Source organism: Lutra lutra, chromosome 2 (assembly GCF_902655055.1).
Source record: "Lutra lutra chromosome 2, mLutLut1.2, whole genome shotgun sequence".
Classification (NCBI taxonomy): domain Eukaryota; kingdom Metazoa; phylum Chordata; class Mammalia; order Carnivora; family Mustelidae; genus Lutra; species Lutra lutra.
Window position 1 is genome coordinate 113,972,411 of NC_062279.1, and position 60,948 is coordinate 114,033,358.

The 60,948-nt window shown below is 36.5% G+C and overlaps 1 long non-coding RNA gene across 1 annotated transcript; it reads left to right on the forward strand.

Annotated features, from left to right (window-relative positions):
• The first annotated feature begins 26,537 nt into the window (after positions 1-26,537).
• Positions 26,538-37,925, forward strand: LOC125093238 (uncharacterized). The gene is made up of 4 exons (XR_007125182.1): positions 26,538-26,671; positions 27,403-27,474; positions 31,857-31,920; positions 37,845-37,925. It is a non-coding gene; the product is annotated as an uncharacterized LOC125093238 (long non-coding RNA).
• Positions 37,926-60,948: the final 23,023 nt, after the last annotated feature.

A 60,948-nucleotide genomic window follows, 5' to 3' on the forward strand; every position in this document is an offset into this window, starting at 1 on the left:
CTGTTTCTGTGAATGCTTCACAATTTTGTTGGTTGTTGAAAGCTGAACATTTGAGTATTATAATTAAATCTAAAATTCATATTTTTCATCATCCTCAGGGTTTATTTTTATTGCTTGCTATGGGTTGTAGTTGTTTACTTAGTGAATTTTCTGAGCTGTTTTTGTAAACTAGTTTTGTTTTGCATGGTAAATTATTTTTTGGTTCCATATGGTCTCCAAAGTTTCTGTTCCTTAAGCTTCTGGTCAGCTAGTGTTTTGACAGAAATGTCCTTGAATGCCTGGATCCCCACTGCCACAAAAGAAGAAGGAGGTGGAGAATGAGGAGAAAGGAAAAGGGAAAGGGGGGAAAGGAAGGGAAAGAAAGGGTAGGGAAGGGGGGGAAAAAAGGAAAAAGAAAAAAAAGAAAGGAAAGAAAGAAAAACAAAACAAAACAAAACAAAACGAAACTCTACCAGTCCCAGCAAATTGGCTCTATGCTGTGGCACTCCTTCAAATCTTTTCCCGGCCATTTATAACTCTGCCTTAGCCTTCATTTCTTTCTGTGCTAAGCATAAACATCAGTCAGAGGTAAAAGCTTAGGGTCTTCTCAGATCTCTTCTGAGTACCTTACCCTGGACCTGTGCACGGCTTTCTAAATTACTTGTATGTAACTTGGGGTGCCCTAATTTCCCAAAGAACTTCTCTTCCCACCTTTTCTCCCATGCATATCAGTAGTTAGTCCCAGCTATAATTTTTTTGCCCAATACAGCAGTGGCAAGTTTTTCATTTACTTCACAATGTTTTTTAGGAAGGCCTTCTCTAAAGATACTTTACTGCATTGAGAGAATTCCAAATTAGGCAAAACAAAGCAAATGCCTTGCATCATCCTTCAGGGAGACCAAGGCTGGCAGGATTTGGCAATAAGGTCTGCTCTGATCACTCTGGAACCAGGGGTAAAGGTCCCAGACTGGAAATGTGTGCTGCTATTGATCTGGGGAAGGAGTGGAGCAGGGTAAAGCAAAAACGCTACAAAGTTTTCCTGCCATTTTAAAGCTACCTTTTCCTGATCAACATTTGCTTTGTTGCTATAAATCCTTTGACTATTTCTCAGAGTTCCTCCTGTTGATTCTGGCAGTTTTTGCTCTATTTCTCAGTCCTTTTGTAGAGGGACAGGCCCTTGGAGCCACCTCCTCTGCCATGTTTGCTGGCATCATTCTGTCTTCACTGATTTTTTTTTTTTTTTTTTTGTCAGAGAGAGAGGGAGAGAGAGCAAGCACAGGCAGACAGAATGGCAGGCAGAGGCAGAGGGAGAAGCAGGCTCCTACTGAGCAAGGAGCCCGATGCGGGACTCGATCCCAGGACGCTGGGATCATGACCTGAGCCGAAGGCAGCTGCTTAACCAACTGAGCCACCCAGGCGTCCCTGTCTTCACTGATTTTTAAACTTTCTGTCTCATAATAATTTAAAACTACAAATTTCCCTTTTAGCATTTCTTTCACTATTCCCCACAAAATTTGTTGCATTGTATTTTCTTTGTCAATCAATTAGAAATATTTTCTAATTTTTCTTGTGACTTACTGGTTGATCCTTGGGTTATTTAAAAGTATGTTGTAAATTTTCTAAATATTAGTTGTTTTCCTAGAAATATTCTTACTGCTGATTTTTCATTTAATTCCTTGGGGTGGGGTTGGTATGGGAATATATTCTCTAGGATTTCAATCTTTTGAGGGTTTTTTTTTTTTTTTGAGACTTATTTTATTGGCCAAGCTGCTGTCTAATTCAGTAAACATTCCACATATAAGCCAAAACCAGTGTGCATTCTGCAGTTGTTGTGCTGTGATCTAAGTAAATGTTAATTAGATCAAATGGTTGCTAATGATGATCAAATTTATGTCCTTACTTGCAATTTGTTTGTTTGATCTGTTACTGAGAGAAGGGTGCTAAAAAGTTCCCCTAGGTTTATGGGTTTGTATAAGTCTCCTTTTACTTCTGTCACTTTTGTTTCATGTGTTTAAAGATCTGGTATAGTGGTCATGTCTTTCTAACTAGATGGCTATTTTATCATTATGAAATATTCTGCTTTATCTCTGATGTCACTCTGGGTTCTGCAGCCTACTATTTTTGATGTCAGTATGTCTCTACCATCATTTTTATGAATAGTGTTTACATTGGTATATCTTTTCCAGCCTTTCAGCTGTGTTTTCACGGGTAAAATGTGTCTCTTGCAGATAGCATGGAGTGGGGTCAGCCTTTTCTTCTAGCTTCTCAATATTTGCCTTATAATTGGAGGTTTAAATTATTCGCCCTACTGCATTTGTTGATGAGGTAAGGAGACCATCCTGCTTGGTTGATGAAGCTCAGTCCCGCTTGGAGAGCCCAATTCTGTTTCCTCCCTTTATTTGCAGGTGTTGAACCCTACAAATATTTTGTAGCTCCAACTCTATCTCAGGACATGCCAGATAAAACCTTCTAGTCTTGTTTCAATGCCTCCTTCATCACTGTATCTACGGTGACTAAAAGTGAGGTTACACGTTTTTCTTCTTTAAAATATGAATTAAGGGGCGCCTGGGTGGCTCAGTGGGTTAAAGCCTCTGCCTTCGGCTCAGGCCATGATCCCAGGGTCCTGGAATCGAGCCCCACATCGGGCTCTCTGCTCAGCGGGGAGCCTGCTTCCTCCTCCTCTCTCTCTCTCTCTCTCTGCCTGCCTCTCTGTCTGCTTGTGATCTCTGTCTGTCAAATAAATAAATAAAATCCTTAAAAAAAACAAAAAAAAAAACAAAAAAAAATAAAATAAAATATGAATTAAAACAAAGCAAGCTATAGTGAAATGAAACTAGTATTTCTTGGGTATCTAGTAGTACAGTTGGATTCGTTCCTTATAACAGCTGTCTTTGAACTTTACTTGAACCGCTTTTTAGATCACATATTGGAAAACATAAAACAAAAAGTAAGTTTGAGTAAACATTTGAGGTTATGCATTATAATATACAAGCTTATTTTAAATGCAAATATTGTTTAATGGAGTTCAAAACCTGCCACCTTCAGATATGACATCTTGGCATATTGAATATTTTAAGCAGAATGAATCTGAGAAAAAAGCTGAAGCAAGAAGTTCTCTCTGACCTTCAGGTTCTTTTACCCTGAATTATGCAGGGTGAGAGAGTTGTACTCCTTATACCCACAGGAAAGGAGCCACCTTATCTCCAAGACAGAGGGACACCAAGAAGAATCTAAATGAACAGGCCTTGCTAAGTTTCCCCTACTTTACTACACTTAGCTCATATTCTTTGCCTTATCATACCTTTCCACAGCTTTGCACTTTTCATCAAACCTTGCATAGAAACATTCAGGTTTAGCTGTTACTTTGAGTCTTCATTTCCTTATCAGAATTTCCATGTCACATAAAACGTATATTAAATCAATTTGTGTGCTTTCTCCTGTTCGTCTGTCTTTTCAGTTTGATGTTCAGACCCAGTCAAGGACCCTAAGGGGTTCAAGGAAAAATTTTGTCTCCCCTACATCTTATTAGTGGATACATGATATAATAGAAAGAGCATGCGAGATCTATTCTCACCTAGGCATTTATCTTTTTTGATCTTCAACTTTTTCATCCGTAAAGGAGACAAGATTAAAGAATCATACTGTCTATCTAACTCTATAGAATTATTATTCCATTTTGATAACATTTGTGAGTGTTTTTGCAAAGTTCAGACACCATGGAAATGGGTATCATTTTTAATGATTCTTTATATAGAATGAGAAAGAAAACTAAGGGAAATTGTATTTCTTTTTTTTTAAGGATTTCTTTGTTTATTTTAAACAAAAAGAGAGAGCATGTGGAGGGGGAGGGACAGAGGGAGACAGAGAATCCCTGCAGACTCCCCGCTGAGCACAGAGCCCAACATGGGTCTTGATCTCATGACCCTGATATCATGACCTGAGCCAAAATCTAGTCAGATGCTTAACTGGCTGAGCCACCCAGGTGCCCTAAGAGAGATTGTATTTCTACTGATCCACAGGTTATGAGTTCCTTGAGGAAAAATACTACATTTTTTTTCTTTTTCTTTATTCTAACAATGTGGAGGATTACATTTATTACTTTTGAATGTTAGCATTGCATTTTAGAAATAAACTCAAGCTGGTAATAAGGACATAGTATTCTCCTTTTGTATGACTTGATTCAGTTTTCTAATATTTTGTAAAATATTTTACACCAATATTTACAACTGACATTTGTCTGCAAATTTCCTTTTGTTTTTTAAATACTACAATTTTAAATCTTTATACTTCTAGTACCTAGTAGAGTGCCTTACATTTAGTAAACATGAATTATATATTCTGAGTATTCAGGGAAAAATTATCTCATCCATTTAGAATTATTTGTTTCATAAATGAGATAACATATGAGACAAACCTTAAACATTGGACAGAACTTTTTTGACAGGTAAAGTTGTTAGGCAGGTCTCTCCATAGTTAAGGAACAGCATTACAGAAGTAGGAAAGGAAAGACTAGGTGGATATGAAAGCTTAATGAGGAATTTACCATGATGTTCTGAGGTATTTCCTAACCATTTATTTCTTCATTAGTAGAGTCAGTATAAGTGGGTGTAGAGTTGTTTAGAAATCTTCATGACAAATCTCCACAGAACATTTAACTTTTACCCCATTGAGGTCTCTTTATCGAGGACTCAGCTCTCTTGATTTATCTTTTCTTAGAATGTAGAGAATACAAAAAGTCAAGAGTGTTGAAAAAGTTTCACCTTTCCAGCTAATGAAACAAATATGAAATAAAACAAGAGTCGTATTTTTTTGAGGGGGAAAGCTATCAGATTGACAAAGATTTAAAAGAATTATAATACATGAAACCTAAAGTAGATGAAGGCATTGACAAATGGATATTTTGAAAGCATTGCTAGTGAGAGCAATGTTGCAGTCTTTTAAAAAATTTTTTTTCATCTTGGCAGTATTTATCCAGAGCTTTTTAATTTTGCATACATGGAGGAAATTATCTTAAAGGAATACCTACGCAAATCTAAAAATAGTGATCACAGAATTTGGTGTAACAGTAGAAATTTGGAAGCAACCTAAATGCTCCAAAAAAGGAGACTGATCAAATAAATTGCGACATTCATAAAATATAATACTATGCGGATATTAGTGCAATTATGAAAAAAATATTCTAATTAATACAGAAAGAAAAATATTCATTATAAATCATTAAAGTGGTTTAAAAAATTAAATAGTTTGGTTGTCACATTTCTTTTTTTTTTTCTTTTTTTTTTTTAAGATTTTATTTATTTGTCAGAAAGAGAGAGAGAGAAAGCACACAAGCAGGCAGAGAGGCAGGCAGAGGCGGAGAGAGAGGCAGGCTCCCTGCTGAGCAAGGAGCCCGATGCGGGACTCGATCCCAGGACCCTGGGATCATGACCTGAGCCGAAGGCAGCGGCTTAACCCACTGAGCCACCCAGGCGTCCCAGGTTGTCACATTTCTTTATGTGGACATGGGAAGTATAACCAAAATCTTAACAGTGGTATTCTCTGGGTAGTGGGAATATTTGTATATCTGAAATTTCCTATAATAAACAGTTATTATTATATAATAAAGTTATATAATAAGTTATTATTATATAATAAAATAAAATTTGTAAAACTACATTGCATAATCATGTAGGTGACAAAGATCTTTTGCTTGGCCAAACTTTAGTCAGGTTCCTGAACTTTCTCCTAGGCCCATCTGTGCACTTACTTATAAAATCTAATTTTAGCAAAAAACTTACTCAGTCATTTTAATCAGGACCCCTTGATAGCACCCTCGATATGTGACCAGATTCTTCCTCCTCTACCATCATCCAGGTGATATCTCATCATCCAGGCCTGTCTTCAGCAAGAATTCTGTTCCTTAGGTTTCTATAGAATTCCCCTTATCCATAATGTTTCCTCTTAGTAATTTTCCATGACCCCCATCCTGCAAGGTGGTTATAAATTCCCACTTGCCCATGCTACCTTTGGAGTTGAACCCAGTTTCTCTCTTCCACTGTAAAACACCACTGCAGTGTTCCCTATACCTATTGTAAGGGTCCTCAATAAAGTCTGCCTTACCATCCTAACAAGTGCCATTGAATATTTTTTCCTTAGATGCCCCTGTCTTCTTTTCCCAGTCTCTGATTTATGTCTTCTTTATTTATAAGCAAGGCTGAGAAGTTGAGAGATTACAGTTTTGCTAAAGAATGAGACTCTCGGGGAAGATCAATGGTGATAAAGTGGAAAAGTAGGTGGAGTATAAAAAATAAGCTAGCAGGTTAGAGTTGACTGGCTTATTGATTGGTAAGTGAGAAATTGTTGTTCTCAAATAAAATGGGCACATTTTATCCTAAGAGCCAGGGAAAGAAGTTGAGAGCACTTTCTGCATTGTAATGCCTTTTCACATATTTCCTCTGTTTGGCTTTACAGAGAACAAGCAGTAGAATATAGCAAGGTCTCTCCAGATGGGATCCTGTTAACACTCAGCTACCATCCACCAGAGTTTGATAAAATAGTAAGGTCAGTCACACAATTGCAAAGTATGCCAGTCTATGAGGAACATAAAAACAACAAGAAGGCGGTAGCAACAGTGTAGTTAGGGCTTTGTCGAGAACTCTAGCTGTAACATGGAAACATGTAATTCAATTTTTCATCTGCCAAACTGGAAATGGCTATAATATTTATTAGTATTATGGTTTGATTTATAAAATCTCTTTTTAGGTACCAACTGTCTCCTTATTAAATTAATATGAAAGAAGCACTTACATATTATTAATTTAAAATGATGCCAAATTATTTTTCTGCCTAAGGGCAATGATAGGTTATAGTCTATTCTTTTAACCAGTTATAGATCATAAAAGGGGATTTGACATGCTTCTAACTGGAAGAGAGTTAGAAAGTTCAATGACAACTCATGATTCTGTTAGAAAATACCAGGTCTAAAAATGAGAAAACAACCAAAATGCTTTGACTTATTATCAATTTTTAGAGAGCAGTGGGACACCTGGGTGGCTCAGTCAGCTAAGTGTCTTCCTTGGGCTCAGGTCAAGATCCCAGCGTCCTGGGATGGGGCCCCTCATTGGCCTCCCTGATCAGCAGGGAGCCTGCTTCTCCCTCTGCCTGCTGCTCCCCCTGCTTGTGCTTGCTCTCTCTCACACACAAATAAATAAATAAAATCTTAAAACAACAAGAACAACAACAATTTTTATAGAGCAAGACAAAGGGAATAGCATATATCACTTAAGCAATGCAGACTTCTTAAATGACCTATCGGAGAAACCAAAATAAATTTTTAGAAACCATTTGGCAAATTTTTTAAAAAAGCATATTCTCTATAAAAGATGGGTAGGAAGTTAAAAAAAAAAAAAGAATATGAGATCCAAAGGGACTCTGTTTGGTAAAGAATAATTACAGAATTGTTAAATATGTAATTTTAATGAGAGTAATTAAAATTATATTGGATATAAAAAAGAGGAAAATTAATAATTCATAGAAAAGAAACAATAAACATGATCAACCATTCCGCAACTGTAAGAAAAAAGTTAAGTAGTACAAAACATAAAAGCTATCAAAGAGAAGATGGTTAGCTATGAGAAAAAGTAAAGAGAAATATGTCTTATGATTTATAGGTATTTCTGAAGAAGAATCAAGTCAGAAAATACAAATAAAAACAATAATCAAATATGTAATTTAAGAAAACTTCTTTCTTGAAAAGAATGCATTGATTGAAAGAGAATTCACACAATAATGAAAAGGAAACCTACTTTCTAATTAAATATTTAAATGACAAGGATTTAAAATAATCAAGGAGATTTTTTTTTATGTATTTATCTGTCAGAGAGAAAGAGAGAGACAGCAGGGAGAGCAGCAGGCAGAGGGAGAAGCAGGCTCCCTGCTGAGCAAAGGAGCCCAACGTGGGGCTCAATCCCAGGACCCTAGGATCATGAGCTGAACAGAAGGCAGACGCTGAACAGAAGGCAGACGCTCAACTGATTGAGCCACCCAGGTTCCCCTCAAGGAGTAGACACAAAGGAATACATTCAGACCTGTCTCAGTTTTATTTGGATATTAAAAACCAGGAGAATTTTTATACACTGTAATAGAGTTACAACCCTGAGAGTCCTCTTTGTTCTGTTTACTTCTGTAGCCTTGGAAACTGGCACAGAGTCTGGCACATAGTAGACACTCAATAACTATTTTAATGAGTGATGGATGAATGAATAAATAAAGGTTAGCTAGTTGTCTATCATGTTTATGAAGGCAAAACATTGTTAAAAATTTAATTTACAACCATACATCCTCCTTGGACAACAAAACAGACTTTTAGCATTGTATTTTAGCAAACGAAAATATGTAGTGTGATTAATACTTTGAGAATTGAGGAGTCATAGTATCAAGTAAACCAGCAGTGCAGATGGTTACAAGAGGGTTGGACAAAATCACCACTGTTGACAGCTACACTAGTGAGACCAGAAGCTTGGTGCAGAGGTTGCTTCCTTCTAGTTGAAATATCAAAAGACATAATCTAATTATGAGTTTCTTTCACTCATTTTAAGCCTAAACTGTAATTATCACATACACACAAATTCTGTTAAACTGACTCTGACTTCTTATAGGAGTCAATTCCGCTCTTCCTAGAGAAGCGCCCCCTCCTTTATCCCCAACACATGGAATGAGAACACACTAAATTGTGGTTCTCTTGCATCTAAAATGTTTGGGTTGAATTATTTATATTTTTTGCCTGTGACTTTTAACTTTATTTTATCAGGTATTTATATTGAATAAATTTTTTTTTCAAAAATGAATATAAAATTATCATAGTGGTAATTTCTAGTTGTTGGCTCCTAGTGGTTAAACATTGATGGAATGTGTAAATTAAAATAAGAATTCAGTTTTTGTACTGTTGAAAGACAGTAGATACTTCACCTGAGAGTCCAGTAAAGTACTGAGGAGACAAACCTCTTCTCTTTTGTATATGTTACGTTTGATTTTTTTTTTAATATTTTATTTATTTATTTGAGAGAGAGAGAGAGAGAGATCACAAGTAGGCAGAGAGAAAGAGGAGGAAGCAGGCTCCCCACTGAGCAGAGAGCCCAAGGTGGGGCTCGATCCCAGGGGCCTGAGATCATGACCAAAGCCGAAGGCAGAAGCTTAACCCACTGAGCCACCCAGGCACCCCTATGTTATGTTTGATTTTGACAACTTTCAAATCATACAACAGCTCTGAACAAATTTTCTCTAAAGCTGGCTCTTAAAGTCCTCATTGTATCTTTCTGACTAAATGAACAATTCAAATTAGATCTTGATTCTTCATATAAGCTCCTGGTTCCATTTCTTCTCCATGCCTGAAAAACCATCACTGACTTTCACAATGCAGGACAATTTTTAGAGTCTTAACTTGATTCAGCAGATTTGCCTGAGGGTGAATGAAACGTGGAGATTTAGATGGAACTGTCTAATACAAGAACATGTTATTCTACCATTAATAAGAAGAATTAAACCATTGGTTCTGCTGTTCCCCAGGTTCAAAGCCAATTTGCTTTTTTTTTTTTTTTCCAGGTAACTTGCAAAACTGAGGAGTCAAATTATTAATTCAGAACAGGAGACACCATATTGTTACACAATCAACTCTCTGTGTTCTAAATGATGGACTCAATGAGGATGGACCAAGAGAGGTCACCTTCAGATATATTATTATAATGAAAATTACTGGCCTGGAATCAGTGGAACAAGATTATGCCAGAGACCCCTTCCTTTTTGAAATATGACTTTTTAAATACGAAAAAAACTACAAAATAAGATAAATGTTTTTTAGTAGAGGAAAGTAGATTCTTCTGATCCACTATTTTGGGCTGTTTATCCCTGCTTCCTTAGACAGAGTTTTAACTCCATGTAACAATGGAAAGCCTGAGAGGGCTGTAGGATATTATTGTAACTAAGTAGTTACTATATGGGACGTGAAATAATTCTTTCTCTAGCAGCAATAATTAGCCACTCAGAGTTTGCATTCAGGCAACTAAGTTACCTGCAAATTTGGTCTGGTACAGAACAGCTAAGAGAATACAAACAACACCCATAAAGACGGCTAGCTATTATGGGAATAACATTGCAAGCTAAAAATAATTTGGATAGAAGATAAAATGGTTTCCGAAGTGGTTCATCAATCTCAATGCAAATTTTGCACATAGGAGAGTGCACTGTGAATCCGTTAGACTCCATCAGTGCCTTTCGCTAGACTTCACTTCACCTTGTCAAGGAAATAGTTAAAAACATGTAAGACCTCTATTAGGATGCCAGGCTATTAAAGCCATTTTAAAAATTGTCAAGTTTGCATTGAGCAAGAATCAGAGTGAGTGGAAACAGGTCCTTGATGAACCATATTTCAGTCTTGAGAAGTAAAATTCAGTGCTATATCCTAATATCACATTTTAAAACTTTAGTATGATATGATCATTAAGCAAATGAATACATGCTTTTCTAGTTTAGAAATTAGAGAAATTTCAGAAATTTTAGTTTACAAAGTAGAGTCCTCCACTTTGTTGATAATATTATTCATCTATTTTTTCAAAATATATTTGAGTACCTATTAAATGCATTGTAAAGTTACCTAGGCAGACTGTGACATTTACTTGGAGTCAGATATTTAAATCGAATATTTATTTTGCTACTCAACAATTTTATTAAATGTTATTATCTCTAGTAATTTGTTCATAAGCTATTTTGGGTTTTCTATGCAAAAAAATCATAAAATGTGTACATAATGACAATTTCATTTCTTTATTTTCAATCATTTATTTTACTACTATTCATTGTTTCATTTTACTATAATTTGTTTGCAAAAATTGGCAGAAATGTCTTTGGAATCAATTTATTTCTTCATTTCCTGTTTGTCATTTTTGATATTTTTTAAAATTTTTTATTTTTTTAAAGATTTTATTTATTTATTCAACAGAGAGAGATCACAAGTAGGCAGAGAGGCAGGCAGAGAGAGAGAGAGGAGGAAGCAGGCTCCCCGCCAAGCAGAGAGCCCGATGCGGGACTCCATCCCGGGACCCCGAGACCACGACCTGAGCCAAAGGCAGAGGCCCAACCCACTGAGCCACCCAGGTGCCCCTCATTTTTTATATTTTTAATGAAGTATAGAAACATATAAAAGTGCATGGAACTACATGTATAACTCAAATTACCACAAAGAAAATATCTGTGTAGCCATCATTGTGATCAAGAAGTAGAACATTACAAGAACACTGGAAGCTCCCAATAGGTCTCCTCTCAATTATGACCTCTTCATTTCCCGAGATTTATTCTTCCATTTCATCCAATTTATTCTGTTTCATTTTACTGTTCTCTATTCTATGGATATAACACAATTGTTTTTCTATTGATGGGCATTTGGATTGTTTCCAATTTTTACTTATACAAGAAAGATAGCTACATACATGATCATATGTGTTTTTTTGTGCACATGTACAAGTATATATATTTTAGCATATACTTGTAAGTGAAATGGCTGGCATTCACAGATACTGATACTCTGTTTTCCAAAAATGGCTGTACCAATTTACAGTTCCATCAGCAATGTGAAAGAATTCCTACTTCTTCATATTCATACCAGAATTTGGTATCATCAGTCTTTTTAGTTTTTGCCATTTTGGTGGTTAGATAGTTGTATCTAATTATTTTAAAAAGTCATTTTCCTGAATACTAATGAGGTTGGTCTTCTTTTCATATCTTTATATGTCAACTGAATATCTTAAAGCTCTATTTTACCTTTCACATTTCAATCTACAATCAACCTGTAATAGATTTTTATATATAATATCAAGTAGAGGCAAGATTCTAATTATTTCAGCACTACATTCTTCAGTTCTACCTTTATATAAATCAAGTATGTCAGTGACTGGTTAATATCTAGCTTCTATTATGGTTCATGGTCTTTTTTTCTGTTCTTGTACCAGTATCCATATTGTATTCATTATATAGATTTACAAATAAGAAATGATATCATTAAATTCCTCCTACTATGTTCTGAAGTTTTTACATTTCTATTTAAGTTTCATAGTCATATGACAATTAAAAAAATATCTTACTGAGTTCTTGAGATTGTGTTGAATCTCTAGATCAATTTGCAGTGAATTGACAACTTTAAGTTTGATTTTTCCAATCCATGAATATAGTATATTTTCTATTTATTTAATTTTTCTGTTATTTCTCTGAACATTTTATTGTTTTCTACTGTATTTTTGTATTTTCTATATATTTTCTTACACATCATTTTTTCCCAGTCTGTTCTTAAGTACCTGATGGCTTTATGATATTATTAATTTTTAAAATTGTTTTCTGCATATGGAATGTAAGAATTGATTTTTGCATATTCATTGACCTTTATCCAGCAATCTTGCCAGGCTATTAATTTAACAGTTTTCTCTATACATTTTCTAAACTTCTAATTATATTGTTTGCAAGTAATGGCAATTTTCTTTTTTCCAATGTTTTTATTTATAGAAGTAGTTAGTTCCTTATTATATAATTAGGATCTCCAGTGCAATGTTGAAAAGCAAGGTGTTAGAAATTTTCATCTCTTCAAACATTGCTTCCACCCATTCCCTCTTTCTGCTCCTTTTGGAATTCCAATTTACCTGTAGAACTTCTCTACAATCTATTTATCTTACCTTCTCTTTTGTATTTTTCTAAACTTTTGTCACTTTCTGATTCATTTTTAATGTTTTATTATAACTTATATTAGAAGTCCATAACTTTCTCTCCAGTTGTGTCTAATTGACTATTAACCCATCCATTGAGTTCTTAATTTTAATTATTACATTTTTTAGTTCCAAAATTTGTCCCTAGTTCTTTCTTTTATAATTCTAGCTCTTTGCCAAAATTATCCACTTACATTTTTATCTGCAAACATATTAAGAATTATTATTTAAAAGTATGTATTTGAAAGTAACTGAAATTAGCACCCTGATCCTTGGAGTCTAACTCTTTTGGTATTTACTAAAACCTGTGAATTTAGTAGCACAATTCTCCCACTGCAGGATCTGAACATCAATTTTTTGGCCTCAGTCCCTTGGGGATGTTGATTTCTTGAGTTTCTCATCCTCTCAGTTTTCTCTCCCAGGATTTGCAAACCCCCTCAGGGAAAAATTGACCACATTTACTTTGCTGCATTTCCTTCTTTCTCTTATACCTTATTTTCACAGTTTTTCATTGTTTCTTGATTGTCATTATTGTTGTTGTTTCAGTGTTTTCTTTGTTTTTTGGGGCTTTTTGTTGTTGTTGTTGTTTTTATTTGTTCTTTTAGCTCTCCCAGTGGCTTCAAACCTGTTTCTTGCGTTAGTCTACTTTGTCCAGTTCTTTTCAGTTCAAGGGTGGAGCTTAATTATTTAATAGTCCTCTGCTGAAATTTAAAATTTCTTTATTTCTCATTTCTATTCTAACTGTGAAAGAAAATTATGAAAAACTTTCAACCAAAGAGAACATATAGGAACATCTACTGAATACCTATTATGTACCCCACTCTCAGTTTGTATTTTCATTAATCATCCCCAAATTCTACAAAATCATCACTTTTTATCTCTTTTCAAAGTTTAACAAAACAAACAAAACACAATAACCCTAAGAAACAGTGGCTAGAAGATTTCCCCCATGAATGCTTCTCACATATTAATGGGATTCAGGTTAAATGAAGAAGTTAATTCAGGTGGCATGGGCAGACATTCAACCATTCAACTAGGTTGAGCCACCTAGACACCACATGTATAACTTTTGACTCCCCCAAAATTTAACTACTAGTAACCTACTATTGACTGGAACCTTACTGATAACATATACAGTCAATTAGCACATTTTTTACGTTACGTATATTATATACATACCTCAATACCTCATTCTTAAAATAATCTCTAACTTTTTCTTAATTTTTTTTCCTTTGTATTTCTAGGCTAGGCACTTCATTTGCAAGTGTTTTTTAAATTGTCACAAATCTCAAAAATTTTTTTCCAACATATTTATTGAAAAATACCCACATAAATGTGGATCCGTGTAGTTCAAACTGTGTTGTTCCAGGGTCAACTGTGTTTGCTTGCAGTCATATTCTAACTAGGTTCCCTGATTCCTCATTTTAAAATCATCATTTTGAATTTTCTCATTCCTTAATCTCATTTCTTGCTTCCTGATATTCATCCAGACTCTATTAATCTGTTTCCTTCCCTGCCACACTCCCACTTTTTTTTCAAAATTTTCATCAGCTAGAATGATTGCAGCCTTAAGTATAACTTAGTCAATAGTTTTTTAGCTTCATGCTTTCCAGCTTTCAGTTTTCAACTTCTTTCTCTTCATTTTTTAAAAAGATTCATTTATGTATTTTAGAGAGAGAAAGTAAGTGTGAGTGAGGGGAGGAGAGGCAGAAGGAGAGAGACTCTCATGCTGTTTCCATGCAGGATGTGAAGCCTGATGCGGGCTGAGGGGGTGCCAGTCTCAGGACTCTGAGATCAGGGCCAGAGCTGAAATCAAGAGTCAGAGGCTTGACCAACTGAGCCACCCAGGCACCCCTTTCTCTTCATTATTAATTGCTGTCCAATAAATGGGGATTGTGTATTAGCATGCAAAACACAAATAAGGAAGAGCAGTCAGTCTTTCTGAGAAAAGAAACCAAAAGAAGAAATTCTAAACAGTATTTCCCAAAGTGAAGTTTAGAAACTTCTGTGCCCCACCTAGATAGGCTCATGGAAATAGGGGGAATATCGAAATAGCTGTACCTAAGATAGAGAAAGACTAAGGTAATGACACAGAGAGTAGAAGAAAAGGGGTACTAGATACTTATGTTAGGAAGAGCCACTGTATGGGGCTTGTGACAAGGGAAATTATATTACCATCACCTCTAGATTAAGCACAATTTCTTAGTTTTCTTTCTGTCCTAACTTTCCTAACTAAACACATTTTAAAAATATAGTAAATGTTTATTTGAGTTATACAATAATAAATGAACAGGAAGAAAATTATATCAGTAGGAAAAAACAACTTCATATGATCTCATAGCAAATGCTTTCAATGTGCATTATCTAATCTTCTCTTCATTTAGCATTAAAAGTAATGGGAAGGTCGGTCTCCTGGGGGATGGTAAGATTGTGTTATTATTATTTAATATTAAGAATGTGCATCATTTTATTTTGCATAAATTTTAGTTTGAATGTTGACTGAATATTTAGGTGATTGTTAAATTTGATGCTAACTTACAGGGCTTTGATCATTCCAAGGCTTCTAAGACTTGTCTGGTGGTTTCTGAAACAAAAGAACAGCTGGACTTAACAAGTTACCACTGAGTTTACTTGAGAATCTTATCAAAGAATACAATTTTATTAATAAAATTTCCAGCCCACTCAGTTAAAATCACCAGATGGCACTGTTAAAGAGATGTGTGGGAAGACTGAGAGCATAAGTGTGTTAAGGATAAAAAGGATAAAAGGTTTAAACCTTTACTTCAATCCATGTCTTCGGGTAATCCTTTCTACTAGAAAAATCTAGAGCTCAGTAAAATATTACCTGGCAAGTTATATATTAGCAACAGGCTCAATTTTTACTTTAAAAGCAATTAATTTTTAAAAGATTACTTTATTTTGATTGTATTTTCTGAATTCATATTACTTATATCTGTGCAACTATGAATAGTAGAGTGAGCTTAAATATTTTAGTTGCCTTATTTTGATTAAGAAATAATGGTGTTGGGGGGGGGTGCCTGGATGGCTCAGTTTGTTAATCGACTGACTCTTGATTTCAGTCATGCTCTCAGGATGGGGGGATCAAGCCCCAGATCAGCTCCATGCTCCATGGGGAGTCTCCAGGGGATTCCCTCTCTCTCCCTCCTCCTCTAGCCCTCCCCCTGCTTTCTCTCTTTTAAATAAATGTATTGTGTCTTTTTTTTTTTTAAGATTTTATTTATTTATTTGTCAGAGAGACAGAGAGAGAGAGAGAGTACAGGCAGAGGGAGAAGCACGCTCCCCACTAAGCAGGAAACCCAATGCAGGACTTGATCCCGGGACCCTGGGATCATGACCTGGCAGACGCTTAACTGACTGAGCCACCCAGGCATCCCTCAAATAAATTTATTTGAAATAAATAAGTCCTAAGAAAAAAAGGGAGGGAGGGAGGAAGGAAGGAGGAAGGAAGGAAAAAACAAAGGAAAGGAAAGGAAAAAGAAAAGGAAAGGACGTCCAGGAAGATGTGGGAGAAGTAGTAAAGAAAGCAACTTAGGAGACAACAAGCCAAATACAAATTTAAATATATAGTCACTGACTCATTTCTGACTCTAATCTTCATTAAAGTTAATTTTCGTTGTCTTCTGAATGATATTGCAACTTTTCTAGTAGGCTGGACTTCTCATTTTTTAAACATTCTCAAATATAGAATCTGATGGGTACTTCTGATTTAGAAAAGCATTAAGAGTAGTCATTCGTTTCCTGTGGGCATAAGTAGCCCATGATAACAAGAGGTTTATTCATTAATTAATTGGAAAATGTAGCTATACCTGCATCTTAAAAAGGCAATATATATCAAATGTGTATATAATACAATATATATATGTAATAGGATAAGATATATATGATAATGAATGAATTATGGAGTAATAAAATGTAAAACCTTTCCAGCTAAGCAAAATAAATAAACATAAATAGTGGTTTTATAGCCATCTTGATTAAAAAAGTATTGCTACTACTGGCCCACTCCAGCTCTAAGTTTATCTATCTTCTAGCCAGCTGTGTTTCAATGCATTTAAAGAGATTCAAGTGAGAATGTGTCTGGTATAGCAAAGCCGTTCCAATGATAGGAAAAACTAGCCAAATGAGCATCCTAGTGATGGCGTGTTGTCAAAAACCTAGTAAGTTAGGAAATCCCGCTGCTCAGTGGCAGTGGTAGAATCATAGACAATGCTCAGCATTCAGAAGCAGTAGGTTTTATTAGTAGGGAAATACCAGGAAATTACATGTTTCTGACTCTAAAAAGAGGAAGTGAGTTGGTAAAGACAGAAATAAGTCTATCTTCCTCTTCTCTGTGTTTTTCTCTCCTTCCCTCTTCAGACCAGAGGATGAATAAAAATTAGACAGCAATTGGACTAATTGCAGAAAGAGATGGAGGTAAGCCCCCAAACTCGCTGACTTTCAGACCTCTCCAGAAAGCTCCCATTCATTTTCAGAGCGCAAGAGCTGCTAATTTGGCAAGTCAGATGAATCACCCAGTTTTTGACTGTCCCTCAGCCTTTCTGAGTCTCTCACCAACTTTCCCTTTGTGCCTTTACCTCCTTCTCTTCTTTCTCTTCCAGATGGCTGAGGATCTAAAACCACAAAGACTGCGTTTTACCTGTTAAATGCCCTTTTTTCCAGCAAGCAAAATCACAACAAATTGTGGACACAGGGGTTATCAGTAAGGTTAAACTGATGAAAATTCACTGTAGGGTGTGAGAGTCCGTTTCTGCCATCCTACAGCTATATTATTTCTACTCATCTCATTCTATTTCTTCCTACACACCTAGTTAACTAGAGACAAAATCACCATCCAAACCAAGTAATTTCATTGCCTGTTTTTCTCACTCTTGATAGCTGCAGAAGACTCTAAAAGCAATAAATGTGGTGGTGGTGGTGGTGGTATTTGTACAAAGACTGGGCACAATAAACTGGGAAATTTGAAATTTTGAAATTTATGACAGGGTGGTTAAATGTGAATAGGGATTTTACTCTGCCAAGTTGAGCAATTGTGAATTCTGTTTTATAGCCATTTACTCTAAGCAACAGATAAAACCAAAAAATATGTTCAAGACATTGCATAAATGAAGGACCTCATTGTATTAAAGAGACCTCACTATATTAAAGGGACCTCACTATAATAAAGCACAGAGTGACTCTTATTCAAGATGCGAAAATAAAATTCTCCTATTCAAAGAAAGTAACAGGTCTTGGGGTATCCATATTTTATATGGTATTGAGGTATCGATAATAAAAGCTATCCAAAAGGAATTTCACAAAGAATTAATTTACATTTCATTTTTCTTCAATATGCAAAACAATGAAGAAATTTTCAGGACATCAAAATAGAAGCCCATTTATTTCCTGATTCACCTGTTTATTCATTGGAACACGATATTTATGAGTCCTATTATGTTATTGGTAGCACCTGGTAGTTTAGATAGCCTGAGGGCTCATCTGAAACTACCTCCTCACCTACTCATTCACTGTGGAAACTAGATTTCTCTATGTAAGTCAACATAATATGGGAATATATAAACTAATGTCAAAGAGACAAATTCTTCCTCAGGCTTGTTACATTTTTGTTGAAAGTTTAACAAATTTAAAGATATGGAGTGCCTATCAAAGGACAGTTGGTTGTATGTCATGGCATTATAGAAGGACGTGGTCATGAAGGGAAACATTAGTCATTTACATCCAAAAACTGTCCAAAAAAATGGGTCCATGGTCTGAGGACTTGAGTTACCCAGTCTAGTAGTAGTAGATCTATCTTCTGTGGAAAAAGATGCACTGGCCCAATGCTTTTAAGCATTCATTTCAAATAACCAATTTTCCTAAATTTCAAATAACCAAAATTCCTAATCACAAAGAACAATTTGTGATTTTTCTTTCAACACGCAGAAATTCTGTTTGTAATGTCACTATTTCCATAATTTGCTTACAGGGATGAAATCCACTGGTTGTTGAACTGGATTTTTGGCTTTTAGACTTATCATGGTACATTAATAAAATTGACATTCTGAATTCTCTGTATTTGTCTCATAAGACTTACTTCAGTTATTCAGACTGTTTAAGTCTGATCAAGTCTGGAATACCTAACGTGCCATTTTTAGACTGCTTTGGGGAACACAACTGTCCCAAGAATTGTAAAGAGGTATTTCTAAAATTTATATTCCATCCTCAAATACATTTGGAACTGGATTCATATTCACAGTTTACTTACTCACTAGCTATATGACCTGCTTCAAATTCTTAAACCTTTTATAATATGAAAAGAAATCCTTATATAATATATTATAATATATAATATATCTCTCTATATATATGGATAGATATATATTATAGAGATATATATCTGTATAATATAGATCTATATTATCTATCTATCTATATCTATCTAGATATCTAGATATCTATATATATAATATATAATATATAATATAGATCTATATTATACAGATACATATGTAGATATAGATATCGATATCTATATATGTATCTGTATAATATAGATCTATATTATATATACAGATATATCTGTATATATAATATATATTATCTGTATTATATATATGTATATTGTATAACTATATATTATATATCTATCCATAGATATATATTATATATAAAATAAGGATTTCTTTTCATAGTCTATATTATTATATATTATTTTTATATATTATTTTATAATATATTATGTATTATATATAATATGTATTTTAGATATTATTTTATAATATATTATATATTATATATTTATAATATATTTATATATTATATATCTATATATATTTTCATATTATATATCTATATAATATAGATTTATATCTATATTATATCTCTATAAACACTTAGTAAGTGTTTAGTAGGTGGTAAGTAGTGAGCATAGCAGCAGTTACAGAAAATAGTCCTTAAATTTCTGTGCTATTTATGTCATTATGTCATTATATCAGAAGTCATTGAAATTATCATCACATCAGCTTACATAACATTTTATTCATTTGTACTTACAGTTCCTTATGTAAGCTGGAAACTAATATTAAACTAATTTCTAGAAAATTCTTCTAACAACAGGTTTAAATTCACCATCAAAAGACCTTCAGGCAATTCATCAGAGATATGAATGATGGTGAATGTGATCTTACAAAGCATACTAATAAATATATGAAAGAAACATGACTCATCGAGAAGAGTAAACATAGCTCTATTGACTAAATTATAACAATCAACCAGATGATAATAAAACATTATGTGGAGTCATATAATAGCTTTTATTGGGGCAACTGTACATTTAACCAGTGATGATAAAAGCAAAACATTTACAGAAAATATTGGCAATAGCAAGGATTATAGTTTCTCTTTTTCTTTCTTTCTTTTTTTGAGAGTGAGGAGAGAGCACAAATGGGCAGGGCAGAGGGAGAGAGAATCTTAAGCAGACTCTTCACTGAGAACAGAACCCAGCATGAGGGTCAATCTCCCAACTCTAAAGTCAAGATTCCAAGATTATGACCTGAGCCAAAAACCAAGAGCTGGTTGCACTTAACCAATTGGGCCACCCAGGCGCTCCAGATTATAGATTCTATAAATTAGAGAAGTTCTAAAACATCCCATCAAAACATTTATTTTAAATTAAAATGCCCTAATAAAGAGCCTGTTTGTGTCCAAACGATGACTGATCACTCAAGATGTATCAATAGGCCCTATGACTTTTTACATGAATCATAAATACAGTTACACAGTTTAAACAAGAAAGTTCAGCACAGAAGAAACTTCCTCACACCTTATGAGATTACCACTCATCTTATTTTTTTAATACCCTCCATTTTTTCACATCGATACATATAAAGGTAGAGTGTAATGTGTTGAATTAATCTGAATTTTTAACTTTTGTAACTAAAGTTTAAAAGCAACAATAAAATGTAACTTTACTTTAAACAAACTCTATAAAAAATGCTTTCTTTATCTTGATCTGTATATTCTACAAGTTAGTTAGAAACCGTCAAAACCACCATTTAGTTACAAAAGACTGAAGTACCTGAACAAACAATTGTCACATGAAGAAATAAAATTAGCAATCAGGAAAAATTGACAACTGTGTTCAATATCAAAAGAACTGAAAATAGGGGAGGCTGGGTGCCTCAGTTGTTAAGTGTCTGCCTTCAGTTTGGGTCATGATCCCCAGGTCCTGGGATTGAGCCTGGCATCAGGCTCCCTGCTCAGTGGGAAGCCTGCTTCTCCCTTTCCCACTCCCCCTCCACTTGTGTTCCCTCTCTCACTGTTTCTCTGTCAAATAAATAAATAAAATCTTAAAAAAAAATGAAAATAAGCATAATAAGATATTAACTTTGTTTATTAAATCAGCAAAAATAATAGAAACTCCTAGGGTAATAATACTCAATGCTGGTGAGGTAGACTAAAAAGAATATTGACTTTGGTGTCTGCCAGTTTGAATCCTAGATCACTGGATCTTTCTATTGCTATGTGATCTTTAATACATTTTTAGCCTGTCTGAGCTTCTTTTTTCTTATCTTCAAATGTGGGGATAGAAATATTTTCTTCCTACAATTGTGGTAAGAAATTAAGAAGGATGATTTCTGTTCTTTTTCTCACGAGTGAGTATCAATAGTATGTGGCATATAATTGACACTCATTTGATATTTATTAAATGAGTAATTGGATAAACAAGCAAAGAAATAGGAATAGAAGCTATAAGAGCAATAGGCAAAGAGATATCCTATAATCGTTTATTCTTTTTTTTTTTTTTGCAGATGTTTCAACAGAACTTTTTATATTGCTGATGGCAACATAAACTGATTCAGTGCTTTTGGAAATTAACATGGAAACTTGTTATAAATGACATACAATTTTTCAAATGCAACAATTTTTTTCTGGCAATTTATACTTCAAATTTTTCCTAAATAAGATAAATGCTTTATGAAAAACATCTTCAAAATAGTGCTAAGTGTAATAGTGAAAAAATTTAACCAACTTACAAGTTCATCAAATAAGAACTTGTTGACTAAAGGCTAAAACACACAATCACTCAAATATTTTATAGATCATTTAAAAGATATATGTAAAGATCTTATACCAAAATAGAGAATATATTTTATTGAGTTCTGTTTTCTTTTACCCTGGTAGCACCTTCATCATCTTTCTTCTAAGATTAAGCCCTTTCAGGATCTTAAAATGGCTAACAGTTACAACTGAAGATACTTGGATATTTGTTCACAGCAAATGTAAAAGAGAGAGAGTACCTTCCAGAAGTTCTTCCAGAACAGTGAAGAGGAAGTTTCCCCCAAATTCCTTGCCAATCACTGTTAGCATCTCAATATCGTGAATGTTGCTGATGCCTATCTCTGGGCCAAAAACTGAAAATGGGAGTGTGACTAATATTGGAACTGCCAGGCCCACTCTTGGAGCTTTCTAGGAGGCACTTAAGCTACAAGGCTGAGATGTAGTTAACTAAATAATAGTAGAAGTCACTTTGAAAGGAGATAGGAGATAATGGATTCTGACTCATGAATAGCACATCCACTATAACATCCCCAAAGGGAAAACGTTTATATATTTTTAATGTCAGTGCACATATAAGAGAAAAAAGTATTAGCCAAAGAATACTTTCCAGTAACAATTTATTTTCGGAAGTCATTGCTGAGGGATAGATAGGACTCAAGAAGTTCTAAGATATGCTTGTAAATGGGAATTTTCCTGCCTGGCACATCTCAGGGAGACCATCAGGACCTCATTAGCTGTCCTTCAAGCTGTGCTTTCTTTGCCCTCCTGTTCTGTAAGAGGTGGATCCATTTTCTCTGAGCAGAGTTCTCTCTCTGATGGCATAGTCCGGACGTTCTCAAGCTTTTAAGGGATGGAGTCTTTGAGCAGAAAGCATGATGATGTTCTTACTAGCTGAACTCCACCAAAAAATTTGAATTGAATTTGCTCCACCAAAAAATGTTCCCTGGCTTCATATCATAGCAGTACTGTGTGCTCTTCAAATTGTCAGCACTCACCAAGCACTCAGGAGACAAGAACTTTCTCCAGCCTCCCATACATTCTGGCCATGATTAAGTGGACATTAGTTTCCAGGTCATTCAATAATTTTCATAAATCTATTTTAACTTTTTCATTAGTCTGTTCTATAATGTAATAGTTAAAAAACTAAGATCCCCCATTTTATCTAAAATTAAGTTAAAAACAATTGTTTTAATAGGCAGAAAGGGTGTTAAGGTCTAGAGAATCTAAGAATAAAGTTTTTTGCCCTATACGTATTTCAGTTTTAAAGAAGTTTTACTCCTAGAATATAAGTATAAAGTTCAAATATCATTGATCAAGTCCAATTCAAATTATAGTGCTGATTACATATATCACTCTAAAATATTTTTACATTAAAGCATAAAGTCCTCAAGTTACATAACTGTATTGTCTATATAACTTTTTTTCATGCTAATACAATGTCTTGTCCTAATCTGTAATTCTGGATCTTGTTTATTCATAACCAATAGAATTAACATAAACTAATAAATAAGTACATGAAGTATAGGGCTCCCCCAACTTAATCACTTGAATGATATCCATTTCTAGTAATATAAAATATCCCACTCTAGGGGTGCCTTGGTGGCTCAGTAATTGGGGGTCTGCCTTCGGCTCGGGTCATGATATCAGGTTCCTGGGATTGAGCCCCACATGGAGCTCCCTGCTCAGAGGGAGGCCTGCTTCTCTCCCACTCCCCCTGCTTGTGCTCTCCCTTTCTCGCTGTCTCTCCCTCTCTGTCAAATAAATAAATAAATAAAATCTTTAAAAAAATAAAATGTCCTACTCTAGGGGGAAAAAAATGCCTCAAATAGATTTATACTAGGTTGCCATTTGTATCAGTTTATGGTGAAGACTATAGCAAAGTGGTAAAAAAATGCAATAGCTCAGAGATAAGTTTCCCTCTCACAAGTAGAAATCCCGGGAGGGTCATTGGACTTGACTGCCTGACCTCACCCCAGAGACCCTGACAAGTGGGACTGCTCTCCTACCCTCCAGGGTGTTGTCCTCATCTGCATATAAGTCTGGTTATCACCACAGTTTCCCTCAGGGGAAGGAGGAAGAGCAGAAAGGCCACCCAGGTAGTGTGATAAGGTATGGCCTGGTTTGCATTTCATCAGGAGCATTGAGTCACATGTTTACTCAGGCTACTTGAGCCAGAGAGAAAGAGAAACTCTGCCTGAGGGATCTAATATGCTTTTAGTTCATTGTTCCTTTGAGACAACGGATTCCAGAAGACTATAGTAGCTGATACTATTTATAAATATTGGTATTTCACATTCATTTTGTCATATATCTGAATATGAGGAATCAACCCAACTTGAACTTTATAAGTCTAAAAGAAAAAAAATGAACACTGGATTATTGTTTATTAATTTATTGATCTTTTTCTTAGCTGTGAGAGTGTTCTTTGAAGAATAAAACTGAGTTCTGAGGAAGGAAAATAAAATTATTTATTAAGAAATAATTCAAAATTTCTTTAAGTTTAAAAATGGAATCCCCTGAGTTTCTCGTGTGTGTGTGTGTGTGTGTGTGTGTGTGTGTGTGTGTGTTAAGATTTTATTTATTTATTTGACAGAGAGATCACAAGTAGGCAAAGAGAAAGGCAGAGAGGTGGGGAAAGTAGACTCCCTGCTGAACAGAAAGCCCAATGCGGGGCTCAATCCCAGGACCCTGAGATCATGACCCAAGCCAAAGGTAGGGGCTTAACCCACTGAACCACCCAGGCACCTCAAATAAACTCCCTTGAGTTATAAGCAGAGCTGAAGGAGTAAGTTGTTTTATCGCTCAGATACCCACCACTACTCCTATGGAGAGTGTGGATCCAGTCAGGTGCAGTGATAGCTTCAAGGCAAATACTTGGGACTCACAAACCATTTCAGTTTTCCTGTTTCTCCCAACTCATTGCTTTATAAGTCCCCATTCCTCAAATATAATTTAGTGGAGAAATTTAAATTACTGTGTCTGTGAAAAACACATTTTATTGAATTTATAAATCAACGTGAACTCTATCAGATGCTTTTGCTCCACTAAAAGGCAAAACAGAAGGAATGAAAAAATAAGGAAAGTATATTGCGTGGAAAATACTGAAGAAAAATTTCATTTGATTTTAAATTTGGTTGAGAAAGGGGATACATGCGTGCAGGAGAGCATTAGTAGAATCAGGGAGGGTGACAACCACACCTCTGCAAGGTGAATAAGAATATCTTTTTTTTTCTTTTTAAATATTTTATTTATTTGAGAGAGAGCGTGAGTGAGCGCGCAAGCACCGGCTGGGGGAGGGGCAGAGCAAGAAACAGATTTCCCACTGAGCCCGGAGCTCTACCTGAGCTGGAGCCCAGGACCCTGAAATCATGACCTGAGCCCAAGGCAGATGCTTAATTAACTGAGCCACCCAGGCACCCTGAAGAATTATCTTTTTAAGCAATAGCAAACCGAGATTCAAATACCACTATAGTTAGCTGAAACCTTTTTAAACTTAGAGGAAAACTGTATGTAAATTTAGGGGGAAGACTGATTAGTCAGGACTCTCTTGGCATAGATTTTCCAGTTATGTAGATACAGAGATTATTTAAAGGTGTATTGGACCTCTATCAGCAACTCTATCCTTTTTTAATGTAGCCTAAAACTAAACACACACGTGTATACTATATTTTATTTCCATAGTCCTTCACCTCATTAAGCTTTGCTCACATCATTTCATTGACAAAATAGGTTGTCTTATTACAAAATACTAGGAAACAATTCTTACTTTTGTAGTTCAGAAGGTCAATCAGGATCAAAAATTAAAGTTAGTGAACTACCCTTCCAGAGGAAAATTACTGTCCTTCTTCTAAGTCATAAACATTATCAAATCATGAGGAAAGGAAGCTGTAGTCATTCTCTGCCACTAGTGAAATGTTACATTTCACACAGTTCCTATACTGTGAATCTATTTCTCTGTAACTACAATGTAGATAATGATTTGCTGCTGGTTTTCACGTTTATGATACCATCTAGTCACCAAGCTACTGTTATTAGGCCGCCCAGCTTTCTTCAAGCTGATCAACCACCTTTGATTGTATGATGCTTTTATTGTCAAATTCATTTGGGTGCATATGTGACCATACATACAAGCTGGGTGAAGTATATAAGAACCTACAGTATCTTAACTGACCTTCAAAGAGTACATATTCATTTAACGATCTATTTGGAAAAAGGTATGGTGCAGTGCATTTCCTTTTCCATGGCAAAGGAAAAAGAGGGAAGTTGTTCCCAGTCTGGCATGGCTTCTGAGAATCCAGGATCTTCCTGACTGGAGGCCCACATCATGTGTGCAAGGCCAACTTTCAAGTTCTGCTTAGAACCCCCATATCTTGATCGTGCTCCAAGCTGTTCCCCCAGGAAACACGGATAATCCTAAAAAAAGTTTCAAAGTAAAATTGGTATGGCATTTTTTTTTCATTTGTCACTTCTTTCATTCTCTCTTTCATAACATTTTATACCCCAGAAACTAAAGGAGTAACAAAGGCAGCTAATTTTGATGACTGCGTCATTCATTATGACTTCTAAAGGCAACTGTGATGAACACAGATCTATTGGTTAGCTCAAAGTAATCAAATTTAGAGGCTAGATTTTAGGCAGAAGGACAAGCAGGTAAGGAAACATCCCAGAGAAGGAGTCCTTTTCCTGATCTCTCAAATCCAGGCAGACGAACAGACCCTGACTTCATGTAGGCGTGCATTTGACCTTGTTGGGAGAGTTACTGACTGACTTAAGGTGTGCCTGCTACCTCATATCAGTGCTATGTTATCTAATTTAAGCAAGCTGCTGGGACAGAGAAACTCCATTAATCTCTGGAACATCTTCCTGAAGCGGTAGTCAGGGAAAGGATCCTGTTCCCCAAGAGAATTCTTTTGGTAAGTCTATGGAAATATTGACTTAGGGTCATGTTGAAATAGGCAATGGCCAAGGTGGCCAAAGCAATTGCCTGTTTATGGCTTCTATAATTAAGACATGTATTTCAGCAAGGGCTTGAATCTAAGGTGCACGTTTAGGCACTGCATGCTTAACATCATTCCAAGATCATCACTTCTAAAAACACTGTTGATTAATAGAGCTCTTTTGGATCTCTTAAAGATAATGTTTATCAATATAGTAGAGCTTAATGGGTAAGAGCTCAGCTCTGATTTGCAGTCAGACTGCCTGGCCTCCCAAGTTCACGTTTCCATTTACTTTGGGCAAGTTATTTCACCTTTCTGTGTCTGTTCCCTAATTGGTGAAATGCTGATAAAAGTAATATGGACCTTGTAGGATAGTGGGATAAAAGGAGTACTTATCAAGTGCCTATCAATAGAATAATATTTATTAATCATGGTTGCTATTATTATACTTTATGTAAAACCAACTCTTTGTTAGATTTCTGTAACTAAAACCCCGGATCCCTGAGGTAATATGTTTATAAAATCTGAACTACATCAGCATTCCTTTTTTTTTTTTTAATTTCCTTCCTTTATAGTCATAGTTAGTTCAGATGTACTATTTCAGAAATCTGATTCTAGAAATCAAGATTCTAATTGCTCTAGGGGCCATTCACCTTTGTGCTTGTCACTCAGTTTTCTGAAATTTTCCACTTTCTCTCTCCTACCAGCATTCTGCAAAGTTGTGAGATGGGTAAAGTCAGTAGACATAAACCCTAACCCCATTATCTCATATTCTAGCAGTAAGTGTTTCTCCTTGATGTCTTTGTTCTCTATTGAAGTATCCCACCCAAGAACCTTCTGGTTTTCTGTGGACTTTTCATTTTATTCTTTCAGTTATTATAAACATGTAGCTGGTAAGTTATTTCTTAGAACCTGGAGCTGTCATGTTCAAAATTTTACCCCCTTTATATTCCAGAGGACCAGTTAAAGCTCCCAAAGAATTGAGACTGTCTTTTAAATTCTCAAATATTTTCTTGCTAGTACTATAATGAAATTAAACTTCAGATTCTGTGGTTTTGTTTGTTTCTCTTTTTAATGCACAACCTGTCTTTTGTTCCTGTCCTTGCAAAGAGTTCTTAGTGGCATTAACAAGTGAGAACTGACAGCATTCTGCTGTTATCTCTCCTAATAGACACAATATTAGCCTAAAAGAATGCACATTGATTTCAACATCGTGGTAGGCAAGGAAATGACAGGTTTGCACGCTAGAAGCATTTCAGGAGTATATATATTATTATATATAGGCATGACTTTTTCTATCAATGTTGCTAAGCAAATTACTTCTAAAGATAAAACATGTTCTTTTAGGTTAATTCTACCTGGCATGATATTTTACACACACTTTACAAAGACTCTGCTAAGACAGACTAGTTTTAACCTGCCATATTTTTTCGCTGTAATTAACTCTTATGAATGATGTTGCTAACAAATACTGTATGTTGATAACAAATCATTTTATCATTTTAGAGTCACTTAACTTTTACATAAGCTTCTATAAAGACATAGTACCTAGATTCTTATTTCTCTTCACCTAACTTCCTGGCAACAGTAAACAATTACCTGAAAGGGGCAAAAAAATGGAATGAGAAATATAATCACTTCTCCATTCTTCAGAAAGAACAAGGATTTCAATAAGCATGTATTGAGTGCCTATTTTTCTCTAACACCTGTGGTTGGAACTAGTAATACACATTTTAATAAATCATTGATAAATTCTCCTTAATTTGAAGCAGTTTGTAACCTATTAAGAGAAACAGAAAAATCAAACAGTACACATAGCCATATGTGGAAAGTACTTTTGTAATCATATAAGAATAGAAGTACCTCCAAGTTATCATAAGAATTCAAATGAGGGGTGTTTAATTCAGACCCTAGATGCTAGAGAAGTTTTCGAGAACAGGTGACTTTCACTAAATTTTTGTGTATGTGTGTTAGAAATTAGCTAGGTAGGAAAAGTGGGATCTCATTCTGGAAGCAGGAAAACAGAACATAAGTAATTGTCCAAGGGTGGGGGAGGGTCCAGTGATTCCAATATCCTTTAGATGCTCTGAGATGGGTTGGGAGATGGAGACAGTAGAATGGGGACCAAAGATTCATCAGGCTTTTGTAGATCCATGGGTTGACTATATAATAGTGTTTTCACTCATTTCACAAGATGAGCTGAACTGTGGGTCCTTTACTCCGTAATCTGCTCCCACTTCTGCCTTACTGACCTCCGTATCCATGAGCCTGAGTCTCTCCATAGCTCTTCACTTTTCTGAAATGCCATCTTGCATAAAATGTCCTCCTTTGGCCCTATTAGTGGCATTTTGGAATTATCTCAAGCTATGAAACAAACCATAATCGACTTAGAGGTGAGGTAAATCCCCAAGATTTTTATCGTGTTTCTATTCTTTGCACTGTGTGTATTCTTTATAAATACACTGTTCTTTCTTGTCATGTTGGAAATGTGAGCCCACTGTGACTAAGGTCATATTTACTATAGACCCCATATTTCGTTGGCTCTCCCTAGATGTTAAATATTAATGGAAGGAGATGAAGCACAAGAACAAGAAAGTAATTCAAATAGATCCCAGCTGGTTCTAGCTGTGTTAGAAACATAAGGGAGAAAAGCAAACACTTCTTTTCAAAAATATAAAACTGAAAATATTTCTAGGAGAGCATGGGCTATTTAAAATCATCAGATAGTGGGACGCCTGGGTGGCTCAGTGGGTTAAAGCCTCTGCCCTCAGCTCAGGTCATGATCTTAGGGTCCTGGGATTGAGCCCTACATTGGGCTCTCTGCTCAGCAGGGAGCCTGCTTCCTGGTCTGTCTCTAACTGCCTCTGCCTACTTGTGATCTCCGTCTGTCAAATAAATGAATAAAATCTTAAAAAAAAAAAAAAAAGAGAGAGAGAAACTCTCCCTCTCTGCTTGCCTCTCTGCCTACTTGTGATCTGTGTCTGTCAAATAAATAAATAAAATCTTTAAAAAAATAATAATAAAATAAAATCATCAGATAGTGGGACGCCTGGATGGCTCAGTTGTTAAGCGTGTGCCTTAGGCTCGGGTCATGATCCCAGGGTCCTGGGATGGAGTCCCATGTCGGGCTCCTTGCTCAGCAGAGAGCCTGCATCTTCCTCTGCCTGCCCTTCTCCCTCCTTGTGCTCCCTCTCTTGTTCTCTCTCTCTCTGACAAATAAATAAAGTCTTTAAAAAAATGAAATAAAAAAAAAATCATCAGATAGCTTTGAACGGAAGTTCCTTTAAAATTATACAACAAAAAAGTAGTTTCCAGATGTCCTTACATTCATAATGAAAATGTAAAATATGTTTACCATGTAATTTGGATTTTTAAACATTTCTTTATGATCACATTAAAATATGAAGTTTCACTCATTGTTTTAGATAATCATTTATTCAGGTAATGAATATCATGGTACAGGAAAAAAATATATATATACATTTTAATTTTAGCTTTTCTGAAGCCCCATTGTTCACTTTAGGCTGCCTTACTGAGAGTCCTTGCACTAAACGCCTCTGGTCGCATTCCGTACGAGACAAAGGCATATTTTAGGGATGTACCTCTTACAAAGAGGTATTGATGGACCAGGAATCAGAGTTTGGACAAATGAACATTTCATTATAACACAGCCTAATTGTTAAAGCTCTTCTTATTGAAAAGAATAAAAATTTCATTAGTCATCACAGTAGCTCAGCACAAACTCCTCCTCCTTTTCCCCACAATGCACAGAAAGAATGGCAAGTTCTAAGCTTAAACATTTGGAACCTTTGGTGCTTCCTTACTTTTGCTCCAGATATACTAAGAAGTATTTCAGTAACAGTGATGAAATAACTTGGTGATACTTGAAGCTAAATTCTATAGATGGAATTGTTTAAACAAGAAAGAAAGAAAGAAAGAAAGAAAGAAAGAAAGAAAGAAAGAAAGAAGGAAAGAAAGAAGGAAGGAAAGAAAAAGAAAGAAAAAGAAATCTCAGTGATCTCACACAAATGCAGTTCAAGTTAAGAGCTGCCTGGAGGGCCTGCTCTCCCAAGCTTAGGGCCTCAGGATGATTTGGGATTATGAAGAATCCTGAGACTTAAATAAGATAAAGATAAAAATGCTTTATAAATTATAATTTGTAGATACAAGGAAATACATTTGCATTGGTAATCCTCATCTCCATACAGTTTTTTTTTTTGTTAAAGATTTATTTATTTATTTATTTATTTGTCAGAGAGAGAGGGAGAGAGAGCGAGCACAGGCAGACAGAATGGCAGGCAGAGGCAGAGGGAGAAGCAGGCTCCCCGACAAGCAAGGAGCCCGATGCGGGACTCGATCCCAGGACGCTGGGATCATGACCTGAGCCGAAGGCAGCTGCCCAACCAACTGAGCCACCCAGGCGTCCCTCCATACAGTTTTTGAGTTTCGTGTCTTTTCAGCTTCTCCAGGAGAGAGGTATTGATTATTGTCCTAAATGTAAAAACTGACACAAGAAAGGACCAAGACACAATGAAGACTCACTAATCTAGGAATCAGAAGTCCTGCCATTACTTAGACAGTAGTGTTGAATGTGAAGATGTGAAGGCTAAACTAGATGAGGACCACAAGTGCCTGACACCATTAGCCCCACATTTGAGCAGAAATTGCCAATTAATGATAGAAGGGTTTCTGGCTCAAGTCTTTGCCAACATAGCACCTCAATTGAAGTTGGTTCTTTGAGTTTAAGCCTGTGTGGCCCACGGGGACTAGATAATCTTTTATTTTTTTCCTTCTAGGTCTAAGAAGCTATAGTTGCCATCTGTGATTGTAGATAAATCACATTCTCTGCCCAAAGTTTTCTAGTGACTCAAATTTTCATTAAGAGTAAAAGCTAAAGTGCTTAAATGACTTACTATTCAATCTTACCTTTATTGCCTCTCGTCCCTCCTCTCCCACCTCTCTTTCTCTTTCTAACCCAGTCAGCTTCAGTACACTGGTTTACTGATCCTTCCTTGAATATACCAGGCATTCCCTCCTCTCAGAAATTTTGCAACGACTGTTCCCTCTGCCTCCAGTACTCTACTCCTACCTGTCTGTGTGCTCACTCCCTTATATCTTCCCCAAGTCTTTACTAATTTCAGCCTTTAACTTGTTTACACAGGAGTTGGCAAACTACAACACACGGGCCAGATCTGGACTCTGACTGTGTTTGCACAGTCTACAAGGTAAGAATGGAATTTACAGTTTTGGTTGAAAAATATATAAATTAAATTAAAAATTATACTCTGTGACACATGAAAATCATATGAAATTCAAATTTTGATGTTCATAAATAATTTTATTGAAATACAGGTGCTTTTGTAATAAAATGGCAGAGTTAGTTATAGTAGGGACTTTATGGTCCACAAAGGCTAAAATATTTACCAGTTGGCCTTTACACAAAAAGTTTGCTGGCCCCTAAGAAAGACATCAGTTTGTTAAAAATTTCTAGAAACACTAGTAATCCTGTTTCTCTCTCTTTCTCTCAACTTTTTTTTTTTTTTAAGATTTTATTCATCTATATGACTGAGATCACAAGTAGGCAGAGGCAGGCAGAGAGAGACCAGGAAGCAGGCTCCCTGCTGAGCAGAGAGCCCAATGCAGGGCTAGATGCCAGGACCCTGAGATCATGACCTGAGCTGAAGGCAGAGGCTTTAAACACTGAGCCACCCAGGCGCCCCTCTCTTAACTTTTTTAAAAGTAACATTTATTGGGGTGCCTGGGCGGCTCAGTGGGTTAAAGTCTCTGCCTTTGGCTCAGGTCATGATCTCAGGGTTCTGGGATCAAGCCCCGCATTGGGAATCTCTGCTCAGCAGGGAGCCTGCTTCCTCCTCTTTCTGCTTGCCTCTCTACCTACCTGTGATCTCTGTATGTCAAATAAATAAAATCTTAAAAAAAAAAAAGTAACATTTATCACATGATATCATAGTATGCAAATTCTTTGTATATTATGTCTATCCAGGAGAGCAGAAATTCTATAAAGTCCAAGAATTTTGTTCATTTTATTTCTTGATATATTCTCAATACCCTGAAGAGTGTCTGTACATAGTAGGTATTCAATAAATACATTTTCAGAATGAATGAATTCTATGGAAGATACCTGCTTAAAGTAGAAATAAATTAGATGGGGTGATCAGAGAAAACTTCAGGGCAAGATAATATTTGAGTGTTAAAGGGTACTGTGGACTTAGAACAGAGAACAGTTTTTCCTAGAAATGGTACTAAACAAAGAAAATTTGTGTAGTCTGAATGTAATGTAGAGCCCATGATGTAGAGAAAAGTGGGTTGAGCCCATGTTGCAGATGGCCTGGAATGTCTGATAAAGACACGTGAGTTTAATCCTATAAAAGTTGTATATTTTAGAAAGATTTGTCTGACTGATATAGCATACAGTATGGGGTAGAGTGGGTAACATATATATAAGAATTGCAATATCCCAGGTTCAGATATCTAAAGGTTTAGCATTGGACTGTGGTAAATTAGATGGAAAAGTAAGGATAGTGGAAGTATGGTAGGAGGAACCAATGGTACCTTCAGTATTTTGATCCTTGGTGAAAAATGTCATTGCCAACAACTGGAAGGTAGCAGAAAAGAAAGAGTGTTATCACAAAAATGGCCCAAACAAACAAAAAACTAAAACAAAATGAAAACAACAAAGCTGTGCTTCAGTTCGTTGCATTGTATTGAATAAATACGCATATAACTCCATGTGTAAGAGTTCTGTATATTTTATGCCACAGAGAGGCATATAAGACTACAAACCTGACAACATAAACTAAGTTTACTGGAGTTAGATTAGTTAAACTACTTCAGAATGAGGTCAGAATAAGTTTCACTCAGTTAGAGGGAGACAGAGAATTTTAAGTAGACTCCCTGCTGAGCAAGGAGCCTGACATGGGACTCTGATCCCATGACCTTGAGATCATGACCTTAGCCTAAATCAAGAGTCCACACTTAACCAACTGAGCCACTCAGGAGCCCCTGTCATTCCCATTTTAGAGATGAAGCAAGCACAAGTGATTATTTGGCATTGGATGCAGATATCATTCCCAAAGCCATAACTGTAATTTAATCGGTCACATTACCTGTTCTTATTGGACTAAAACAATTTTAAATGTACCTAACAGCTCATTTGAATACCATTATCTCCAGCTTTGCTAAATAATTACTAATTCTTCTCACAACAAATAACTAGTATGTAGCATGAATCCATTCTTAATATCGAAACAAATCAAGTTTTGCTGTACACTTAACCTACTATAATTTTTCTTATACTTTAATATGATGTAAAATAGCTTCAAAGCTTTTGTGAGTATAAAAAATAGACATTGAAAAAAATAAAATACCCGGGGCACCTGGGTGGCTCAGTGGGTTAAAGCCTCTGCCTTCGGCTCAGGTCATGATCCCAGGGTCCTGGGATCGAGCCCCGCATCGGGCTCTCTGCTCAGTAGGGAGCCTGCTTCCCTTCCTCTCTCTCTGGCTGCCTCTCCACCTACCTGTGATCTCTGTCTGTCAAATAAATAAATAAAATCTTTAAAAAAAATAAATAAAAAATAAAATACCCAAAATACGGAGAGGAAAGCACAGCTTAAAATAACATCTTAAATACTTGTAAAATTTTACATAAATGAAATCAAATTATGTATGATTTTTTCTTTTATTAGACTTAAAGTTATTTTACCATGATTACAAAAAAAATTGGCACTGTCATATATCATTGAGTTTATTATTTATGTTCAATGTAAAAAATAAATAAGAAATTTTAAAAACTTGCAAAAGTATAACAAATTATCTTAAAAATCTAACTGAGTGATGGGGCGCCTGGGTGGCTCAGTTGGTTGAGCATCCCACTCTTGGTTTTGGCTCAGGTCCTGATCTCATGGGTGGTGAAACTGAGCCTGGCATCAGGCTCCACGCTCAGCATGGAGTCTGCTTAAAATGCCCACCATCTTCCCCTCCCACTACTCATAAACACTCTCACTCTCTTAAATAAATAAATCATTAAAAAAATAAAATGATAATGACAATCCTTTTCAAAGGATTATTTAATGGAATTAATATGATAAAATTAAGTACCTATCTAGTGAGTAGCTATTCTAGGAATGATAGCTATTATTGTTGAGAATTGGATAAATGCTAAGATAAAGAACCAAAGTTTGAGGGGCGCCTGGGTGGCTCAGTGGGTTAAAGCCTCTGCCTTCAGCTCGGGTCATGGTCCCGGGGTCCTGGGATCGAGCCCCACATCGGGCTCTCTGCTCAGCAGGGAGCCTGCTTCTTCCTCTCTCTCTCTCTCTGCCTGCCTCTCTGCCTACTTGTGATATATCTCTCTGTCAAATAATAAATTAAAAAAAAAAAAAAGAACCAAAGTTTGAGAATCAAGCTACACACATTTAATCCTTCACTTACTTTGTTCCATGTAAAGCTATGAACTGTGCTAGGTGCCTGGAAATACATGTACTGTCCAGGCCCTCCCCTGTTTTTATGGAGTTGCCAGGATGCTTTATCAGGTATCATAGATGACTCAAGTTCTACTAGGCAGAGAATTTAAACCAGGCCACCTCCTTGGTGACAGTTCAGCAAATAAAACCTTGTGCTTTTGGATACCCTGATGCTTTTCACTAAAAATATATGTAAAAGCAGCTGTATTTGGAATTCATTCATTCATTCATTCGACAGTTAACCTCTTGAGCATTTTTAAATGTTCTTCTTGGAACTGGCTGTATGATGGCAAAAACAAACAAGATTTCTTCTCCCATAGATGTTCCAGTATCTTGGAGGGAGGAAAAGAAACCAAGAAACAAATAAATGGACAGTACAAATACATTTAGTAATAGGTGCTAGAAATAAAATCAAATACAGTGTTATGAATGACTGGGCTGCTTGAACTTAGGCAGTTGAGTAAAGCTTCTCTGGCAAGGGGTATCTGACCCGGGACCTGAATGATGAAACGCCAGCCATGTAGAGAGAGAAAATTCTAGGCTCGGGGAATAGCTACTACAAATCATCCAAGGCAGGAACAAACTTAGCCAGTTCAATAACTACAGCTGTTTAATAGTATGGGGGGAGAAATGGGACTGATGGGACAGCTGTTGTCAGAGAAATATTCGCAACTATAAGCTTGAATATGAGCTCCTTAGTGCAACAGAAAGTTACAGAGAATGCTGACATTCCCAAATCCACAGGTTTAACTCAAAGTTCTAGAAAAAATTGATGTCATCTATTCTACCAAATCATGTAGTTTAATATTTATTCAATCAACAAATATTTGAAAACACCTATCAAGTACTAAGCCTTGAAGAAGTGTAACCCATAGGAAAGCTCAGATGTATATACTTAGTGTCAGCAGTTAAGCTCTAATCAGACAGGTAGAGATCACTTTTAGCTGAGCAAATCTGAGATTTCATGGTCATATTGGCATTTGAGTTAGGATAGTAGGTAGAATTAAGATATATAAAATATAATACTGAAGGCATTCTAGGAAATAGCATGAATAAAGGCATAGAGATAAGTTGTTCAGGCAATAAATAATATAGCATTTGGAGTTGGTATTATGTAACATCTTTGAATTCAAAGCTGAACTTGACCTTGTCATATTTTCTTATTTAAAGATCTTTTTAAATAATTTTTATTTGAGAGAGAGAGAGAGAGAGAGAGAGCGAGCGAGCACGTGAGCTGGGGGAGAGGAAATAAAGAGGGAAAGAATCTCAAGGAGAATCTGAGCTGAGCTAGAACCCGGGCGCAGGGCTCCATCCCACGACCATAAGATCATGATCTGAGCCAAAACTGAAGTGGATGCTTAACAGACTGAGCCACCCAAGCACCCCTACCTTGTCACATATATTTTTTTTTCTCACACTTCCCTTAGCAAGAAATTATACGCATTATCAGAACTCTGAGCTCCATCACAGGTCTTCTGTAGATTGAGCAGTAGGGTGAGATGAAATGGTGGGTCATTCTTCCTAACCTCATCATATAGCTGAGCTGGATCTTCTGCTCAAGAGAAAAAGCTGAAAGAGTGAGGGTCATCAGCTACATTGTTCCACAGTGGTCTGGGAGATTGCCAAGGCTACAGATTACCAGGCAACCCGGTGGCCACCAAGCCCAGTAAACCAAGAATTGATGTTAAGGGCATGAAAACTGGCTGATTTGTATGAATTTGTTTAATCTGTTCTCAATAGGTAACCTGATTTGCATCAGGTGATCTATTTAAGGCACACCTGGATTCAGAAATGAAGTCATTAGGTTATGAATTTCATCTATTTTTCAAAGAATCAACTTCACCCATTAGCCCACATATGATGTAGACTTCCTAAATTTTACCACCTGTCTGTAGTATGCCTCCTCAACAGTTACAAATGATGTTTCGCAAAGTTACCTGTGTTTCCTGCCTAATATGTCAGGCTGTAGTGGATTTTTATTGCAACATTACAGGTTGGTTAATGGGAGCTCAAGCAACTGATGAGGACAAACTGCTGATCCCTGATGGATCAGGTGAGGTTGAAGACAGCTGCCCAGAGATGAGAGAGCTGAAGCCAGAGCAAGACTGCTTATAATAGAGTTGCAGTTCCCAAGTACAAATTCCTTCAGATGCATCCGTTTAGGAGACTTGTAGTCTCCTACCCTCTTGAACATGTCGGGCACCCTATGTCAAATAATTACTACAAATGGGATTGATCTTTGGGTAAATTGGACAACAGAAAGATTACAAGATTTAATCTTTGGGCGGCAGTAATAATGGGCAGAATGTTTCATGAGCATTAGTTCCCTAGAATTTTCTTTGATTCTGTCAGTGGCAGCAATGTTCTTCCATTTATTGATTCAAAGAGTATTTGTTGAAGACCCACTCTAATAGCCACTGTGCTCTAGAAGTTATGGATCCAAAGTGAACAAAGCAGAGTCCCTGTATCACTGAACTAGGAAAGCTATACAACTATGATACAAATGATAAGAAAACTGCAGAGGACAGACAAATACCAAACCCAGGCTTTGGGTCTCAGAGCCGGCTTCTTGGAGGAAGTGCTCTATATGCTGAGATATAGATTAGGAGGTGGTAGTGAATGAGCTGGTGGAGAAGGAGGAGTCCCACACATGTGAAACCAGCTTTTTTTAGGAAAGCTATGGCTGGAGTATCAAGACTGGGGTTCCTGTAACCAATCTAAATGATGTCACTTTCTAATACCCTCTCAGTATGTCCTCTGCTTTTCTTACATAGGACTTGATAGAGTGTGTAATTCTATATTTATATGATTAAAAAGTGTTCTATCTTTCCATTGCCCATTTTGTTCACCCAACTTTTGGGCATATATTAGGCAGTCAATATTTGTTGAATCAAAAAATGTCTGGGCTGAAGGAAGGAATAGCAGAAAAGACACTAGATAGGTAGCCAGGAATCAAACTAAGCAAGACTTTCTTGACCATATATTTTTAAAAGATTTTATTTATTTATTTGACAGGAAGAGTGAGAGAGCACAAGCAAAGGGAGCAGTGAAGGGAAAGGGAGAAGCTCCCCGCTGAGCAGGGGCCACCCCCCCACCCCATGTAGGGCTCAATCCCAGGACTCTGGGATCATGACCTGAGCCGAAGGCAGAAACTTAACTGACTGAGCCACCCAGGCGCCCCTTTCTTGACCATATTAAGGAGTTCTTACCTTCATTCTAAAATAGTACAAGACAGAGAAAGTGCTTTAAGCTACAGTTTGCATTTTAGAAAGCTTGTTTTAACTACAGTGTAAAGAATAGATTGGAAGGACACCCTGGGTGGCTCAGGTCATTATCCCAGGGTCCTTGGATTGAGCTCCACGTGGGGCTCCTTGCTTGGTGGGGAGCCTGCGTGCTTCTTCCTTTGCACCTCCATCCTCACTTGTTCTCCTCTCTGTCTGCTCTCTCTCTCTTTTAAATAAATAAATAAATAAACAAACAAACAAAAAATCTTTTTAAAAAGAATAGATTAGAAAAGAGCAGAAGTCAGTCTCTGAGTTACCTGAGCAAACTGGAATTATGCCATTGGGGGTGGGCTTGAGGGATAGTTGGGGAGATAGATTGATAAGACTTGGCCTTTGGTTAGATAAGGAGCAGAAGAATAATGGAGTTCTCCAAGATGACCCATCGGTTCTGCATTGGGCAGCTAAGTGGATCGTGAAGAAAAGCAGTGTTTTTTCTTTGTTTTGGTGATGAAGGGGTAAGTGGTAGGTTCACTTCTGAGAGTATGAAGTTTAAGATACCTGTGGTGTCATCTAATAGTTCTCCGGGAGGAAGTTGTATATATATATCTCTGATGCTCAGGAGAGAAATCTTGTTTGGATATAGGGACTTGTGAGCCATCAAAACATAGGTAATTAAAGTTGTCTTTTGTTGATGTGACTGAAAAAACTCTATAAAACCTGCTTCCAGTGACAAGCTCTGAAAGGTCTCTCTTCAAAGCTGACTCCAAGCAGTCCATAAGTTGGTAAATAAATCATGGAAGAAGGTTTATGATTTTGGGGAAAAATCACATGGTCTCTGTCAGCTTTTTAAAGGCCAGTATGATGGGAGAGCCAACAAAGAGACAGCTGGACTCCGTAGGTCTCTACACCCCAGTTCCAGCAAAGTTCACCCTGTCAGCTCCTTGCTGGGTAACAATTCTGAGTTACTAGTTTATTTTGAGCCTTTTTGAGTAAGAGACACATGTAGCAGAGAATCGTCTAGGTATTGTTCTCCTAAAATACTGAATTAATCTCATTACATTGTTTATCCATATAATTGCCTTCCACCTGCAATTTAGATTGCTTTTCTTATTTGCTGCTTCTCAGTGCTGACCTGTCATTTCAGTTGTGCTGTGAACCCAGGTAGCAGAAGAGGATGATAGGTGCTTCCGATGTATTTTGTGTGATTTTTGCGTTATACCAGCAATGTTTTTAATGGCGGTTTAATGAGTAGGTGTTAGACTTGGTTACAGCACAGCACCTGAGCATGCATCATCTTTCATCCTACCTATTTACGGCATTTATATCAAATGTACACCCTCAGCAGGTATTCGGTTAATAACCCTTACTTACCTTACTGAATTAACATCAACAACAAATCCTGTGCACAGTATAAACATGGAATAGTGGAGAAAAAGATGAACTAATGTGTGTTGGGCATGGGAAGGAGGGCTATTTTACAAAAACCTTCCTGAAGTTTAAAAAAAAATGGATTTGCTGTTTTACTAGGAACACTTGGCAGAGGGAATCTGCCAATCAAAAACAAAACACAGGGGGGCCTGGGTGGCTCAGTGGGTTAAGCCTCTGCCTTCGGCTCAGGTCATGGTCTCAGGGTCCTGGGATTGAGCCCTGCATTGGGCTCTCTGCTCAGCGGGGAACCTGCTTCCCCCTCTCTCTTTGCCTGCCTCTCTGCCTACTTGTGATCTCTCTTTCTGTGTCAAATACATAAAAAAATCTTTAAAAAAAAAAAAGCAAAACACAATCAACACAATCAAAGGAAAACATGAATGAATGTTTTCACGGAGGTATGCAGGCGGCAGGGTGCTGATGGTATGTAATATTTGCAGGCAGCAATGGATCTCAAATGCCATGGTAAGGGTTTTGGAATCACAATCACCTGAGACAGTGGGGAGTTAGGAAAGTGTTTGACACAGAGAAGTATGACCCAGCTTTCATTTAAAAAAGAACACCTTGACAGCATTACTGATCGTGGATTCGAGATAGAGAACTGCTATGTCATTTTTCATGGCATTCGTGTCTACAGAGATTCAGAATCCACTATACTGCTGAAGTGCTGATTTCTGAAATCTAAATACTCCTGTTCTTTTAAGTCTCCCAGTAAACACAACCCTCATTATTTTTCAGGACAATAGCCCCTTAATCTTTCTTCTTTGCCCAAGCCTATTCTTCCTTCTTGGCGTCACTCCTATATCCCTATTCAGCGTGCGATGCATGGATCAACAGTTCAGTTGCACACTCACAAACACCTCAGATTCCCTTTGCCCTTGACCTGAGCCCAGCCTTTCTGCCAACCCTTAGTTCAAGATCTGTTCAGCCAAATGCACTTGTCCTTTGGCTATGAATAATCTTTATGAAAGTTATGTGATTAGATTATCTTCATGCCGAGTCCTCACTGTTATCTTCAAGTCCTTTTATTCCCAGTCAACTCCCTATTTTCTAGTTGCTTACACTTGGAAGATTATAAATCTTTCAAGAGGCTTGTTAAAAATTTTAGAACCCCAACCCAGATAAGAGACACAGAATCGCCAAGGAAATCTCTATTTTAAAACAATATTCTGGTTGATTCTTATCTGATAAATTTAAGAAACAGTGCATAATTAAATAGCATAATTAAAAAACTCCATAATTAAATAGCAACTCCTCTGAATTTATTTCACAACCTTAAAGCTGTAGCTGAACCCTCCTGACCAATTTGCCTAAGTTAAACACCAAAGAATAAAACAACTTCATTATTCTATATTCTCTTACATTCCTTTACTCATTTTCCCTTCCTGTCCATGTTTCTTTCAAAACCTCACCCATCTGTTACACTCCAGTGTTGAAGCGTCTCTTCCCAACACTCCAGTGTTGAAGCCTAACCTCCCAATTTGACTGTATTTGGAGACAGGGCCTTTACAGAATAATTAAGGTTAAATGAAGTCTTACAAGTAAAGGTAACAGAGCTGTATCTCTTTCTCTCCTCCTCTCCCTCCTGTTTTTCTGTGACCTGATGTACTTATCCCAACCCTGTCTCACATAGGAAAGAAACTTTCTAACCTACAAGACCAATCTGATAAATCACCCTTTTTGAGGAGCTTTATCTGTAACTCCCATTGCTCTTGAGTCTCCCAAACACTGGGAATAAATAAATGTAATGATACATGTATATGGTTGGTAGACAGGCAGTACTCCTGTTTTTAAATTCCCGATGTGGGAGCCTGGGTGACTCAGTTGATTAAGCATCTGCTTTCAGCTTGGCTCAGGATCTCAAGGTTGGGCTCCCTGCTCAGTGGGGAGTCTGCTTCTTCCTCTCCCTCTTCCTGCCTTCCCTCTGTCCCTCTCCCTTGGTCCCTCCCCCTGCTCATTTTCTCTCTCTCGCTCTGTCAAATAAATAAAATCTTAAAAAAAAAATCCCAATGCTAGGTACTTACTTAATATTCATTAAATATGTATAAATAAGTGAATGAAAACAATCTACCTTTTCGATTCTGTCTTGTACTACATAATCCTGTGTCCCATTCAAATCAAACTAGCATGAATATTTGTTTCTTAATCCTTCTCTTTATGCTCATTCCTCAACCTGAATCATATTGACCATCTCTAGCCTATCTCCAAAGGTAACACCTTCTTTACTCTTTAAATTAAATCAAATACAGATATCTTTGCCCTGAAAGATAATGAAAAGATAATGTTGTTTCAATTAACCTAAATCACTAGTGTTCGCTTTATGGTAGAAATGATAGAAAGTAGAGTATGTACTATGGTGAGTGTTATGAATATTGTGTAAGACTGATGAATCACGGACCTGTACCCCTGGACACAAATAATACATTATATGTTAATTAAAAAAAAAAAAGAAAGAAATGGTAGAAAGATGTAAAATCAGTTTTAAATGTTTTGATACTTTAATACTACTACTACCACCACATTTTTTGAGCATTAATATACACCAAACACTATTCTAAGTGTTTTTCATGTGTCACTAATTTAATCTGCACAGCAACCCTATGAAGTAGACATTTTGTTATCATCATTTTACAGATCAGGAAATTAAGAGCTACGTGGTCGATAATTTGTCTGGTAAAATGATCCAGACTCTAGAGAACTAAGATTTAGATCGAGGAATCCTAACTCTAGAGCTTGAACTTTTGACTTGGTCTGTATAATCATATCTCATGCTCAATCAAGCAATATACAGATGGTAATTGAATGAAATATCATTTGATAACTTTATAGGACTCTTATTCATTTAAAGATAAGTATCATGACAATTATGAAATCTATTGGAATAAAGTATCTTATCCAATGATTGATGGAAAAGGGAACAAAAAATTACTTTTTGGCATAAGTGAAGTAATTCTGCAAGATGATTACATAACATGGGAGAGGAAAATTTTAGGTAAGATTTCTTGAAATGAACTATTGTGCTAATAATTACAATATTTTAAATTGTTCTGCGCAAAGAAGTAGATCAAAACAACATAATACCCAATTTTAGTGAAAATGCAATCTGACTGCCATGGACTCTGTCCTGCCATGTGTTCTACAATGAACCGCTTACCCTCTATTTTTCTTTACTTGAACTACTTACTGCAAAACTTTTCTTGCTATAGCATCCTGTGTTGTTACTTGGCCTTCAGTTCATGAGAACACACCTATGAACACAGACACGAATGTTGGTACTAGGATAAAAGTTTGTCTTCCAAAAGATACAGAATGCACTAAAATTAATTTTAATTTCCCATAGAGAATTCTAGGATACCAAAGAATACGTACCAGTTGGAATATTCTTGGCTAGATTGAAAAACAGGCCATTCTCACAAACACGAACTCTGTTCATGAGGTCCTTACATCAGAGAGGCTACGGTGGAAGTCAGATTAGCAGGAATAAGGAAACAGGGTCTAAAAGAAAGGGAAATGACTTTTTAAAAAAAATTTTAATTCTAGTGTAGTTATCATACAGTGTTATGTGAAATCTCTTTATTAAAGGCTAGAACACAGCTTAATAAGTTGTTCATGTGATTTTCTTTCTGACTCAGGCCCTGCTTTTACCACTAAAAGACTCAAGGGAATGGAAAGATAGGAAAGCTCTTCAAAGGACACAAAAGGAAGACTTTAAATTTTATTTTTTCAGTATAAGGAAGACTTTTTAAACTCTTCTGAATCATGACAAAAGCCTCATCCACTTAGCCCAGTATTATGTCTGATTTTTGACTTCTCAGAGGTAAATGAGGAAGGGGTGTCAGGTCCCCCCAAACTACTACAGTTCAGAGTCTTCAAAACAAGTAGCCTAAAGATGAATGGGGTGGAAAAGAAGACAGCCACTGGCCGGGGGGTGGGGGTGGTTAAGAGTCCTGGGCTGAGAGTCTAGAAATCAGGGATTAACTCCCTGTGAGTCTTGAGGCAAATCAGTGCATTTATTTGTTTGTTAGTTGCCTTTTCTTTCAAACAGGAGAGTTGGGCTAGGACAGAGGTCTCTGTTGTTCAGTTCAGCTGTAAGGTCTTAAGATTCGTTGAGGTGATTGCAGAACATGATGGAGGCACTGGTAGGTAAGATTTCCTGGAATTGAGCAACAGTGCTGTACTGGTGTCTGCGTTGTAGGATATCACTGAAATATTTTAGCAAGTAATGGTTCACCCTCTTGGATGGGCTTTAAGACACAACCTCTCAGTTCTGCTGTGCTCAGTGGAACATACATTGTGTTCATATTTATGGAAGGTGGGGTGGAATGTTTTCTCCTTGAGAACAAGTTACTCCACTTTGACTTTTAAAGGTCTTGATGAAGATGGATAGGAAATTTAAATCAGGGAAAGTAATTTTAACACCACACCCTAAAAATCACCCATCAGGGAAGTAATATTTTATTATATTAGTGAAGTAGCAGTAAATCTTCTTTAAGGTAATGACTTGTCATCTGTGTATTTAGTCCTTATTTCACAATGTAAGAGTAGAAATTTAGAGTGTATGTGTATGTATGTGTGTGCATGTGTGTGTATGTTCACTGTAGTTGTTGGTGACACAAGTAAGCAGTCTGAGCTAAAAAATACAGGAGTCATCAGTTCCAAATAAAGAGAAACCAATCTTTCATCACTGTATATTATAAACTTAGTCAAATGTGGATAGTTCTTTCTTTAAATAACTCCAGATAGCTCCTTGTAGATCAAATTTAATAACTTCCAAACTTTGTGTTTATAAGAATTATCTGGAGTTGTTGCTAAAAATTCTGATTCTTGGGGGCGCCTGTGGCTCAGTGGGTTAAAGCTTCTGCCTTCAGCTCAGGTCATGATCCCAGGCTCCTGGGATCAAGCCCCGCATTGGGCTCTTTGCCTGGCCAGGAGCCTGCTTCCGTTCCTCTCTCTCTGTCTCTCTCTCTGCCTGTCTCTCTGCCTACTTGTGATCTCTGTCTGTCAAATAAATAAATAAAATTTAAAAAAAATTCTGATTCTTGGTCTCTACCAGAATCAGTCTCTAGCATAGTCACTCAAACATTGGTTATATGCTGAAATCACAGGGGAGCTTTAAAAAATACTTATGGCCATGAACTAAGTCAGACAAAACAAACAAACAAACAAACAAATACATATACCTTCATAAACATTTAGAATCTAAAAAACGAAACAAAACAACAGCTCCCCAAAACAAAAAACATAGAATGGATTGGTGGTTGTCAGAGGGGTGTGGGGGAGGGTAGAAGAGATAGGTGGGAGGTGGTGGGCAATATGAGTGAAGGTGGTCAAAAGTTCTTCTTGTTATAAAGTAAATATGTCATGGGGAGGTATTGTGATGAATGATATGATGACTGTAGTTAATAACTCTGCACTGTGTATTTCAGAGTTTGCTAAGCAAATCTTAAAAGTTTTTGGGGTGCCTGGATGGCTCAGTCAGTTGAGCATCTGCCTTCAACTCAGGTCATGATCTTAGGGTCCTGAGATTGAGCCCTGCATCAGGCTCCCTGCTCAGTGGGGATGCTGCTTCTCCTTCTCCCCACCCTCCCCATGGTGGTCTCTCTCTCTTTCTCAAATAAATCAATCTTTAAAAAAGTTTTTAATGGCAAGAAAAAAAAATTGTACCTATGTGCGGCGATGAATGTTAACTAGACATTGTGCTAATTATTTTGCAATATATACAGGTATTGAATCATGCTGTACACTTGAAACTAATATAATATTATGTATCAATTATATCTCAAGAAAAAATTAAAACAAACTCATGCCCCACTTGAGTCCTAGAGATTTTGATTCAGTCTGTGGTAGGGCCTGGATATCTGGATTTTTTGATGTTCCCTAGGTGATTTTTTGGGGCAGATGAATTTGGGGACCACTAATCTGGGAGACAAAGCCAGGGATGAACTGCTTTACAAAGGTCCCCCAGATGATTCCAATCACCAGGCAAGTTCAGACAACAGTGATCAGATGATCATCTCCAGTGACACTGTTCACCTTTTCAAGATATCTTCAAACCCCTGTGGACTTAATTTACATTGTTTTAGATCTGACCCCTTATCACACCTATCTTCTGATTCACTCTCAATCTGGAGCACCTAGCTAATCTTCAAAGCAAGGATTCTGTGGCATTAGAGTTTCTCAACCCAATTGAAAACGCAAATTCTTGAGCCACACCCTAGACCTGAAGGTGGAGTTCAGAAATGTGTCATTCTAACAAGCTTTCTGAGGGATTCCTGGGACTGCAGAAGTTGCAGTCTGTGGTATTGAAACTTGCCTGGAATGAAGTATAAGAGACGACAATAAATGGTAGGCGCTCAGGAGCAGCTATTAATCCTGCTCTCATTTCCTCCCAGTTATAGCACTTTTCACAGAGTGGGATTAAGCCATTCTGTAGTAATACTGAAGAAAGCTCTTGAAAGTACTTAATTTGTGGATAGAGAGAGCTGTATTTATGAAAGGTGGATATGACTTACGAGTCAATGAACACTGTGTTACTCCAAAACTACAGCTGGTTATGTATTGACATTTAGATTTGGGAGCATAGCCTAAAATCAGAGAAAGTAAGGTTATCAGTTCATAAATCTCCGTAGCTCTCAATCTTGCTGAGTTTTCCATGTAATTCATCAATTTGAGATAATGAATTCATTTTTAAAAAATTCTTAAAATTTTGGGGTGCCTGGGTGGCTCAGTGGGTTAAAGCCTCTGCCTTCGGCTCAGGTCATGATCCCAGGGTCCTGGGATAGAGCCCCGCATCGGGCTCTCTGCTTGGCAGGGAGCCTGCTTCCTCCTCTCTCTCTCTGCCTGCCTCTCTGACTACTTGTGATCTGTCTGTCAAATAAATAAATAAAATCTTTAAAAAAAAATTCTTAAAATTTTGATTACTATCATCCAGTCGTATATTAAAGGTATTATCTTATTCTCACCAGAACTCCCCAAACAACTCAGGAACAAATGGCCTAAAATTAAATATAAAATACTTTTTATGAAATAACCCATTTGTTTCACATATATTTAACCTGCTAGATTATGGGGCAGTGCTGGAACTGCATAGTCTGTCTTGTTAGCTGGTGTGTGTGGTGTGTATGTGTGTATTTTAAGATTTTACTTATTTATTTGACAGGGATAGACAAAGCGAGAGAGGGAGAGTAGCAGGCTTCCTGCCAAGCAGGGTGCCTGATGAGGAGCCTGATTCTGAGCCTGATGCAGGGCTCCATCCCAGGACCCCAGGATCATGACCTGAGCTGAAGGCAGATGCTAAATGGCTGATCCATCCAGGCGCCCACTGTTAGCCATTGTATAACTAGAACTTAATTCTGTACCTAGCATATAAGGGATTAAAATATTTGATGATCAAATTAAGGCCATATATATTGTTAAATATTTTCCAAATATGAGAACTTGAAGAAAAATTCACTTAAACTTAGAGTTAGAATCGTGTGGAGAACAATAACAGCAGCAGCAGCAACAGTATGGTAACTTCAAACATGGGTCTATCAGATAGACTCAAAGCTTTCCCTACGGCATTTATCCTGTATAGGAAAAATACAGACAGTCTGATTCTCCATTTCAGATGTGACAAGTCATGATTCTTGACTCTGTCAAATACCTGAAAGCTCAAATCAGGAGCTGGACTAGTTAGTGTTTTCTAGCTTTATGTTAGCTATGTAATTAAGATTAGCTATATAACACAGCTCTCTATCTAGATGGATAGATGGTAATACAGCTAGCAGAATACATACCTATCTATGATATAATTAGAAGAAAAGATTATTTAAAGAAGTCCATGTGATTGCATGACCAACAGATTCCAGTTTGACAGTTTGTAAGCTTTGAACTTAATTTGTTTGTTGTTGTTAATTTATTTCTTTGCTCTTCTTTTATTATTATTATTTAGAAAATGTTGACAAGTCACTAATTTCATATAGGCTAGCATGGTGCTAAGAGTATTATTTCACAGTAGGGAAGAGCAGTGGCTGGTAGATTGGCCCAACTCTAGTTCTTGATTATCATGTAATAGCTATATGTATGACCTTAAGGGTCAAGATTCAGTCAGAAGAGAGAATACCAGTAGCTTGAATGTTACCAAAGTATATAAAGTTGTTCTTTAGGTCCAGGAAGGAGAATTCTTGTTTTCTCAGAGGTTGCAAGTGCAGGAAGCAGCCATCATCTCCAATACTGGGGGAACAGAGATACAGTTACTGAAATTTAGAAGGGGAAGGGCCCCGTGGACAGGGACCTATACACCCTGAGGAGAGGATTTTAATGAAGCTGGTTCTGCAAGTGTTGGACTACTGCAAACTTGATTCTCCTGCATCTAGAGAAAGGACTTCTGCAGCTGGAGTGAGGAAGCATGCAAGGCTAATGCCCATGGCACACATAAGCAGAGGAGAAGCCTACTGGGAGCTTGCAGGAAGTAGCCAGAAAGAGTCCCCTTCCCCATTCTCCTACCTCCAGCCCTGTCGTTCCCTGTCTTGGCAAAACCTAACGTAGGTCCAGCTGGAGAAGCTGAAATGTGGCTTCTCAGCTTCAGAAACACAAATCACAGGAAAGACAGACTGTTTGAAGCTTGGAGATAAGGTAATACCTTGGGCAGGTAGCATAGTGATTAAGTATTATATGGTGGATAAGACCTGGGCCTAGTAGATTGCCCTAATTTAGTTCTTGACCCCATCACTTACTAGCTATGTGATCTTTGGTTACTTATCCTTGATAAAATTAATTTGCTGTAGGTATAAAATGGGAACAGTGTTGACATCTTGGACTTGTGGGTAGTAAATTCAATATTGAAGTAAAACTTCTTCACATATAACCTCAGATAAATGTGTGAACAAATGTTAGGTATTAAATTTTTAATTTGTATTATACAGGAAGATAGTAGCCTGATTTCTTTTCAGTAAAATTTCTGACTATATTATAGATCAGTGGTTTTCAAGTTATTTGCCTCCAGTACAGGGAAAGACTTGTGCTTATAGTTACATAACTGTAATTTAATAGGTGCATTTCAAGCAACAGAATTCTGAAAGTCTGTCTACTGTTATTCATTAACTCACAGTTTTCCCATTATGTGGGAAATGACATGTCTATAATGACATGTCCCTGTCATTATAGAATTTACAGATTAGCAGAGGATAGAGACAACTAAATAATTACAGTATAGTAGTATAAAGACCAGGATAGGGGGCATGTAGGAATATAACAGTGATGGGCAACTAAACGCAACAAGATCTCAGAGGATATTTTCCAAGGAATAGAAACCTGACACCTGAGTAGGCTAGCCAGGCAAAGTTTGCAGGGAAGATAGGCTCTCAACATACTTTATAAAATTAAAATTAAAAAAATTATAAGCAGGGGCACCTGGGTGGCTCAGTTGGTTAAGTATCTGACTCTTGATTTCAGCTCAGGTCATGATGTCAGGGTCCTGGGTTCAAGCCACTTGTAGGGCTCCCCACCAAGCAAGGAGTCTGCTTGAGGATTCTCTCTACCCCTCTGCCCCTCCCTCCACTCACTCCTACTCTTTCTTTCTCTTTCAAATAAATAAATCTTCAAAACATTCACAAGCAGAAGGTTTGGCACCTTTTTAGTGACAATGTAAAACTAGCATTCAAAGAACATATTAAAGATCTTCAGAGCCCACAGTGAGAATGTTTAGTCCTATTTCTTGAAAGGGTTAAGAGGGGATGCCTGGGTGGCTCAGTTGGTTAGACAGCTGCCTTCGGCTCGGGTCATGATCCCAGAGTCCTGGGATCGAGTCCCACATCGGGCTCCTTGCTCGGCAGGGAGCCTGCTTCTCCCTCTGCCTCTGCCTGCCACTCTGTCTGCCTGTGCCCCCACGCTCTCTCTCTCTCTCTCTAACAAATAAAATCTTAAAAAAAAAAGGGGGGGGGTTAAGAGAATGTCATCTGTGGTTTTTGCTGCTGTTTTCAGTCCTGGAGAACTCTGGAGGGCTGAGTAGGTCATCAAAGCTCCATATATACTTGTTGGAAAGTACAGTTATACAGTTTTATACTATTATAGCTCAGGGTAGATAAGTATCTATCATATATTGAGGCCTTGAAAAAACAGCTGAGCAACATGACATACAGAACAGAGATTACAAACAGAGATTGGGAAAGGAAGTGAAATATGTCTATTAATCCAGTTTAATAATAATCACGTTATATTATATATCTGTATCTATCTCTACATATATGTACTGTCAGAATCCCATATATGAATAGCTGTGTGCTCCAGCACACAGCAGTTACAGGGTGATGTTTTAAAAGCTTTTGCATGACATGTTTTTTTCTTCTTGGTCCTTGGTTTTGACTGCTAGAGAGATCAAAGAACTATTGCTATGAATGTTTTGACAGAGTTATTGTTGTAGTGTGAAATGACTCTAAACATTCCTGACTTTTTTCCAGTTGAGATAACAATTATAAAATATAAATTTCATTTGTGTATGTAGTTTTCACACATGGTATTATTTGTTGTGCAAAATATTATTGGCCAGGATCTCTTAGTTCAATTCCAGATCTGTTTTTTAATGATCTCTTATTCTCTGACCTATTAAATCCTACTTTGTCCTAGACCATTATTACTTTATAAAATACATGTGCTATTAACAACTACAAAACAACTAACAAAATGGTCATAAATATATATTTATCAATAATTACTTAGAATGTAAATGAACTAAGTGTTCCAATCAAAGGACACAGGATGACAGAATAAAAAAATAAGACCCACCTATATGCTGCCTACAAGAGACTCACTTCAGACCTAAAGACATCTGCAGATTGAGAGTGAGGAGATGGAGAAATATTTATCAGGTAAAATGGATGTCAAAAGAAAACTGAAGTAGCAATACTTATATCGGACAAAACAGACTTCAAACAAGGACTGTAACAAGAGACAAAGAAGGATATTACATAGTAAAAAAGGGAACAATCTAAGAAGAAGATACAAAAATTGTAACTATTTATGCCCACAAAAGGGGAGGACCTAAATACATAACAGTTAATAACAAACATAAAAGTAATAATTCATAGTAATACAATAATATTAGGGGATTTTTATCATCCCACTTACATCAACAGATAGATCATCCACACAGAAAACTATTAAGGAACAGCAACTTTGAATGACACACCAGACCAGATAGATTTAACAGATAGATTCAGAACATTCATCCTAAAACAGCAGAATACACATTCCTTTCAAGTGCACACAGAACATTCTCCAGAATAGATCACATATTAGGCCACAAAACAAATCCCAACAAATTCAAAAAGTTGAAGTCATACCATGCATCTTTTCTGATCAAAACACTTTGAAACTAGAAATTAACAACAAGAAAAAAATCTAGAAAGAACGCAAATACATGGAGGTTAAATACCATGTTCCTGAACAATGAATGGGTCAACCAAGAAACACAGAAGAGATCAAACAGTACATGGAAACAAATGAAAATGAAAACACAATGATTCAAGAACTTTGAGATGCAGCAAAAGCAGTTCCAAGGGGTAAATTTATGGCATCACATGCCTACCTCAGGAAGCAAGAAAAATCTCAAATAAACAAGCTAAGCTTCCCCCTAAGGATGGGAACAAGACAAGAGTGTCTGTTCTCACCACTTTTAATCAACATAGTACTGGATGTCCTAGCCAGAGCAATCAGCAACAGGAAGAAATAAAAGGCACCCAACTTGGTAAGGAAGAAGTAAACCTTCACTATTTGCAGACAACATGGTACTCTGTAGAAAACAGACTGAAGGACTTCACCAAAAAACTACTAGAACTAATAGATGAATTCAGTTAAGTTGCAAGATACAAAATCAACCTACAGAAATTTGCTGCATTTCTATACACTAATCTTAAACTGCAGAAAGAGAAACTAAGAAAACAGTCTTACTTACAATTGCTCAAAAAATAACACAGTACCTAGGAATAAACCTAATCAAAGAGGTGAAAGACCTGTTCTCTGGAAACTATAAAGCACTGATGAAAGAAATTGAAGGGATTCCTGGGTGGCTCAGTCAGTTAAGCATCTGCCTTCGTCTCAGGTCATGATCCCAAGATCCTGGGATCCAGCCCTGCCTCGGCTCCCTGATCAGCAAGGAGCTTGCTTCTCCTTCTCCCTCTGCTTGCCACTACCTCTGCTTGTGCTCTTTCTCTGTCAAATAAACAAGTAAAATCTTTAAAAAGAAGAAGAAGAAAAGAAAAATTGAAGATAAAACAAAGAAATAGACATTCTATGCTCACGGATTAGAAAAACAAATATTATTAAAATGTCTGTACTACTTAAGGCAATCTACAGATTTAGTGCATTCTCTATCAAAATACCAATAGCATTTTTCACAGAACTAGAACAATCCTAAAGTTTGTATGGAACCACAGAAGGCCCCAAATAGCCAAAGCAATCTTGAAAAAGAAAAGCAAAACTTGGCATATCACTTCAATATATATTAAAGAACAGTGGTAATCAAAATGGTATGGTACTGACATGAAAGTAGATAAACAGATCAATGGAACAGAATGGAAAATCCAGAACTAAACCCACAATTTTATGCTCAATTAATCTTTCACAAAGCAGGAAAGGATATCCGATGGGAAAGAGTCTCTTCAACAAATGGTGTTGGGAAAACTAGACAGCTATATGCAAAAGAGTGAAACTAGACCACTTTCTTACACAATATACAAAAGTAAAATAAAAATGGATTAAAGACCTATATGCAAGACCTGAAACCATAAGAATCCTAGAAAAGAACACAAGAAGTAATGACTCTGACCTCAGCTGTTGCAATATTTTTCTAGATATGCCTCCTGAGACAAGGGAAATAAAAGCAAAAATAAACTATTGGGAACACCTCAAAATAAAAAGCCTCCGCACAGCAAAGAAAACAATCAATAAAACTAAATGGTAACCTACAGAGTGGGAGATGATATTTGCCAATGACATACCTCCTAAAGGGTTAGTCTCTAAAATACATGAAGATTGGGACGCCTGGGTGGCTCAGTTGGTTAAGCAGCTGCCTTCAGCTCAGGTCATGATCCCAGCGTCCTGGGATCGAGTCCCACATCGGGCTCCTTGCTTGGCAGCGAGCCTGCTTCTCCCTCTGCCTCTGCCTGCCACTCTGTCTGCTGCCTGTGCTCACTCTCGCTTCTCTCTCTATGACAAATAAATAAATAAAATCTTAAAAAAAAAAATAAAATACATGAAGAACTTGTACAGTCCCACACTCAGCAAACAAATTATCAGATTAAAAATGGGCAGAACACATGAACAGACATGTCTCCAAAAAAGACATAAAGATGGCCAAGACACAGGAAAAGATGCCCAATATCACTTATCATCAGGGAAATGCAAATCAAAGCTACAGTGAGATGGCATCTCACACCCGTCAGAATGGCTAAAATCAAAAACACAAGAAACATGTGTTGACAAGGATGTAAAGAAAAAGGAACTGTCTTATACTCTCGTGGGAATACAAACTGGTGCAGCCACTGTAGAAAATAGTATGGAGTTTCCTCAAAAAGTTACGAATAGAACTACCCTATGATCCGGTAATTGCACTACTACCAAAGTGTATGAAAACACTGATTTGAAAGGATATTTGTACCTCTGTGTTTATTGTAGCATTATTTACATCAACCAAATGATGGAAGCAACCAAAGTGTCCACCAATAGATGAACGGATAAAGATATCTATATCGGTTAAGCCGCTGCCTTCGGCTCAGGTCATGATCTCAGGGTCCTGGGATCGAGTCCCACATCGGGCTCTCTGCTCAGCAGGAAGCCTGCTTCCCTCTCTCTCTCTCTCTCTCTCTGCCTTCCTCTCCGTCTACTTGTGATCTCTCTCTGTCAAATAAATAAATAAAAATCTTTAAAAAAAAAAAGATATCTATATCTATCTATAAATCTATAGCTATACCTCTATCTATATAATAGAACATAGATAATATATATAAAATTATATTTAATATATAAAAAATATTTAATAGAATATTATTCAGCCACAAAAAAGAACAAAATCTTATCATTTGCCATGGCATAGATGGAGCTGGAGAGTATAATGCTAAGCAAAATAACTCAGAGAGAGACAAATACTGTATGATTTCACTCATACATACATTCTCCATACATTATTTCACTGCATTTTTAAAATTTTGTAACAAGTTCACTGAAGCACGATGCAATTTTTATCTAATACTGTACAATGTTGTGCACTATATACAAGCATGTCCATCAGGGAGTTTGCTGAGAGTTAAAGATTAGGTTTTCAAGGCTGTATGACACGGAAATCCTTGACAGATATTAAATGGATTTTTAAGCATTTGAGTAATTGGTTCAGGTTCTTAGATGAGGTGGAATTTAAGGAAAAAAAAAGTGAGCAAAGGAAAAAAAAAAGAGAGAGACAAACCAAGACACAGACTCTTAACTATAGAGAACGAACTGATGGTTGCCAGAGTGGAGGTGGGTGGGAGGACGGGTGAAACAGGTGATGGGGATTAAGGAGGGCACTTGTCATGATGAGCACTGGGTGATGTATGAAAGTAGTGAATCACTAGATTATATGTTATAGTTATCTATATGCTATAGTTATCTATGTTAAATATAGTGGAATTAAAATAAAAATAATACAGGTAGTATTTATCACCAGGCTACCTCCTAGGATTCTACACATGATTAGGGAGGCAATGATTTCAAAGCTGCCTGGTGTACTCTGGGGAACAATACATTGCATAAGATTAGCATAAAATTAATTAGCATTAAATAAATGCATTCATATACAAATATGAACAGTAATATTTTACACTTTGTGCAGTCTTAAACTTCATTAAGAAGGCAACAGAGGAGTTTTAAAATATTCTCTGTCAAGAGGGAAATGATGATGAAATACAAATGTCTACATATGTGTGTATGTTTGTTCTGACCAGAAACTGGCATGGGAGTGAATAACTAGAAACACAGATACTCTTGATACCTCAATTTCAGCAGACAGGATACACATGTAAAATGGGACTAAACACAGCATAGGCAGAATAACTATAAATTGTTCAGTAATCAAATGAGGAAAAAGATTTAGAAAGGAAATGTGATTTTTCCTAAGTCACACAAATAAAGAGATGGTGAAGAGAGGATACTTATCTCTCACTCCAGATTAAATCAACCAATAATAAGTATTTGCTAAACATCTTCTTTGGGAAATTAGGGGTAAAGCACAGTTCTTTAGGAATATACAATCTAGTATAGTTTCTAGCTCCTTATGCATTTATACTGTATTAGAGAAACAATTTGAAGAAAGGTATGAACTGAGGGTCATTGTGACAAAAATACATCATTTCGAGGGGCACCTGGGTAGTTCAGCTGGTTAAGTGTTCAATTCTTCATTTTGGCTCAGGTTGCGATCTCAGGGTCCTGCGTGGGGCTTTGCACTTGGCGTGGAGTCTGTTACAGGTTCTCTCCCTCTCCCCTGTCTATTCCCCAGCTTGCTCTTGCTTGCTCTCAAATAAATAAGATCTTTAAAAAATTACATCATTCTGAGATGCCCAGAGGGGATGTGTTATTATATACACACACACACACACACACACACAGACATATATATATGTTTGTGTTGTATGACTATGTAAATGGAAAAGTTTAAATAATTCTTTGGGAAAACCAAGTAAGGAAATGCAACAGGCAAAAGGAAAACAAAATTGACACCAATACAATGTCAGTTATATTTTCAAAACACCTAATCATCTTTAACTGTTTGATATATTTTTCTGTTTTTATCATGTACTGAGTTAAAGATAGGAGCAGCTCTGCATCTCGAAGGCACTCTCAGATACACTGATTTATCTCTGTCTTTGGGAACTGATTTCCCTTCTTATAGGTGCAGTTCAAATTAAATCCAACCAGTCCGTTTGGTAAACTACACTGCTGCTATCTCAGGTTAATTTCCATGAATAGTACTGGTCAGACATAATTAGACACCTGAAGTTCTAAATGACTTAGTGGTTTTCTGATTGTTTAACTCAATAATTAAGCCATTTACAGGGGAGGGCTGTGCCAACTACCTTGATTACTTACTTTGTAATGGTTTAGTTGTTGAGACCACTTTGTAGACTAAATCAATCCTCATTTTTGCAATCCTGGATCTACGTAATCTATCTTACTTCTAAAAGCCTAGGCAATTACTCTATATTAAGAAGCTTCTCTCACAGAAATACAGCTTTGACCATGACAGTAGTAGGCAGAGTAGAAAATAAAGGTTCTGTTATGATATACTTAAGTAGGCTACTTCTCTATAAGCCGAGTCTCCAAATACTCCATGTTAATAGGACTACATTTACTACCAAATAATAATCATAAAATTATAATTTAAAGATATTATTTATTTATTTGTGAGAGAGAGAGAGAGAGAGAGAGCATAAGCAGGCAGAGTGGCAGGCAGAGGCAGAGAGAGAAGCAGGCTCCCTCTGAGCAAGGCTGATGTGGGACTCAATCCCAGGATCCTGGGATCATGACCTGAGCCGAAGACAGAGGCTTAACTGACTGAGCCACCCATGTGTCCCGGATTATAGTTTAAAAGTTGCCATTTCCAAATGAGTATTCTTCAACCTATTATTTATTTGAGATTGACTGAATCACTCAGCTCTCCAACAGCATGCATGCCTATTATGTCCTAAGCACTTAGGATAAATGTCTTTGATAATTGAGAATCTCACTTCTAAGATATATTTTCAGGAATATACATTTTATATTGAGCCATATGTTTGAGGTTAATATTATTAAAATTGGTTAGATTTCAAGATGACTATACATATACTAACTGATTTTTAAAATATTTTCCAAAGTAACTACCTGAAAAATGTCATTTTACTATGTTTGTGGATGTACTTCAACTCTTCCCATTTCTCAAAGTAGATTTGGAATGTCCCATTTGGAATTGTTTCTAGAGCATGTTAACAAGCCACATAAACATATCATATGTTTCTTAGTCACACTATTTTTTGACCAAGAGATGACTATTCCAGTTCACGCAGGTGTGGCTCAGAATGGCATTTACTTCCAACAAGCAAATTCATTCACAGAAGACAAGGATTTCTTATTATGGAAAATATTCCTAAGAATTGTGTCACAGGACCTAATAGCAACTCTGCAAGATTAGCTCTAGCTTTCTTTGACCAGTGGCTCCACTTTAGAAATGTACAGTTTCCCAAGAAAAGTACTTTGTAAGAAAACATTCATTTTTTATGTCTTAGTTCTGGTATTTTTGTTAAGGTGATCTCTTTTTAACTTACGTTACTTGATTAGGTGTTGTAAATAAAAATATGATTCTCTCTCCTATTTAAAGTTATTTACAGAACCTGTAAATTAACATGGTTCTACTGCCACTTCACCCAAGTTTTTGAAAAGATCAGTCGAAACTAAATACTAAAGCAGTACAGAATTTTCAGGTATTTTTTATTAATTAATAAAATAAATTAATAAAAACCAAGGCTAGCAGATTTCTGGTATGACACAAAAATTGTAGAGGCTATCTTGTGTTGTACAAACACTGATGGCTTCCTTTTCAGGAATTATTGGTCTTCAATCTTGGTAAACAGAATCCCGATTTGGCTAAGGCAATGATGCATCTGTTCTACTGGGTGATTTTTAACCCATGTAAGCACATCATAGTAACACCTCTCCTCTTTGTCCATGATTGATCTTGGTCAATTCTTGGATGATCATTACAAGGCATTTTGATGATGTGTAAATGCTATTGATTGTAAGCTTTCAGAAACAGAAAATATCTAACATAAACTTCCTAATTTTTTTTAAAGATTTTATTTATTTATTTGACAGAGAGATCACAAGTAGGCAGAGAGACAGGCAGAGAGAGAGAGAGGAGGAAGCAGGCTCCCTGCTGAGCAGAGAGCCCGATGCGAACTCTATCCCAGGACCCTGGGATCATGACCTGAGCTGAAGACAGAGGCTTTAACCCACTGAACCACCCAGGCGTCCCAAACTTCCTAATTTTGATAAAATATATGTCTACCAGTACCAGTGAGTATTCTTAATATGATTTTTACATGATAAATTTTTGATTCATTTTCTATTTATTTTCCATAGTTGCTTTTTATATCTTGCATTGCCATCCATGAAGCTTGTATCAGGATTTTCTCTTATTTTAGAAAATTTCAAGTACCACTGACTTTTGAACAAGACAGGTTTGAACTGCATAGGTCCACTTAGGAGGATGTTTCCATAAGTACATTATAATACTATAAATGTATTTATTTTCTCTTATTATTTTCTTAAAATTTTTTTCTCTAGATTACTTTGTATATTGTATAAGAATATAGTATGTAATACATATACAAAGTATGTGTTAGTTGACCCTTTATGTTATTGGTAACTCTTCTAGTCAACTGTAGGCAGTTTGTTTTTGGGGTTTCAATGTTCCTAACCCCTGCCCTCTTCAGGGGTCAGCTGTAACAGATCAGGTTATAGTCTTCTTTCAGCACTCACCAAAGGTTTATGTTTATTTGTATATGTAAGGGGAAGTTAGAAAATATGGGGTCAGATACAAGAATGAAAAGATAATAGTTTATGTGCAAAGGATCTCACATTCTAATAAGAATTTGACAGGTATGTAAATAATTACAGACCATATTGTCAAGGTAAAAATCTGACCAAAGAGCTATTGGTATTTGAAATAAGGAGAGATGATCTCAAGAATGCTTCATAATAGGGTTTAAATTTCATGATTGTGAAGAAATTTTAAAAGTGGAAGTGGGGAAGAGTCTGTTCCATAACTCTATATATATCTAATATAATTTCAACCACACAAGCGCATATCCATTGTTGGGGACCGGTGTTGCTGGAGTGATGATTTTATAATGCGATGTAGTCAGTTTGGGCTGTATCTTAAAGGGATAATTGAACATCTGCAGTCAGTTTCCTCTTTATGCTGTTTCTGTTCAGTTGATTCAAGAAGTTGTTTTGTGTGATTAATTAATTACATTATTTAATTACATTATTATTATTCATTAATTACACTCCATATCTCATTACCATTTCAAGGGTCTTAAACATTTGTTGTAATTAAGCTACAATTATTATATTGCTATTATTCAGTTATAAGTACAGAATTCAAGTCAGGATTAATTCTAATATTTTAAAAATTTATGTATTTATGTACGTATGTATTTATTTATTTATGAGAGAGTACGATCTCATGCCCAGGAGCTGAGCAGGGGAGAGGCAGAGGGGGAAGGAGAGGGAGAGAATCCCAAGCAGACTTGGCCCTGTTTGGGCAGCCCACCTGGGGCTCGATCCCACAACCCTGAGATCAAGACCTGATCCTAAACCAAGAGTCTGACGCTCAACCAACAGAGCCATTCAGGCCCCCATAATTCTAAGATATTTTACAGAAATGCATATTCACAATTTACAGCAACCATAACTTAATAAGTTCTTTCTATTATCTCTAAAAATGATCACAACTAGACAAATGCTTACAATTGAAGTGTCTCAATTTTCTCATCTATAATATGAGGGAGTGAAAGAAATAATTCTGAAATCTGGCTGATGATGAAAATAAAATTGGGAGCTTTTATTTTTAGTAAGAAAAATTTTGACTAGTTTTAGATTTACAGAAAACTTGATAATATAGTACACATATAGTAAGGCCCCAAGGCCCCACATTCATTTCTGCTTACTAACATCTCACATTAATATGGTGCATTTGTTATAATTAATGAACCAATACTAATACATGATTATTAGCTATCCATATTTTATTCAGGTTTTCTTACTTTTTATCAAATATTCTTTTTCTCTCCAGAACCCCACTCAGAATACATCACATTTGGTCATCATGTCCTTAGGCTCTTTTCTGCTGTCATAAGATTTTTAGATTTTATCTTTCATGACTTTCATAGCTTCAAGAAATAGTGGCCAGATATTTTGTAATGTCCCTCTACTGGAGGTTATTAGCTGATACTTTTTCATAATTAGACTGGAGTTATGAGTTTAGGGGAGGAAGACTGGGGATTTTCTAAAATATACATTTTTGTATTTGTTTTTAATTTGGTAGATATGGGATGGGACCTGAGAATTTAAAATTTTACAAAATCTCCTCAGAGTTCAGTCATTGATTACATTGTCTCTTCTGGTAGGTGCTATTTGCTTTGTCTATTAACAACCTGACATGAGTTAAGGATTAAGATTTGAGGATATAGTCTTCAAATCTGGAAATTTCTTAGTTCTTATTTCTTGTTTCTTTTGATATTCCCTCCTTCTCTTCTGAAACTCCAGTTACATGTATCATTGAGTAAATACATTCTTCAGGTCTCTTAACTTTTGTGAGAATGTGTGTGTGTGTGTGTGTGTGTGTGTCCTACATCCTAAAGTAGTTTCTCAGAACAATCTTAAGATTTACTAAAATATGTAGGATTTATTCCATAGGATGGATTTTTTTTTTTAAAAGATTTTATTTATTTATTTGACAGAGAGAAATCACAAGTAGGCAGAGAGGCAGGCAGAGAGAGAGGAGGAAGCAGGCTCCCTGCTGAGCAGAAAGCCTGATGTGGGGCTCGAACCCAGGACCTGGGATCATGACCTGAGCCGAAGGCAGCGGCTTAACCCACTGAGCCACCCAGGCGCCCCCATAGGATGGATTTTTAAGGTTTCCATTTTCTTCATGTTTCAATTTTTCTTGAGGTAGGTTTTTGCCTTACTAATTCAAAGGAATTTTTTATTTTGACTTTCAATAGATTTATGCCTTCATTAAGTACATTTTAAGCCTTTGTCAAATAATTCCATAAGATTAATTTTATTTACAAAGAATTCAGGATTGGAGCACTATGATTTTTGTTTGTTTGCTCTCCTTAACATTAGAGTTCTTCATGTGTCTGAACTTTAGTATACACTTTAACTAGAAAGGGATTTTTTTCTTTTGGTCTGCCTCTCCTGCCTAAATTTCAGTGTCCTTAATTGCTTTCACCTGGCACTCTTGGGCTGCCAATCCAGAACCAAGTTTAAAAACAGCATTTTCAAGCTCCTGTGGTGGGTAGATATTTGGGATATCAAAGGTCCAGCCACTACCGTCAGCTAGCAACTTGATAGGATT